The sequence below is a fragment of the Cupressus sempervirens genome, chromosome 10 (assembly GCF_028749045.1).
Source record: "Cupressus sempervirens isolate cs-2001-9-10 chromosome 10, ASM2874904v1, whole genome shotgun sequence".
NCBI lineage: Eukaryota > Viridiplantae > Streptophyta > Pinopsida > Cupressales > Cupressaceae > Cupressus > Cupressus sempervirens.
The window spans coordinates 968,814,234-968,886,322 of record NC_143127.1 but is presented as its reverse complement, the minus strand read 5'-3'; the positions used below and the strand labels follow the sequence as shown (position 1 = coordinate 968,886,322).

The 72,089-nt window shown below is 34.4% G+C and overlaps 1 protein-coding gene across 2 annotated transcripts; it reads right to left on the bottom strand.

Annotated features, from left to right (window-relative positions):
• Positions 1-47,863: 47,863 nt before the first annotated feature.
• LOC149537208 (expansin-A10-like) lies at positions 47,864-49,592 on the bottom strand. 2 transcript variants are annotated; one of them, XM_089807367.1, is made up of 4 exons: positions 49,497-49,592; positions 49,263-49,388; positions 48,820-49,132; positions 47,864-48,601 (listed from the first exon to the last, which is right to left on the bottom strand). In XM_089807367.1, the coding sequence occupies exons 2-4, from the start codon at positions 49,381-49,383 to the stop codon at positions 48,295-48,297; spliced, it is 741 nt and encodes a 246-aa protein (XP_089663493.1). In that variant the 5' UTR covers positions 49,384-49,388; positions 49,497-49,592; the 3' UTR covers positions 47,864-48,294. The 2 variants fall into 2 exon arrangements, with proteins under 2 accessions (XP_089663493.1, XP_089663494.1); XM_089807368.1 differs by having other exon boundaries at positions 49,546-49,592.
• Positions 49,593-72,089: the final 22,497 nt, after the last annotated feature.

The following is a 72,089-nucleotide window of genomic DNA, read 5'->3' as shown; positions in this document are numbered from 1 at the left end:
AGATGGCTTTTACCTTCTCTGGATCTATTTTGAGACCTTTGGGTGATAAAACAAACCCCAAATAGACTAACTCCCTTTTTGCAAAGATACACTTCTTCAGATTAATTAACAGTTTCTCTTCCCTTAGCCTTTCAAGGACACTATGAATATGCAGTAAATGTTCTTCCAAAGTCTTGCTAAAAATTAAAATATCATCCAAATAGACAATAACAAATTTTCCCAAGAACTTCTTAAGTACCTCATTCATGAGCCGCATGAAGGTGCTTGGGGCGTTCATCAATCCAAAGGGCATGACTAACCACTCATAAAGACCGTCCTTGGTCTTGAAGGCTATTTTCCAGTCATCTCCTTCTCGAATCTATATCTAATGATAGCCACTCTTGAGATCTATCTTTGTGAAGTACTGAGCTGCACTCAAGCAGTCCATAAGATCATCCATCCTTGGCAAAGGAAACCAGTGCTTGATGGTTATCCTATTTATAGCTTGAGAATCTGTACACATCCTCCACTCTCCATCCTTCTTTGGTGTGAGTACTATAGGTACTACACATGGACTCAGGCTCTCTCGAATCAAGCCCTTCCTCAACAGCTTTTGAACCTCTCTATTTAGCTCCTCTATTTCAGTAGGAGTCATCCTATGAGTAGCCTTGTTAGGCAAACTAGCTCCTGGAATCAGATCTATCTAATGACTGATTTTCCTTCCTGGTGGCAATCCATCTAGAACATTATCAAAGATAATATATCCAAACTCCCCTAGTAAATCTAAAACTTCAAGTGGTAATTCACTACTACCTTCTTTATCTTTCCTAGGAATCAAAGCATAGCACATATGCTGATGTTTCATGCCATCTAAAAACTTCCTTCCATCAATAAGACAAATCATAGCACTACTGCATACCTTTTCACCTTCCTTTTTCATGGGCTTCAATTTGTGGCGAACTCCATCCTTTGTCAAACAGTATGTGTTTGCATGCCTATCATGTACTGCATGTCTATCAAACTACCATGGTCTACCCAACAATAGATGGCAAACATCCATTGGAATAACATCACAGAGAAATTCATCATGGTAACTCCCAATTTTGAATTTCACTAAACATTGTTCACTTACTAGGACCTTATGATCATCTTTTACCCAAGCAATCCGATAGCGCTGGGGATGTTTCTCCCTCTTGAGCTTCAGCTTAGAGACCATCTCTTCTGATACCAAGTTATCAGTGCTACCACCATCAATGATCATGTCACAACATTTATCCTCACACTTGCATCTGGTACGGAACAAACTCCTCCGTTGTCCTAGTTCAATCTGACCACTTAGTCGGACTCTTTCATTTACCATGGTCTCTCCTCTTTCTGCATCTTCTGAATGTGATGATTATGCATCCTTACCCACATTAGCAACCCTAGCTTGGCCCTCAGCTCTCCTATCTGTCCTTCCTTGTCGTTGAGGGCATTCAAAGGCACAATAACCTTCTTCATTGCAATGGAAACAGGTACCATGGAAGCCTCCTCTTCCTTGTCCATGTCCTCTACCTCTTCCTCTCTGATTTCCAAAGTCTTGATCATGGGAGCGATTGAAACCCTCATTCCTCTAGTTCCTGCTAGTACCCACATCTTCATTTTTCTTTTGGGTTTCATTGCGACCTCTAGATGATCTACCGCTTCCCCTTCCTCCTTGACCGCACCCTCTTTGTCTTCCTTCAAATCTTTTATTCAGCTTCTCTTCAACTCGTAGGGAAAACTAGTATGCCTCTTCAATGCTAGTCATTCTTACCAAACTTAATTCCTCCTGGATGCTAGGTCGCAACCCACTAATATAACGAGAAACCTTCTCCTTATTTTCTTTTGCATGCCCCACTCTAATCAAGAGTCGATAAAATTTCTCTGTATATTCTTGGACTGATCTTCCTGCTTTCTTTAACCCATGCATCTTCTTAAACAAATCAAGCTCGTAGTCCACGGGAATGAATTGCTTCATCAATTTGTCCACCATGCGATCCCATTTTGTTATCTTCTCCTTTCCTCTTTTGTTTCTTTCCAATTGAACCTCTTGCCACCAAATTTTGGCATGACCTTTCAGTTTGGCCTTTACAAACTTAACCCTATTTGGGTCCCTGATATCCTCATACTCAAAGTATTCTTCCAGTTCATTGATCCAATCGATCAACTCATCTGGTTTCAGATTTCCTGAAAATACACCCACTTCAATTGTAGGTCTTTTCCCAAACTTAGTAATGGCCCTAAAAAGCCTTTCCTCTACATGATTCAGAACTTCCCTGTCAAATTCCCCTTTTGGTCCCATTTCTTCTTCTTCATTGTCATCCTCACTGTCGTCACCTGTGGCAACATTTTCACCTCTACGGAGCTCCTCTTGCAATGCATGTACCTTCCTTTGGAGGGCTCTAACCTCCTTAGGATTAATAGCTCTAGCCATTCTACATGCTCTCTTCATGGAGGCATCTTCTAACTCAAACCCACAACCAACAGTCCTCGTGCAAACTGCCTCACAGTCGGCGCTCTGTCTACACACTCAAGAAAACTAGTTCTAATACCACTTGATGGGGACACAACCCAAGAATAGAATAAACACAATAGAAAAGGAAAATTTTATTAACTAAAAAATAAGCTAGTACATTCAGTACAGAGAAAATAAACTTCAAAACATGCCCTAAGGGCTTACAATAGCATAAATGTGGAGATAATTTCTCCTTTCAGTACCTCCTCTCAAACTCCACTCTGAACTTCCTTTTACAATCCCAAGAATCTCCTTAAATAGACCTCGGAGGGTTAAGGACTAGGAATACATTCTAAAAAGTGCTAGTAGGCATCCACCGACAAAATAGAAGGCTCCAGAAGTTGTGTTAGAAGTTGGCGCAAATCTAGAAGAATCCAGAAACGGTAACCGAACTTTCGGGAGGCATAACTTTTAAACCATAGCTTTGATTGACGAACTGTTTACATTTCTGAAAAGCTCTTGAAATGCTCTATAGCCCTATGGACAAGATTTTCTTCTCCCCCATTTTTTGGCCCTTTTTGAGGTCATTTAATGCTCCTAACCTAGCTTTGAAGCATTCTTAGGAGGTCTCCAAAACCCAAAAAATTGCAATAACTTTCAAACCGTGGGGCCTTTTGACCTGATTCATTTTTCGGAATGCTCTAAATCACAATTACATTCATCTGGCCAATTCACACCTTCTAGTTTACCAAAATGATGGCCCAATTACATACTCCTATTTTTTTGAGATTTTCTAGCACACTGATAGTGGAATTGTGAGAGTTGGAACCTTTATTTGACCCAAATGGGTGTCCAAAAATGAAAACACATGAAACAGAAACTAAGTCTAAGTACATTTTTTTGGGTGACACAGGATTGCCCTTATACCTCTAGATGCTCCTACATCACTTTGATATAAGTGACCTTTATGCATCCATGGAAAATATCCCAAACCTTGTAATGATGATGATGCTATGTGATATATCCTCTCATTAACACAAAAATCAAAGTCAATTGGAGGTAATTCCTTGGGTACCCATTCTTTCTAAAGATGTGTGTATCTCAAGGGAACCTTGATGTCGCTCTTTGTTTTGTCATCATAAGAACATAACCTCCCTTGAGTAAGGAAAAGGTGCATGCATTTATTGAATTTTATTCTAATCTTTTGACCTCTAGTTTGTCTCTCTTTCATAGACCTACTAAATGTCTCACTATCCTCTTCTATTCCTGCATTTCACTCACTCGAGGAAGACAAATTTGGCAGATACCTATTTGGTGGTATCTGTAGCCCATCAAATGAGAGATATAGTTGAAGGAGCAAAATATTTTTCTATAAAATGAGGCTAATATTGATCAAGTTTACCTAAAGTTAATGTTGAAGATAAAGAGAAAGAAAGCATGTAACAAACTTATACCTCTTAATCCATGTCACTTTGTATGATACTCGTCAAAGGGGTATAGTTTCCTATATATGTAAATCATTTATCTTAAGTTAGTTGCATATTACATGATACTTATGCTAAAAATTACATAGAACATAACATGAACAATGCATACATCATAATCATTGTATACTTTTTAATTCATTACCTCTAGAAAAAACATATTATAAGTAATCAGTACCAAGAATTAAGCATCGTAAAAAATATTTAAACCTAATTAGCACCTAATAAATTTATATTGATCATGTAATTAATCATCTTCTATGTCCATCTCATCATCATGAAAATCATCATTATTGTCATCATCATCCAAATCGTCACAATGATCATCATCATCATCATGATCATCACTATGAACATCATCGTTATCATCAAAATTATCACCATCACCATCACCACCATCATCATCATTACCACCACCACCACTATCATCATCATCATCATCATTACCATCATCACCACCACCACCACTATCAATTATGACACCATCATCATCATCATCTCCTTCTTCATCTTTGCCATCATCATCATCTACTTCGTCTTCCACTTCTTTGGTATCTTCTTCTTCAATCATATTATACTTTACTAGTCTTCATCTTGGATCATGTCTAATAACAAATGACAAATCCAATTTATGTATAATGATAAAGTAAAACACTTTCTCACATTAGCTTGGAAGAGCATAGTGCTCATTTCCATCTGGCTCAAATGACCTTCTATTAATCATTGTAAATCCATTATCACTTACTTTATTTGACATCTCTTGCTCTCTCATCCTGATGATGGATCACATAGTGTGATTCGAAATGTTGATGACAAAAATCTCCACACAATCTAATCCAGAAACCGATTAACATAACTAAGATGGATTGTGGAAATCTTATCGCATTAATCCATTATCATGTTCAATAACAGTTCTATTAAGATTATTTTGATTCATTCATAGCCTATACCATTTGAAAATGAACATAACTAATCTAAAGGAATTAAACTTGTACTCAAGTATATCATCCAAAATACCATAGTATCTATTTTTAGATTGTTGAGGATGCATGTCATTTCTAGAAGAAATATTGGTGACTTCAAAGACTGTAGTTATTGTAGATTCACAAGTGCTCTTAGTGTTTTTCATCTTTCTTATGTGAAATTTATGACCATTGTAGTAAATAGCTTTCTGGTGCTTGACCTATTTTTTTTCAAACATCTCAAAATTATGCATCCATCTGTGAGTTGATATTAAACAAATGGGTCATGTTAGATTAACTTATATGTACCTTTCCACCTCTTAAACCACTTGCTAGATCAATTACCATTGGAGTAACATTGAGATCTCTATTACAATGAGCTTATTTAACAAATGAAGAATCTTCCCATGTTAATGAGGGACCATTTTGTTGAGATCGTTCAACCCATACCATCATCTAATCAAAAAATTTTGCAATATACAAATGAAGTGCATCCCACTCATGAGCAACTATATAAAATAAATAACCATTTAGAAATAACTTTGTATTGATGATGGATAAGAATTAATTAACTACAATAAAATCTTATAATTACCTCTCACTTTCCTCAATCTACCTTTCCCCATCAAGTACTCTCCTTCGAATCTGTTAATGGAGTTGGGATGCAAAATGTGATCTACATGGATCTTTGATAGAAACTTGGAAAGATATTCACTAATGTACACCATGGTCTAGTATACCATACATCCCTCAACCATGGAACCCTCAAGACGTGCTCTTTGTCAAACCAAGCCCTTCAAAAATTTCAAGTGCCTCTCAAGCATCCACATTAACCTAGTTGGTATAGGTCCACACAATTCAATCTTTTCAACTAGATGTATGAGGTAGTGTTCTTGTGAATTGAAAAAAGTTGAAGGTAGATAGTTTTACATCTCACAGAAAAGCTAAGGAATTTTTCTCTTCCAATGCTTTATGTCTTTTTTATCAATTTCTTTAGATGACAACCACTTAGAAGATGTTGATCACACAAAAACTATAAAATGAGACTCTACAAAAAATTATACAATAAATTACAGAAAAATAAGAGCAAGACACAAAAATAATGTCTATACAACAAATCTATCAAATAACACTTCTAACCTCATGTATTTCCCAAGATCATATATAACTTGTTTGACACTCATGTTGTCAAAGTTGTGGGGGAGAGATAGAGGTAGAATATATTGTAATAATAATAAAATGATCTTTTCCAATATATTATAAAATAAAATAATGAAAAGTACATGATGTTTTACAAATTTATTGTAAATAGAGAAGAACATGAATTACCTTGACGAAGGTATGCCAATCATGCATTTTCAGCCTTGACCCAAAATCACCTTTCTTTAATATGAGATTGCTTATGTTTGCAAAAAATATTGTGGGACATTTAGTTTTTTTTTATGGCTTCAAATATGGCATCAGTTTGTTGCTATGTTAATAATCAAGGAATGACACTTGTATTAATTTGGTTTCTATTTCTATTTGATTCAAGGAAAAACTTCAATGCATGATGGGATTAATCAATGTTATTACAAATTTTGACCATTTTTTCTTTGTCACACCTTCCATCCAATATTTTCCATAGTGTCTTTGTTACCTTATTTCCAATATGCATAGCATCAAACAAATGTGTGATTGGGAGGTGCTCATAGTACGAAAACCTACTAAATTATCTAAGATAGTTTTTAAGTCCTTTGGAATTTTCTCATCAATGCCTTGACGACCTTCATGAACATCAATTACATCAGTACTAAACAAAAGACAATATCCAAATTTTAATTTCATACAAAAACCTGCATTAGATGGAATGACATTACCTCAACGATTCATTCTATTGTATTCCAACTTCCATGTGTGAGGTGTTATTGTTCATGGCCTTGATGTTGTTTCTTATTTCCCATTAAAAATATATTTTTTGGTAATTCAATACTTAAAATTTTTTAGGAGAAAATGTCCATGCTCATCTAACACCTACTTTCTTAAACTTTTGATTGACAATATTTCATCATTGGACCAAAAATTGGGCATGCAAATTTTTCCTTTGTCTAAAGACCTACAAGATCGTGTATAATTGGATGAAATGTGTACTGGAAGATTCATATTTACATTTATTACACGTATCTCAAACATACAAAAAATGTGTTAGCATTATTACATACCAAAAGTATGCATTAATAGTTTTATATACCACAAAATTGTGTTAGTCCAGGGGCATCATGTATTGTCCATACAAGCATTACATAGAATTGAAATTGTCCTTCACCAATTGGTCTAGAGATGTTGTACATAGTGACCCATTTCATAACTCCAACAACTCATCAATCAAGGGCTCAATATATACATTCATATCTTTCACTTGGTACTTATCTAGTTGAATGGACGTAAATAAAACATAATTATTTTGGCCATTTTGATACTATATTTATAAATTAATTTAGATGACTATTAAATAGAAAAGTACCTAATGCAATCATTTCCAACAATATGTGCTCCCTCTTTATGGACATTCAAGGAGGAATGTTATTGTTAATAACAAAAATAGGCTAGACTGAGTAAACAAATCTCATCTCTCCAAATGGATTAACAGTATCTACTACCAATGAAAGCTTCAAATTATGAGGTTCTTCTTTAAATACTGGTCACCTATCTTCTATGTCCTTAAATGTAGAACCATCTATGAGCATTCGTATAATTTCATCTTGACTTCTATTGCATGCATGATAATCCATAAATTATACCAAGCTAGTGCACCTGAATGATCATTGCAGACATAGAATAATGAAAATGTATCGAAGAACCTTGCGAGGCACATTTTTAGTTATTTGATATAATAAATATCTATTAATGTGACAATTAGGGCATTGTGTTGCAAATTCATTTTTTTATGATATACAATATGATCATTAAGACATGCATGTATTGTTTGATACTTCATTCGGACAATATCTTTCATACTGATTGATAATTCTTGGTAAGAGCGAAGTAGAATGTTTGATGGTGGTAAAAAACACTCACCTATCAACCTATGGAAAAAAATTGTTAATATAAAAAATAAATTAATGGTACACTACCATAAAGGATGACAAAAATGACACTATATCTTAGCATACATGAGATTTCTACATTTCATAGAATATTCATAACCTTGAAGTTTACCAACAAAAGTAGAATTGAGAGAAGCATTGTTTGGGAGCCTTGGTGTAGGGGCTCATATGACTTTTCAATTACAAGTATATCAAGGTTCTCTTCATCATCATCATTGAATGCGCTACTATCATTATCTTAATCATCTTCACCAGTTGCCCTAGTAACACCTTCCCTAATCTTGTTCTCTATGACATTATTAGTTACACCAATACCAACATCTTCAATTGTTTTCTCTACCTTAGGATCATCTTCTTCCATGGGAGCATTACCTTTTTCTTCGATATTCACACCTCCATGTTCCACTAGGTCAAAATCCACATTGACCAAAGGAGGAAAATCCTTTCCCCCTTCAATGTGATCATGTTTCCTACAATGTCTCTAAGTTGTTGTGATTAGAATTCTTTTATTATTTAAGTGCTTTCCTTTTGAGAAAGGACAATAAAATTTTCCATTATCTTTTTTTGAACTGAGACCACAATCTAGAAATTGTCACCTTATTTTGTTCTGGGTTCATATTATTATGCATGGACTTTCTTCACATGTAAATATTTGGGCTATAAAATTATATCAAATGTAAACATACAAGAATTAGTAGTATCTTGTATATAACCAAAAATAATAAAATATTACTATCTCTTCGGTAGGGGTAGCATCAAAAAAAAATCAAATGAATTATACAATATAAATATGTATATAATTATAATAAAAGATTTCATTAAAAAATTCACTATAGAGACATAAATATTCCACTTTACATAAAGACATAGGTAGTGTCTTCATGGAAACTCATTAGTACATGTAGATGTCATATGTTTTCTTTGTAGTAAATAACATTAGATGTGGGTCTTTATAACGTTTTGGACCAGGTGTTATTCACATTATCACATATTGAGATCGACGTGTATCAAGCTCAAAATAATCTATGGATGGATCTTCAAATTATCTGTGATGCATATCTACCTAACCAATACATAAATGTTATGGGACAATCAGACTCAAAGTAGCATTGGTTTGTAACAAACTCAATAATTAGAAAGCAAAGCTATTATATTCATCATGTTTGGAATGCACAAATAACTACTGGTGCTTGAAAAGATATGATTCTTGTTAGTGTTAGCTTTGATTGGATAATATATGGAAATTAATCCATACCAAACCTACAACTAGTTTGATTTAATCCATAAGAAATGAACATGTCATAGTAACATGTGAAATATTTTTACACATAGATGAGAATTAAATAGACATCTACAAAGGCATCAATCACTAAACATTCAATAGAGTCCATAGGTAACAAATAGCTCTTAATCATGAGTACATTGTGCTAAGGATACAATTAAATCCTTTGACATTCACAATTGTGTTGCTTTTGTAGGCTAAATATTTAGATCGATTGTACAATATCATTAAGATTGTCTTTAGATGATGGAATTATGCATCTAAACTTTCTTATTATATGAATCTTTTCCTAAAAGAAATCTTATTATATGATTTTCTTGTTTGATTGAGAGAACATAAATGGATTTTATTGCAATGTGTTTAATCTTTAAAGAACTTGTTTGTATACCAATCATTTTTTACTTTATTGACCTTTTCTTGACTCGTGGAGAAGTGTTATTTTGTTTTGTAAACACAAGCTCCACCACCTCTTGGGACATTTCTTGAAGAGCACATGTAATGTTTCATAATATTGTGCAATATTTTGCATTCTATAAAGTTGATTGGGTTCTTCAACATGGATGCTAAATGTTGGACATGAGTCCTAATATTATTATAGGTGCAAGAATTAATGTGAGGTGAAAATTTGACCATAGTGTTTGTATACCATAGAGATGCAAATAGAAATTTTCATATGTTGAATGTCTTGGCAGGGTGTAAACATGACTAGTAGGTGTTCTTATTGCACATTTTTTATGAAAATGGTGACAACAAAGAGTTCTCATGTTTGAAAGATATGAATGAATCTATAGTGTTGTTCACTAATGGTGCTTCATTAAACTTGTGAGGTGTGAACTTGATTAATAGGTGTTCTTATTGCAATTAGGTACAAATAGAAATTTCCCTATGTTGAATTCTTTGGGAGGTTGTAAAATTGACTAGTAGCTGTTTTATTACACATGGTATTCTAGAAATGGTGTCAACGAATAGCTATTGTTATGCTAAAAAAGTTGAATTTGTAGTTTGTTTTCTATTAGTGCATGATTAACATTGTGAGATGAAAACTTGATCAATAGGTTTTATTGTGTAGAGATGCAAATAGAAAGTTTCCTTTGTCAAATTCCTTGGGAGGGTGCAATCTTGACTGGTAGATATTCTTATCACACATGTTATTTTCCCAATAGTGTCAACAAAATGCTATCATGTTGCAAAATTTGGACATTTAGTGTTACTCCTTAAGGTGCATGATTAATTGGTTGTAAACTCACAAATATGTTTTGGGGGAAATGAACTTTACTTGGTTAAAAAGGAAAAGGTATTTTTGATGAAATCATTTATTTCTCCTTGAAAAGAGGACCCTTCAACATCCTTATGAGTGTTTTCATTTGAATGAAATTTAGTATTTGTGGATTACAAAGGTCAATGGCTTATTGAGGTTGAAGAAGATAATTTTTTATAAGGAATGTAGTATGTATGTCATCCTTCAAAAGAGGTGTACATCTTTACTTATTTGAGATTTAAAATTGTATGTTAAATTGTCTTTCATGTCGTGGTAGGATAAGATTTTTCATTCTTTAGTTGTGAAAGTTAGGTATGGAGTTACTCAAGAATGAGCTATTGGTCATTATAGTTTGGTGTAGAGTCTTTTTTATATGCATAAGATAACATTATAGTTTGATGTTGGTGAGGAGAATTATGTTGGGGTGCCTTCAAAAATATCCATTTTGTTTTATATGTTGTGAAGCTATAGGTGTTTGGTTGAAAATTTAAGATATTGAGTCGCAAGATATGCTTGTGTTCATGTTTCATCTTGACTATTAGAGAATTATGGTCTATATGAATCTTTGGGCATGCCATACAATTTTTTACATTATGTAAGTTTTTTATCCTTCCTAATGACATGGTACATAATATCGTATGAATTCTTGTATAGGTCTCTGTAAGAATTTGCATAAAACATTGACAACTTAGGATTAGAGGCTAATGAACAAAACAAAAGAAAGAGATAACCTGAACAAGAATAAGTTGTATTGTTACCAATGATGCAATAATGAATCAATTGAATACAATACCATAACTAATGGATTCATTTATAATGTAGATGTGCTTGCTTATATAGTCAAGATAATAAAAGACCATGATAAAAAGAATTTATTACTCACATAAGGTGGAATTTCACCCATCAAAGGTGGATCATCCTTATCTAGATTGAGATACCAATTAGAGGATCTTTATCTAGAATAACTTTGTATTTTTGATCCAATATTTTTGGACTACAAGCTTGAGGGTTTAACTCAAAGCTCCATCTTATGAGGATTATGAGGCAATTCAAGGGAGTTCAACTTGAACACACATACCAAAATATGTTTTGAGTGGATGAAAAATAACTTGGATAAAAAATATACTTTAACCTTCCATAAGAAACTATAATATTTTTTTATGAAAATAATTCCTTTCTACATTCTAAAAGAAACAAGTAAAATTATTTGAAAGATAAAACCATGCTTCCTAACATCATTTTATAGCAGTGCATGTATTTTTCTTTTCACTCCACTGGATTCATATCTTTTATCATTTATGTTATTCTATATATATGATCAATGTGTATTTCTTGAGATTAATCATCAAATGAAAGCCTTAGAGCTTTCATATATGTAAGCCACACACCTATACTAACCTAGCCTCTAACTACTCCCATGGGCCCTAAATGTGGTTATATGTAAGCTACCCATACTATGTTGTGTATACAAAACCCTTCCTTTTCCATTGAAAAAGATCACAATAGAGACATGGTTGATAAGAAGGGGAAGATCAGTGCATTATAATAAAATTAATCAAAATTTAATGACTTTATTTTCTCTAGCATTCTCCCAACTCAAAAAGACCATGAAGTTACCTTGAACAGTGCCAAGAAGATCATTGTCATGCCTAGGAACAACACTAAACCCTCCCACCCATGGTTTTCCACATGAAAATAAAATTAAGTTTCACTTTTCCTTTTTTAATTTATATCTCAACACATCAAAATTTAGACAAAAGAACTCAAGTTTTGTCAAAATATTGACAAGAAACTTAAGTATCATCAAAATTTTGATGTTGTTGGGATCTTATTAAAAAAAGGTGAATCTGACAAGCCAAATTGGCTTGTCATAGAAAATTTAGGTACAACATGGAACCTAAATGTACTAGTGTGAAATTTATTGTTCACTCTTTGATTGTATTGCATTTGAACATTCACTTATCACAATATCTAATTTATGATTGATTTTATTGATTAGAAATCACTAGGTTCTTCGATGACAACAATGTCAAAAAAGTGATTTCCAAAATATTTAAACATGCCCATGAATGGTGCATTGAAACAAAAAAAATGTGATGAAAAATTAATGCAGGAGCATCTTGGGTTACATTGCTATCCTTCATGTTTTTTCATGGCTCTTTGTTGCTATTGAGTTCATAGTGTTGACCAAATTGAAGTGCCAAGCATTGTTGAGTTCCTATTGGTGTCAAGTTACTATTAATGCCAAGTTCTTGTAAATGTGAAGCATTGTTGAGTGACATGATTTTCCTTGGTCCTTCTTTGACTAGGTTTTCTATATCTAGTTCCAATTTGGGCCAAATTTGTACGTATTTAATTTGATAATTGTATTAATTCGATATTTGTATTTATTAATTTTTGCTAGCTGACTTGTGGTTGTGCATGCATTTAATGTAGTATTTAATTTCCATGATAGGTAGACCTAAGGCCATACAAGTATTTAAGAATGTATAGGATCGAGTTTTAGGGATCATGAAGGAAGTAGGAGTTAGAGAGAAGGGATAGTTTTGTCTAGAGAGTTAGCATGCGATGATCATCATCGAAGATCAAAGTTTGAATTATATTGGTAGTCATAACCTGGAAAGCCTCATAGTCTGGCATGTATATTGATGATTTTATGAATCAATAAGTGTTTTGATCTTCTATCTTCTTTTGCTTTTGTTCTACATATTGTGTTTTCATTGTGCTTACTCTTGTAAGTGGCTTTGGTAACTGGGTTTTCCTTTGTCCCTAGTTTCCATCAACCTCCCTACTTAAAAAATAGAAAAACATTGTGATCTATCATTTTTCCTTTTCTAGTTTTCTATTATTGGTATGGTGTCTCATGGAATAAATCTTTATTTAAACAGACAATTAAATCATAAATCAATATTTTATAATAATATAGATAATAAATAAAAATAATTATATTATTAAAAGATATGACTCCCCATATTTGTTAAGATTTGTTAGCATTTTTAGTGTAGTTGAGTAATAATCACCATATACAATTGAAACATCTAGAAATTTTCTTCGCACTTCTTGTAACATATTCTAAAAATATGGTGGTAACTGTGAGAAAACCTGTTAAATTTGTAGAAATAGGGCTATTATTTTTTAGGACATATCATGCAAAACAATATTGTCATAAGAGGTGCATGACACATTTTAGGAAGTTCTCATTCATCTCAACAACTTTAACAAAATGCCACCAATAGTGAATATTCTTTACGTGTATATCATTCCTACTGAGAAATTTAGTTGAAAACTAGGTATGAAACTAGTTTTTGCCTTTGTGAATGCAAAAAATTGTTTGGGATTAGAACACAAAGTAGAATTTCTATCACTGATTTGTTTGAGATGAAACATGTTTCAATTTTTGAAGCATAGCATATCTAGACAAATGATTAAATATCATTACAAATAAATCCAAAACATAGTTTCAGAAGCATGCCAATCCTTAAATCCATTTAAAATTATAGAAAGAAAGCATCTCTTTACCCTAACAACTAGTTCAAAATACTTCTCTATTGTTTGCATTTAAGTTCTTCTAGTTTTTATCTTCTATATCATATACATTGACATTGGATTTTAATTTTTCTATATTTTGTACGATATTTACAATGTCCAACAATTTTGAGGCTTGTACATCTTCAATATTCTAGATTGGTGTATTTTTTTTAGTTTCCCATGATATTTACAACTCAAAATATTGTGATATTGATAAATATCATTACCTATATGGGATTATGAAATAACTTACAATGGGGACTATACCTTGAAGCCTATGAAAATATTAGAATATCAAACCTCCATAATGCTATAGTGAAACCAACCATGTTGTCTTGTGCAAAAATTATGAATGGATACCCTAGATAATAGAAAAATAGCCAATTCTTATAAATAATTAGAATCTTGGGATGCAAGGCTCTACTCTACACATTACCTAAGGCAGCCCTATAGATATGTTCCACTCATGTTATGGGGGCCTACCCTGTGATTGCAACTTGAATCTCTAGAAATGATGTTCTATAGAGAGCGTTGAAATTGAAGGCTTCTATTTCTTTGTGTTCAATTTCGAAGATTCATATGCCCACATTAATTAAGAATGACTCCTAGGGATGTTCAACTCCTTCCTTAAATGTGATAATAGTTCCTCCTACAACACTATAGGCAAGGACTAGAGCTGCACACAACCCTTGTTATACAATTTATTTTGAGACTATAGGAGTTGCATAGTCTTTTATAAACTAGAATACAAAATTTTAAACAAAATTATTGATAGTAGTACATTATTCTTTCTAGTACTACATGGATTTGGAGAGATTCAAATTATAAACATGATATAGCTATTAAATCTAGAAATCCAAAATAGCAACTGACTATGATTCAAGTTTTAGTTTAGAATGGAAAGTTTAGGGTAAGTTGGAGGGTATACGATGAGCTATAATATGTCTAAGATGAATCAAGTCACCCTTGTCCCAAAAAAATATAAAGAAAAATTCAACCATGTGTAACTCTTTGTTAGATCTACACATAGCCAAGTTTCCCTAGTTGTATCACCTATCACTTGCAAATAGAAAATGGGGATCATAATATTGGTAGAATGGTGTTTTCCTTAGTCAAACCCCTATATAAGAATTATCCTTGAAATAAAAATAGAAATTCTTGAAAATGGAAGTGTATTGTTAGAATAAAAGTCATTAATAAAGGAATAATAAATCTAATACCTGAAATAGTTTAATTGTGCTTGAAATGAGATCACAAGTGTTGATGCAAAGAATGACTACACAAAGACCTAAAATAACCTCACAATACATATATTATTTAATGATTATTGTTGAAATTTATGTTACCTAAGCTACGCAAACTAGGAAAATGATAAGTAATGAACTCAGATAATGATTTAGAAGAAATTGTTGTCATTGATTGGAAATCAGTTAACAAGAAGCCACAAAACATTGCAAGCACAACTACTAATATATTATATATATATATATATAGTAGAATGGAGAAGTATGAAACAAGGAATGGATTTAGTGCAGTCATCATCAATGTGACTATTGGGACTCAAAATTGAAGCCCTTATTTTGAGTACCATCCTAAAAATCAAACCCTATAAGAACTTTTCAATACATGTGTACCGGCTATCCATTTGAGGCCTAAGAGGTGTTTAATGTTTCTAACACCTTGTGTTAAACATATCCACTCATCCCATGAAGACAAACTACCATTCTGAGTCATTCTGTGAAGTTTCATTTTGAGCAATGTCCAAATTTGCATTTTTGCCTAGGTGTCAAATAACAAAAGGAAGTCATGTTTGCAATTGAATATCCTGCACCCAGTAATGTTTCATGACTCACCGCTTTAGGAGTGTTTAATATCCATACAAAAGAACCTACTCTTCCAATTTCAAGTTGTTTCAATATGTTTCGACTAGGTTTTGAATCCCTCAAAGTTGGTCATTTATTGTTGTCATGTTGATGCAAATTGTTCAAAACTCTAGGAGGCCCTGTTTGACTAGTTATAACTTTGACCTAGTTGACCAAAATAATAAAATTACTTTTGTATTACATTCTAGAGGTCAAAGAATTTCTATTTTTCAATTTTGAGCTTACAAAGAATCTATTAATTAGTTTTCAAATGTGATCCACATGTAATTTGTAAAGTTTTATTGGTGTCAGTAAATGGAGATTGGTCAATACCCCTATTCATGATGTCATAAATTGGAATCCGTGATAGCTGAGATTAAATAAAATGTACCATTGTATTCTATTCTAAAAATAATATAAGTGTGCTAGTTTGTAACTCTTGACAAATCCATCTACACACTTTTCTAGTTCCATTCCGTTTGTGAAAATTGTTTTTCTGCCAGTGTTTCCAGTCCTGCAAATTTGAGTAACCTACTTTGACTACTTGTCAAATAGGCCTAGGTATTTTTCATGATCCCTAATCCAAGATTTATATTTTCCTTTTGACAATGAACCAATGCCCTAGTTTTTTTGTCCCTAAGTGTCAATCTTCCCATTTTCAAAGCCAGATCTGAATGTGTTTTATGGTTTTCTAACATGTTTTCTTGCAGGCAGTTCTGAGCAAAAAAATTTGATAGATATCTTTTGACTGAGAATTCTTCATGATACAAGATTTGGTAGTATGCAAAAATGTGAAACAGAGAATCAATAGGTTTGATCTCAGAGCCTGGTTAGGAGTTTTTGTTAGTTTTTAAAGCCAGTCAAAGGACCTCCTAGCACAACATTGACAAGTTGCAGAAAGAGGTAAACTGAGTTTTAAAATTATTTCTAGTGGTCGAATTTGTTTTGAATCAATGCCAAATGGTGAATGGATCAATTTGAGGAAATTAGGTGTTTGAAAATAGAACTTTTTAGTGGGACCCACTTTGGGGCCCGACTAATTTTAGAAAATTGCAAATTTGTACTTTCTAGAAGGAGTGAGCTACTACAAATTAGAAGTTAGGGAAAATCTGAGATGAATTCTTCAATATTAATCACTTTAATGGTGAAAATTAGAAATATAAATCACAAATTCACAATTAAGAAAATGATTAATCCCAAGTATAGGAACCCAATTGGGAAGAGTTCAAAGGCAATGAGTGTCCTCGTCGATACAAATAATAGCTTCAAACAATGTCATGTTGCATTTTATGATATGCCACTAAAATCATTGATTTCATAACTACTAATTACCTCAAGTTTTGCTCTAACCCAACATGGTAATGTGCTCAAGAATGATGGAAATTCAGTCCATCAAACATAACTTCATACTTCAATTTTGTGATAAAGAGAGCTCTATAATTAGAAAGAGGATAGATCTTATGGAATAGAATTTCTTGGAGAATAGACCCATTGTTTTATGTAAGAATGGAAATGAATATAATACCCAAGGAAAAGTAAATGAGAGAAGGGGAAATGCCACAAAGGGACCCTTTGCAACAATGTCACATTCAAATACATTGAATCCCCATTGACCCATCCATCCATCCAAAAGCGCTAAGACTAGTAGTTACCATTTGACCATTCCTTGTGACTGTTCCAACACTATCTAGGATCCCATTATTGTAGAATTATTCCCAATACTGCCATGCTTGGTTCCCTTGCTCTGCACTTAAATTTTCTCTTTGTTACATCATGTGGTGAAGTCCATGAAGATGAGGAGATAGCCAAGTCTATAGGAGATAATGATGCATTGAAATGTAGCCAGAGGATAAACATAAGCATGTGCTACAGATAGCTTTTCTGATGGTCTCATTGGATAATCTCATTTCAGAGGAACATTGAGTCCTAATTTTTTCTTAGACTCGCAAAATGCTAGATATTATTCAGGACTTGAGACATAAAATTCAGCCCTATTTTTTGCGTTGATGAAGAGTTTGCATTATGAAAAGAGGCATTATTTAGGATAGCAATCACATAGTTCTCACTGATTTCAGCCTCTCCCTCCACCTCTCTTCAATTCATTTCCACCACAAACAATCTGACAACCTTCTTTCCAAATATTCTAACAACTGTGGATTCTAAATTTTGCATTCATTTGTGGGAATGAAGGAATACATGGCAATACTAGGAAGGCCACAGTAGAAGGAAAGTCATGGTTATATAGCTCCATGTGTGGTGGCATACAAGGGGGAAGCATGAGGACTTCAAATAAATTGATGAGGAAGCCTTTTGAGTGTACAAGGTTGCAATAGTTGTCTCACATATACTAATGAATGCCAAACAGAGCATATTTGTAATGCTCTATGGTCGCCTATAAGCACTGCAAAAAAATTTTTGTAGTTGTTTTATTTGTGATGCTCAAATGTCTTGGCCCTTTATAGATAGATGAAATAATGGTTTTCAGATGAGGAGGCTTTGACATTTAAATAGGAGCTTAGCCATTGATTTTGGCATCTAATAAAAGATCACACATGGGTCTTACTCAACCCCTTTTTTTAAGGGAAGGGTATCAAAACATTTATCCCATATTCACCAAGTTTGGGGATGTTTTATCATTTAAAATCTATAGGACACAATAGACTAAGTGTCTTAAGAGATATGGATTTTAAAGCCTCAGACAACTCGCATGGGGCCCATGGTTGACCGGAGGAGGGAAGAATTTTGACCAAACACAATGAATAAGATGTTGATGTTAGAAATGATGTGGTGACCCTAGAACCAATTGTAGAATGGCGAATGGAAGAGGAACTCAGATGTGGCACACAAAGTAAGGTGTTGACGTGGTGAGAAGTGACATGTGTTATATGGTTGCTATGTCGTGATGATGTGGCACATTGTTGACTCATCATGTGACATAGTGATTGATGACATGGCTTGCTAATGTGGTGATGACATGGATAGTGGTGTGGTGGTGACATGGCTTGATGACTAGATGCTGAGGTGGAGGAAGATGACATGTGTCATGTGGTCCCTATGTTGCGATGATATGGCATAATGCTAACTCATCATGCGACATGGAAACTAGTGATGTGGCATGATGATATGGCTAAAACATGGCTAAATAGAGGACAAATCAAATGGGGACATATGGCACCCAAGTGGCGAGTGTCAAGTGACTATACACAAATTAGCCAATCAGGGCATGACACATGGCAGGGCTGGTCAACCAAGTTTAACCTAGATGGAAATTTTGGAGGGAAAATTACAAAAATTGAAAAGTGAATATTTTATTATTTTTTCTTTAAAATTATGTCAGAGCCTTTTAAATCAATATGGCTTATAAGATAAAGTTTTAAACTTTAGAAAAGGTTAAATATTTGCAACCAAATGTAGTCTGAAGCCATAGAAGGAACCTAATTTTCAAAGCAATATTATAGGAGTTTCTGATAAGCCCATATAGGGGTATTATATATCATCACAATTGGGAGAAAATGAACTTTCTAAGTCTGAAGTTTGTTTTTTCATACGAGGTCACTAGTTCAAGGTATGAAGGGATTTGTCCCAAGTGCCTAGTTTTCAGTTTATTTCAATTGAGGCAGTTCAGATTTGATTTCTAGTGAAATGATGAACTAAATGAACATAAAAGGCAAGATGAATGTGATTATGGGAAAGTTTTGTCATATCTAATCCAATTAAATTGAGATTTTATTCAGATATTTTAGGAGCAGGATGGTTTTTATCATTGAGGAAAATATGTTTCAAGTTTGTTACAAAACAATGATGAAAACCAAATCAAATCTCATGGGCAGAAAGATGAGAGAGGTTTTACAACAGAAAAGAATGGAGATTCAAGTGGACACATGTCATCTAATCTAGGATTCTATTCTTCTTCTATATCTTTCTCTTTCTCATCTATTGTAAGGGTTCCAATTTTTATTATGAGGCCAGGTTGTTGGTTGGTTTTGTATACGAGGATTAGTAATGCAAAGAACACTAAATATCAAATCAAAAGTATTCACAAAACTAAATAAACATAACTTCAAGATAGACTAAGATGAGCTCTCAATTGAGAATATGAGCCATTAATGGGCTCTCTTAATGATAAGCTCTCTTGTTGAGTAGCTTTGTCTAATTAGATAGGATGTATGCTCAATTCTCCAAAGGCTTCAATGGTGTTCTTGATGGATTTTGGCTTGGGTGAATGGATTTGATGTAAAATGGCTTCTCAAAAATGGCATTATGGCTTTACTTCATGATCAAAATGGCATTACTTTGTTACTATGGGTGATTGTGTTAAAATAGCTTGGGAGAGGATTCCTTAAATAGGAAAAGGGCTTGAGGGATCAAGGGCTAGGATGCAAGGATGGGAGAAAGCTTATGGAATGTTTAGATTGAATGAGAGGAGAGCACATGGATTGTGCTTCCTTAGAGCCAATCAAGGAGTGACACATGTCACAGGGTCATTGGTTAGAGCAAGAGGCATTGAGGGGTCAACAAAGGAGGCTCAAAGCTCATAAAGACCCTCATAATGGCTTGTAAGAGCAATGAATGGGCTTGTAAGAGTCATTTATGGCTTTGTGGGCTTCATAAAGTTTTATGGTTGGGATATTTGTGAGAGAGTTGAGATATTTGACTTGGGTTGGATTAAGAAAGTCTTAAGCTTGACTTAGGAATGTGCAAATGATTAAGGCTTGGATTAGGCTTGGGTTAAGATTAGATTAGGCTTGTTAGAGATGGGAAAGTGGATGGCATTTAATGAGGGTGGGTGAAGGAGGAGATATTTGTTGGCTTTAGCTTGGGTTAGCAAGTCTTAACCCATGTTTAGGGAATGTGACAAGGTTAGAGGGGGGATTAGGATTAGGGTCAAAGATAAGGATTGACATCTTCTAGAAGAGTCTAGGCTTTGGATGAGGATGAAGACTTTCTAGAAGAGTCTAGAACTTCCTAGGATGAGGATAAATAAGGTTTTTAGGAAATAAATAAAGTTTTATTTATTTCAAGGGTTTGGGTTGAGGAGATATTTATTAAAATATTTTTAATAAACACGAGGATTAATATTTAATCTTAATTAAATATTTTGAGTTGGGATTAGGGGTAGGAAATGATGGGATTAGCGTTTAAACGAAATTAAAGAAGGATTAGAAGATTTTGGAAGAGGTTAGTGGTCTTAAGGAAATTGGCCAAGTTTTGGGCAAAAAATAAATAAATTATTTATTTTGGAATTTTTGGTCAATTTATTAATTAAATTATTAATAAATAAGGAAATAATGTTTAAATAAGATTTAAACATTTTTGGGAGGGATTCCTTAATTAAATATTTTTAATTAAGATAAAGGGATTTAATGGCATAAAAATAAATAAATTAATTAAATAATTAATTAATTAATTAATGATGATGTCATCAGGGACTTTTTCAGAAAATAAAAATACTTTATTTTCTAAAGGATTTAGGTGTCTACAGGTTTTACTTCCTATCTATTGAGAAGAGCTTTAGCTATGAAGGCCACACATCCATTCTTGTGCAAGTTTATGGGTTCATTTCATGTATTGTTTCTCCAAGATAATGCAAATTGATGATATATCATGTAATATATCTTGAGTTTCATTTAGTGTTACCAGTTAATGTATTCAATCTTTCCAAGGATAATTACAAAAGGGGATTTACAATGAATTATTTGTGTTCTCTTATTCTATCTCCTAATTCTTCATATGTTGTTAACTTTGTGATTGAATGAATAAGGTTCATTTAGTTTAAGACAACTTGGATGAGTTGTGTATCAAATCTGTTGTTGCTTTTAATTCAAGGAGTTAATTAAATGCTTCAATGATTTGACAGGGTTTCTAGGTGTATGGAGGGATGCTAGTAAGAATGGAGTTTGGGGATTCCACTTGATAAACTTAATTGTAAGGCAATCAAGTGACTATATGTTGCAATGGATAAGGCACTGATCACTAAATCAGATGCAAGCTAAGATGAAGGTCATTTGCACAAATCATTTTAATCAAATCAATTCTTTTTTTCATGTTTTGTAGTGGGCTAAAAGGAATTAACCCTCACTTAGCTTATGGGTTCATAGGTTATGATTTGTAGCTATTTCATTCCTATGTTATTACATAAGTATCAGAAGATATAAGGGTTTCAATCTTCTATTAATAGGTTTAGATTTTATGTTTATTTGCACTGGTACCATATATTAGAACCTTAAGGTACACTCACCTAGGTTTTGCAGAGCCTAAAGTAGAAGAAGGGTCCACCCTTATAGTTGGCCCAAGATTTGTAGTCAAGTGTATCCATCATAGGAATTTTCTAGCCTTAGATGTATTGGTCTAGTTTCTTGGTTATTTTTAAATATGTTAAATCAAGAGCCAACAAAATGGTGACTCCACTGGGGAGATGAGATGGCAATACACATTGTTAAAAGGACAAGAATCTCTGGTGTGAATTGAATATTTTAGTCCTATTTTTTGTAATGGTTTTTCCCATCTGAGTCACCAATAAAATGATGACTCTACTGGGGAATTGTATTGAATTTGAATGGTAGACAAATTCAATAGAATAGGAGAAGTGCATGAAAAAAGTTGCAACAATGAGTTTTCTAATGTGTTTTCTAGTTGTCTTACTTAGATATCATGCACCCCAGTGATGCTTTGTTCATGCAACAGTATCTTTCAAGGTTGAATGAAATTTTTATTGCTACTAGGTTATATTTTCAATCAGTTTAGCTAGATATTGTCTTCAAATTATTATTGTAAATTCAGAGTTAGAATTGTTCAAAAGTGTTTTCTCTCTTCAAAGCATTTGATGATTTGCAAGTTCAATAAGTTGAAAGTTCAGTTCACATTTTTCATGTTATAAATCATATTGTAAATCTTAATCATGATTGTGAGTGGTGACTCTCTAAAAGATCTATGTACCAATGCAGATTGGTTCTATATAAATATTTTCAAGAGCTTTCAACTAAATTCTGCAAATTTAAAAGTTTTGTAAGAAGGTGTAAGCAATAAGAGAGAATATACAAGTTCTTGACTAATAAGTTTTGATGTGTTGTATGTGATCTACTATCATAAGAATTTTGAATGTTAAAGGTGAATTAGGATAGTGATTTCATTTTGTTCTCCTCAAGGAGATGGAGGCTCTACAAAGATTTGATCAATGGTGTGAAGAATTGAAGCTTGCACCCATGCCAAATTAGCAGATTAAGTTTTTAGACATCAACACTCAAGGTGCTTTTCCACTTTCATGAGATTTTCTTTCCATTAAAGTATGTTTTGAAAAAGATTATCCATCAAGTGGTATTTTCAGCACTAAGTAGAAGAATGGTTTGATACATCTCAACATACTTTGTGAAGGATAGATTCAACAAATGTTTTTATATTTTGAAGTATGTTTGGAGTTTTGAATGGGTAGATAAGTTTTTAGATCTATTGCAAGTAATACATTCTAAAAGTATTGTGGTGAATGAGTTTTAAGTTTCTAAGAAATGGAAAATTTCTTTTCACCTAGTGTGCAGTCCATGGATGAGAATTGTAGATCTATTTCTACCAAGAGATATTTGAAATTAGTTTTTGGTGGCATTCATGGTTTCCCAAACCCTATGCCATATAATCTTAGAAAGTACTTGCCTAAGTTCGGTGGGAACCATGAAAATCCAACTAGTCATCATGTTTAGATGTTTAGTGATTTGATTGGTGATTTTGAAATTGCTCATGAAGATGTGCATATGAAGTTGTTTGTTGAAACTTTGGAAGATGATGCTAGAGATTGGTTTTCCTTTCTACTGGCATGTTCTATTTCATCTTGGGATGAATTACTTTTAGCCTTCATAAGTAGTTTGGGGAAAAAATAAGCATCTCTACTTATTTTGAGAAGTTCTTGAAGATCCAAATTAGGAATGATGAACTAGTTCCTAAATTTAATATTAGATTTGCAAAAGTTGTAAATGAGATTCTTGAATATAAATAATCTAGATGATCAAATGTGTTTAGTAGTTTATCTTGACACATTTGATAAAAATAAGAGTTATCTATTAAGAGATAAAGAACCTAAGACTTTGTATCAGGCATTCATCATAGTGATAAGAATTGAAAATAACATAAAGTACAGATTAACTAGGAGTCATTTCTCTAGAAGTGTTTTTCGGCGAGATGAGGTTCAAAGAAGAAATCAATGTCATGTAGAGTGTTCAAATTCAAATCAGCAAGTAGGTACCCCTGCTATGGTAGATAATCTTGTTGAAAATTTAGAATCACAAACATGTAAATTAGAAGATGAAGTCTCTTGGTTTCAAAGGAGAGATGATTCCATTCTTGCTAAATTGAATGCACATGTTTGTAGTATTTCAACAACAGATGACAGAGTTAGTTCACTTGATCAATTAGATATGCAATAAATGATTTCAATTATTCCTTCTCTTGTTGATAAACTGAATTATGTTGAGAATGCTATAAACTTTGAGGGTGAAAGATTTTAATCTTAGTATGGGGATGAAGAAGCTGAACGTCATGCTTCAAGTGTATATTATAAAGAAGCGTCATGCGAAGACAATGATGAGAGTGTTTACTCAAGTCAAGAAGATGACAGTGATAACACATGTTCATCTTCATATGAACCTGATGCAAATTGGGAAGAAGAAAGCAATGATGGAAGTAATTACTCTTATGCAAGTAAAGGTATGAGTTCTTTTTCTAGATCTGAAAGTGAAGTTCCATCTCAAAATTATACAAATCAGCTTAAGGTTGAAAGTTGTGAAGAAGAGTTTTTAACACAATATGAGGACAAAGAGATCATTTATAAGGATGAATTTCTTAGTTGTGTAGATGAATGTCATGAAGATGCATGTAGTGGTAATCAACAATATGTAAATGATTATGAAATTAATGCATTAGCAGCTATTGGTAATATGAAAGATGATTGGTTTGCAAGATATTTAAATCATCTTGATTAAGCCAATGAAAGTAATGTTGACTTATATTCTACATGCTTCATCAATGGAGTGGATTGTGTGTCTTTATGTGATGATTATGATTTCTCTTCTTCATATGCTAAAAGTGTTCATGACAGTGATGTTAGAAATAATTTCAAAGTCTTCACAAATCCAATGTATGATAGAGAATTTGATATTGATCAACACATCACTTGTCATAACGTTTGCAATGGAGCTTTTCATGGAGTTATCAATCCACTTTTTGAAGACCATATGGAATGTTCATATTTAGTTGAGGATGAGTTTGATTGTGATACATTGTCTTACTGTTGTAAGAGATCAGATGTGACATTGAAAGTAATGATGAGATTGCATCTCATGATGTTGATAACAAGGTATTTGATGAAGTTGTTATTGAAGATCAACATGCATCTTGCAACGAGCTCTATGGTGAATACTCTTATGTGATGACTAACCCATTTTTTGATTTTGAAGAACCATTGGAGGAATCTAGATTAGTTTTAGATTCTAACATTGATGACATTTGTGAGTATAAGTCTGATTTCTCATTTAAGTACCATCAAGTTATAAATAAGGACATACATTTTCAAGGTATGTGTGATCTTTTTCCCGATGTTGAATATGAAGCTTTCATATTCAAGACTCATAGCATGCATGATTCATTAAATGAAGGGGAGTTTTAGTTTGAGTCTGATATTTTTGAGCATGTTGATCAAAAATTTCATAATGAGCAAGTTGTAGAGAGCGATCATAGTTTTTATATGCATTATGAAATTGAAGGTGTAAATTCCATTTTGCCAAATGACTTGATTCATAATGATAATCTCAATTGTGAAACTGATAGAAATGATGTTTCCAACTTACCTCATGAAATTTTAGATAAAAATTAGATATATGATAGAGGTAATAGATTTTGTTGAAGTTTTGGTGGCCCAGGGCCATCATTTGTACAATTTAGGAGTAGATGTTTTTGCTTTCAATAAGTTGTTCAAGAGAATTTTTTGCTAGCAGGTTGGTGGTCTACTTCTTTGAGAGATTTGAATCCTTGCCATGCCTGCAAGGTACATGCATCCCCAAACAGAGCCACTATTGGGACTCAAAATTGAAGCCCTTGTTTTAAGTACCATCCTAAAAATCAAGCCCTATAAGCGCTTTTCAATGCATGTGTACGCAATTGTCCATTTGAGGCCTAAGAGGTTTTTAATGTTTCTAACACCTTACACTCAAAATATCCACTTATCCCATGAAGACAAACTTCCATTTCGTGTCATTCTGTGAAGTTTCATTTTGAGCAATGCCCAAATCTGCATTTTTGCCTAAGTGTCAAACAACAATAGGAAGTTGTTTTTGCAATTGAATATCTTGCACCCATTAATGTTTCATGACTCACCACTTTGGGAGTGTTTAATATCCATACTAGAGAACCTATGCTTATGATTTCAAGTCATTTTGATATGTTTTGACTGGGTTTTGAATCCCACAAGGTGGGTCATTTATTGTTGTCATGCTAGTGCAAATTGTTCAAAATTCTGAGAGGCCCTATTTGACTTGTTATAAGTTTGATCCAATTGACCGAAATGATAAAATTCATTTTTTTTTGCATTCTAGAGGTCAAATACTTGCTATGTTTCAATTTTGAGCTTATGAAAAATCTGTTTGATTAGTTTTCAAATGCGCTTCCAAATGCAATTTGTAAAGTTTTACTAGTGTCAATAAATGCAGATTGGTTGGTACCCTTATTCATGATGTCATAACATAGAATCTGTGATAGGCAAGATTGAATGGAACATACTATTGTTTTCTACTCTAAAAAGACTTTAAGTGTGCCAGTTTGTAACTCTTGATAAATTCATCTACGCACTTTCCCAGGTCCATTTCGTTTGTGAAAACTGCTTTTTTGCCAGCGTTTCCAATCCTGCAAATTTGAGTAGCCTACTTTGACCACTTTTCAAATGCGCTTAGTTATTTTTCATGAGCCCTGATCCCAAATTTATATTGTCCTCATGACATTGAATCAATGCCCCAATTTTTGTGCCCCCAAGTGTCAATTTGCCCCATTTTCAAAGCCAAATCAGAACACATTTTATGGTTTTCTAATATGTTTTCTTGCAAGCAGTTCTAAGCAAGCAACTTTGACAGTCAATATCTTTTGATTGAGAATTCCTCATGAGATGATATTTGGCAATATGCAAGAATGTGGAACAGAGAATCAATACGTTTGATCTTAGAGCTCGGTCAGGTGTTTCTATCAATTTTTAAAGTCAATCAAAGGACCTCCTAGCACAAAGTTGACAAGTTGCAAAAAGAAGTGAATTGATTTTTAAAATTATTTCCAGTGGTTGAATTTTTTTTGAATCAATTCCAAAAGGTGAATGGATCAATTTGAGGAATCAAGTGTTTGAAAATGAAAAAAATTAGTTGGACCCACTTTGGGGCCCGATTGATTTTAGCAGATTGAAAATTTGTACTTTCTATAAGGAGTGAGCTACTACAAATCAAAAATCAAAGCAATTCTGAGATGAATTCTTCAATCTCAATCACTTTAATGGTGAAAATTAGAAATACAAATCACAAATTCACAATTAAGAAAACAATTAATCCCAAGTATAGGAACCCAATTGGGAAGAGTTCAAAGGTAGTGAGTGTCCTCATTGATGCAAAGAATAGCTTCAAACAATGTCAAGTTGCATTTTATGATACATCACTAAAATCATTGATTTCATAACTACTAATTATCTTAGGTGTTGCTCTGACCCAACATGGTAATGTGCATGAGAAGATGGAAATTCAGTCCATCGAACATAACTTCCTACTTCAATTTTGTGAGAAAGAGAGCTCTATAATAAGAAAGAGGATAGAGCCTATGGAATAGAATTTGTTGGAGAATAGACCCATTTTTTTACACAAGAATGGAAATAAAATTATAATGCCCAAGGAAAAGTAAATGAGAGAAGGATAAATGCCACAGAGGAGCCTGCTGCAACAATGTCACATTCAGATATACTGCATCCTCGCTGATCTATCTATCCATCCAAAAGTACTAAGACTAGTAGTTACCATTTGACCATTCCTCATGACTATTCCAGCACTATCCAAGCTTTAATTGTTGCATCTTTATTCTCAGTGTGGCCATGCTTGGTTCCTCTTCTTCATGCCTAACTTTTCTTTTGGTTACATCATCTAGTGAAGTCCATGAAGATGAGGAGATAGCCAAGTGTGTAGGAGATAACAATGCCTTGGAATGTAGCCAGAGGAGAAACAGAAGCATGTACTACAAATAGCTTTTCTAATGGTCTCATTGGATAATCTCATTTCAGAGGAACATCGAGTCCTGATTTTTGCTCAAACTCACAAAATGCTAGATATTATTCAGGACTTGAGACATAAAATTTAGCCCTATTTTTTATGTCGAATGAAGAGTTTGCATTATGAAAAGGGGCATTGTTCAGGACAATGATCACATAATGGTCACTGATTTCAATCTCTCCCTCCACCTCTCTTCAATTCATCGCCACCACAAATAATCTGACAACCTTCTTTCCAAAGATTCTGATGACTGTGGATCCTAAATGTCGCATTCATTTATGAGAATAAAGGAATACATGGCAATATTGGGAAGGCCATGACAGAAGGAAAGTCATAGTTATATAGCTCCATGGGTGGTGGCATACCAGGGGGAAGCATGAGGATTTCAAACAAATTGATGAGGTGTCCTTCTGAGTGTATGAGGTTGTAGTAGTTGGCTCACATATATTGATGAGTGCCAAATAGAGAATATTTGTAATACTCTATGGTCGACTATAAGCATTGTGGAAAATATTTTTTAGTTGTTTTATTTGTGATGCTCAAATGTCTTGGCCTTTACAAATAGAAGAAATAATGGTTTTTAGGTGGGGAGGCTTTGACATTTAAATAGAAGCTCGGCCATTATTTTTGGAAACTGATAGAAGATCATTCATGGGTCTTACTTAGCCCCCCAAATTTTTTAAGGGAAGGGTATAAAACATTTATCCCACATTGACTAGGTTTGGGGATGTTTTATTGTTTAAAAGCCATAGGACACAATAGACTAAGTGTCTTAAGAGACACAACTTTTAAAGCCTAAGACAACTTGCATGGGACTTGTGGTCGACTGGAGGAAGGAAGAATTTTGACCAAAAATGTCAAACAAGATGTTGATGTCAGCAACGACATGGTGAACCTAGAACCAATTGTAAAATGGCAACTAGCAGAGTAACTTAGATGTGGCATGAAAATCAAGGCATTGACATGGCAAGAATTGACACATGTCATGTGGTCACTGTGTCATGATGATGTGGTACATTACTGACTCATCATGCAACATAACTACCAATAATATGGCGATAAAATGGATAGTGATGTGGTGATGACATGGCATGATGACTGGATGTTGAGGTGGAGGAAGATGACATGTGTCATAATGTCATTATGTCATGATGATGTGGCATAATGCTAACTCATCATGCAGCATGGCAACCAATGATGTGGCATGATGATGTGACTACCATATGGCTAAATAGAGGACAAATCAAATGGTGGCACATGGTGCCCAAGTGACGAGTGTTAGGTGATTGTACAAAAATTATCTAACTAGGGCATGACACATGGTAGGGTCAATCAACCAGGTTTGACTTGGATGGAAATTTTGGAGGGAAAATTTCAAAAATTGAAAAGTGATTATTTTATTATTTTTTCTTCAAAATTATGTCAGAGCCTTTTAAATCAAAATGGCTTATAAGATAAAGTTTTAAACTTTAGAAAAGGCAAAATAGTTGCAACCACATGCAGTTTGAAGTCATAGAAGGAGCTTAATTTTCAAAGAAAGATTCTAGGAGTTTCTAATAAGCCCATATAGGGGTATTATATATTGCCCAAATTGGGAGAAAACAAACTTTTTGTTTCTGAAGTTTGATTTTGCATAGGAGGTCGCTAGTTCAAGGTATGTAAGGATTTGTCCTAGGTGCCTAGTTTTCAGTTTATTTCAGTTGAGATAGTTCAGATCTGATTTCTAGTGAAATGATGAACTGAATGAACATAAAAGGTAGCATGAATGTAGTTATGGGTGAGTTTTGTCATATCTAAGTTAAATGGAGGTTTTATGAGCATTTCAGATATTTTAGTAGAAGGATGGTTTTTATCATTGAGGAAAAGATATTTTGAGTTTGTTACAAAACAATGATGAAAACCAAATCAAATCTCATGGGTAGAAAGATGAGAGAGGTTTTATAATAGCAAATAATGGAGATTCAAGTGGACACATGTCGTTCTTAGATCAAAACTAGGATTCTTTTCTTCTTCTATATCTTTCTCTTTCTCATCTATTATAAGGGTTCCAATTTTTATTGTGAAGCCAAGTTGTTGGTTGGTTCTACTTCCTGTCTATTGAGCAGAGCTCTAGCTATGAAGGCCACACATCCATTCTTGTGCAAGTTTCTAGGTTCATTTCATGTATTGTTTCTCTAAGATAATGCAAATTGGTGATAGATCATGTAATATATCCTTAGTTTCATTTGGTGTTACCAATTAATGTATTCAGTCTTTCTAAAGATAAACATTATTTGTGTTCTCTTATTTTGTTTCCTAATTATTCATATGATATTAACTTTGTTATTGAATGAATAAGGTTCATTTAATTTAAGACAGCTTGGATGGGTTGTGTGTCAAATCTGTTGTTGTTTTTAATTCAAGGAGTTAAGTAAATCTCCAATGATTTGATGTGGTTTTTGGGTGTATGGATGGGTTGCTAGTAAGAATGGAGTTAGGAAATTTCAGTTGATAAAATTAATTGTAAGGCAATCAAGTTAGGTCATCTTGTTGGTAGTGACCCTATGTTGTAATGGATAAGGCACTGATCACTAACTCAAATGCAATTTGAGATGAAGGTCATTTGCACAAGTCATTTTAATCAAATCAATTTAGTTTTTCATGTTGTGTAGTGGGTTGAAAGGAATTAACCCTCAATTAGCTTATGGGTTCATAGGTTATGACTAGTAGCTATTTCATTCATGTGTTATTGCATAAGTATCAGAAGATATGAGGGTTTCATCTATTGTTAATAGGTTTAGATTTTATGCTTATTTGCACTAGTACCATATATTAGAACCTCAAGGTACACCCACCTAAAGTAGAAGAAGGGTCTAGCCTTATAGTTGGCCTCCATCATAGGAATTTGCTAGCTTGAGATGTATTGGTCTAGTTTCTTGGTTATTTTTAAATATATTAAATTAGGAGCCAACAATGACAATACAAGAGAAGGTCTAACAAAAAACACATGTATAAGAGTTTTTTACTATGATGTTGTTGCTATTGTGACATGTAAAAAGCACTATATCACACCAATCATCTCCTCTAAAGAAGACAAGTGTTTTTTACCTACGGAAATTATGATGGGAATATCACATCATAGTACAAGTGGTGGATGAAACAACAAAGACAAGAAAGACCATGGAACAACACAATAAATACATGCTATAGATGTCATAAGGGGGGTCAAGTAGTCAAAGATTGTTGGGTAAAGTAGAGACCCAAATAGTGCAACAATGGTAACAAAGGGAAAGGGAAAGCCATTAATACCAAGAAAGTCAACAAGGACTTCACCAAGGTGTGGACAAAGAAAAAATTAGAAAACATCAAAATAAAGATTGGAGAAGGAACATGTTCACTAGTAAGTGGTGAGTCCTCCCAATCAAGTTAAGAAAAAATAAACTTAGTAGGGGTCAGGAAAGAAAAGTGAGTCTTGCACCGGTTCCTTTAGAAAAATTGGTAGGTCATGACTAAGTGACTCAAAAGGCAGTGGTTGTGCTGCACCCAAAAATTAAAAGACATTTTGTCTTCAAAATTGGACTATTGGACTGATCATTAGAATGCATTTATTGCACAAGGGCAGAGATAGGTGAGAAAAAATGGTACCATTTGGAGTGTAATGTCATGTTTTCTAATGGGTTTATAAATAGGTACCTTGCCAAACAAAGATCACTTTTGCAATCTTGAGATCAATAGAGCTCTTACTTGCAAAATCCTAACCATCAAAAGGTTATTCAATGAAGAAAGTGTGTGCAAGAAGTCTACAATGACTTTGAAACCTTAGGCTTCACTTAGTGGAAGAGATCAAGATATAAAGTCAAATATCCAAAGTCTCAATGGTACAATATAATGATCTATATGATGTTGAATTGGTGGACAGATAGGATGAGAAACCACCTATCTATGAGCCAATACTACTAAGCACTGAAAAGAAATATGTAAGTAGATTCCTATCCTCACTCCCAAGAAATCTGCTACTACTAGATAATGTTGGAAAATATCTGAAGACAATGATAGTAAAGGTGGGTGATGAAATGATCAAAAATTTATATGAGGAGATCCAAGAAAAGGGAACAAGTAAAAAGGATATCAAACTATTGGAAGGGTTGTGCATTGCTAGCTACCTACCCATCAACAAGCTTCTACGTCAAAAGACCTTGCCCCTACAAGATGCTAAGATAGTTATACTAGGGATTTTGGTTTCTGAACCATACCATTCTATGGGCATAGACATTCCAATTTTTTTCAAAGTGGAATGCTAAGATTCATGCGCAATCGAGTACACAAAAAAGTATATGTGGCTGGACAAGCCCTACAAAATAACAAAAGAATTGATTGAGAGGTTAATAGGGTTCAATAAAAATGGAGAAAAATTAACCACCAGAGTATATACAATAACAGAAGTAGCTAGACTAATAGGATTCCACATAGATGGTAGAATGTGTACCATAAAAGACATTCCAAATGACAAGGTGCTATTTGCAAAAAGAGTAATAGCACATAAACATTATCAGTCAAGTCATTTTAACAAAGTATCTATAGGAGCAATGTATGGTGCACACCAAATAATAATAAAATAAACCAAGCTAGATCTCAACATTTGGTTGCATGGGAAAATGATGGAAAGTCTTAGGAAGATTAAGACACATGGTGAAACTCACACTTTCAAGTTTGGAGCTATATTGGTATGTATCTTTTTTCTATTTCAAGGGTGAGTATCCTAACTACAAAAGATTCTAGTGGAAGTTGAGGAGCAGTATCATTGCCCAAATAACAAGGATGCATAACTAGTTAGGAGATATATTAGTGTAGTTTTTTATTTTTCCTATTTTGCTAGGTTTTTCCTACACTTTTAGTAATCTCGCTTAGGTTAATAAAGCATGTCTTATTAGGTGAATGGTTGTGAGGTGTCACCTTCCTACATGTGAGCATCCATTAGCTATCTTGGGAAGATACTTTGCTATCTTTAGTCCAATAGACGGTTGCTCCTCATTGGTTGGTGTTGCCACCTCCTCCCTCTTCCTAGCCTATATAAGCATGCTACCTGGCTTGTATTTGCATCTCTTATTTTTTGCATCCTCTTAATGTTATTTTGCTTCCAGCATTTGCATTACTCTCTTAGAGACTAACTCTATGATGCTATTTTGATTTTGTATCATTTGCATTCATAGTTTAGATATTTATTCTTTGCACTAGTTTTTTGGGTTATTAATCTTATCAGATTCTAACATGGTATCAGAGCTTTTCTATGTGCAAGAATAGATTTTAGTTTCCTTATTTGAGAGATTCGGGGGGGGCTAATAAAATTTATTGTAGTTTTTTGAAAAATGAAGTATGCTCTTCTCTTGCATCTTTGGATGATCCTGAGAATCAGAAAAGTTTTGACAAAAACGGTTTTTCTCTGGGGTTTCAATCTCAAATCTGACAACCAACTTGCATATTTGGAAGTGTCAATCAGTGTTGCAGGTTCCAGCATACCATTGATGGACTTAGGAAGCTGATCTAGCATTTGCATGTCATATTTTGGTTGCTGGGGTCATTTTTTAATTTTTGGAGCCATTTTTTACTGTTAAAGGCGTCCAATTTACACTACAACAACATCTTCTGTACATCAAAAAGGAAAACGCTTTTTGAATTTTGTTCGCAGCCCCGAAAAACTATCTGGGTATCTTTTAGATTTTGCATGCAAGCTGTATATTTTGCAGAATCGAGCATGCAAAGCTACAGCCATACCCCTCTCCATTAGCAGTCGCAGATTTGAACACAGTTTTCAAATGTCTCGTTCTTGCTCATACAGACTCTGATTTTGATGATTCTTGTTATGAACTTGGCTATTTTTTTGTGCTCTATCCATTAGTGGAGTTTTTTTTTTATTTTCATACATTAATTCTTCAAAAATTGCAGATTCTCAGCTGTGACTGTGCACAGTTCTCGTTTTGGAAACTTCGAAGGATCATAACTTTCTCATATGACCTTGTATCGAGGCAATTCTTTTTTTGAAAGTGCATGATTTTTTGAGTAGATCACAGTGGTGCTATTTTTTTTCTTGATTATTGTGCCCAAGTTTCACTTTTAGCATATGCTCTTCATGAGGAGGCCCTGTCGATTTTTCTTCTGTAACTTGAGCATACGGATGTATTTTTTCGATCCGAAAAATGCGTTGGAAAGCTGGTTCTAAGATGGAGATGATGGTACAAGTTTTTTTAATTTTTTCTATATTTTGGTTGCCTATTTTGGCAGTCAAAGCCAGATGTTCTATTTTATCTTTCGAGAGCCATATCTCGCTCATTCAGACTCTTTTCTAGGCTCGCTAGATATCATTGGAAAGCTGGTTCTGTGAGTTATTCAATTGCAGAGGTCTTTTATCCAGATTCTGCTCTAGGTTCTTTCTCCTTTGAGTTTTGCACTTTTGCACTCTAGCATATTACTTGGATTCTACAGGTCCTGGAATCTCTTCTTCTGTTCTTTTGGCTCACTCTTCTTTCTGACTTCTGAGCATTGTATGCTTCTATTCTGTTGCATTCCTTTTTTTGTAAACACACTGAGATAAAGTGCCTGCTTTTGCATATATGGGATCTTGTACACCTTGTGTTTGTTTGTACTCGCACTCAGTTATAAAGTGCCATGGGGGGTCATGATGTTTTGCCATTTTGTGCTCATCCACCTTCGTCAAGTGAATTTTTCTTCCACGACATTAGCCCATGCAGTGTGTCAATGATACCGCCCTTTATCTTGTGCTTGTACTTCTATTACACTATTGGTGTTCCTAATTCTTCTTCTTGCAGATGTTTTTGGCATTGCATTTCAGTGTTCCTGTCAACCCTCTCCCTGTTCAGCATTATGGGGTGGTTCACTTGTTGTTCTATGCTTCTTTGGTTGATGGTTCGTGCCTTCTATTTCCATGGAGGTTCTACAGATCAGCATTTTGATAGAGTTTGCAGCTTCATGCTTCGGAGATGCTTCATGCTCTTTTTTGTTCCTCTCTTTGGGACATTTCCTAGATTGGAGGCTTAGTTTTCTTCATCTAGTTCTTTTTCTTGTATTGGGTACCTGATCAAGCCTTGTTGCCGGGACCCATTTTCCTACTTTCATAGCTTTGGTAGGTTAGCATCCACCTACGCTTCTCTTATGGGGGGGTGTTAGTGTAGTTTTTTATTTTTCCTATTTTGCTAGGTTTTTCCTACACTTTTAGTAATCTCGCTTAGGTTAATAAAGCATGTCTTATTAGGTGAATGGTTGTGAGGTGTCACCTTCCTACATGTGAGCATCCATTAGCTATCTTGGGAAGATACTTTGCTATCTTTAGTCTGATAGATGGTTGCTCCTCATTGGTTGGTGTTGCCACCTCCTCCCTCTGCCTAGCCTATATAAGCATGCTACCTGGCTTGTATTTGCATCTCTTATTTTTTGCATCCTCTTAATGCTATTTTGCTTCCAGCATTTGCATTACTCTCTTGGAGACTAACTCTATGATGCTATTTTGATTTTGTATCATTTGCATTCATAGTTTAGATATTTATTCTTTGCACTAGTTTTCTGGGTTATTAATCTTATCAGATTCTAACAAGATAAAGGCATAGAGAAACTTGAGAACTACTTTATGAAGTTGCAAGAAGACATGAAGAAAAGAAGAAGAATGCCAATTAATCTTACAAATAATTATAGAAGTAGCATTTACTTCTTGATAGGCATAGAAAACTACATGGTACAAGCAATTGAACCAAGAACTCATTGGCTACTTGTTCCCCAAGTTTTAGTTCATATCTTTTGCCTTAGGGTTTTGAGTCAAGTCAAATGTCAATGTTTTGAGTATGAGTCTAGACTGCCTATGCGATGGCCTTTCTTCTCATCATTCCTTTGAGTTAACCTAATGCGAGGAACCATATATGCAATACATCAATCCAAAGCTAGGTGATTAGGGTTTGGAGGGATTGTCATGCATTATCTCGATGAGAAGAAGGTCTGGATATTCTGTTAATTCATATTTTCTTGTTCCTAATCATGTTGAAGACAAAGATTCATGTTGAGAAGTAGTTCTTCATGAAAGTATTCCTAAAATCATTGAGAAAACCTAACTCTATAATCAAATGTTCCATTAAAGGCATAATGCATGTAGAATGGAGAAATCATGGGCATATGTAGAGAAAATATAGTAGAGAAACATCGAAGACTAAATCTTGAAGATAATATATAGATCGTGAGAATGGGCTACAAAAAGAATGAGTTGAATTCAAATTTAGGAGAAGTAGATAAATAATAAAAAATGGTTAAAGAACTAGGTCAAAGGTGGAAAAGACCAAAGTTGAAATCGAACCGACGAATCAAAACACATCTATTCATCCACTTCATCAAGTTGAATAGTCAAGTCACCTTAGAAATAAGTCATGACCATCAGATGAAGATTAGATTGACGAATAATATTTTAAGATGGAATTATAAACTATCTAACAATGCATATTGTTGATTTTCAAATCAAAGAAGATCTATGGAGGTCATTATGTTGTTATAAAAATATGCATGTTTGTTAATTCATGGAACAAAGCGACATGAAGGCACATGTCCAGATGGGCCCATTACATTTTGTAGTTGTCAAACTCTCCTAGTAATGAATTACTACCATCTATTTTCCATGAGGAACATAATCTTCTTAGTTGGAAAGTGGACCCATGCCACAAATTAAAAAATGAAGTTACAATCTTTTTCGTGAACCATCAGATTGAGAAGATTGATGACGCTCACTTTCTCACTTTTTAGAGATGCTTGAATTTTGACTAATGCAAGAAAGAGACAGTTGGACACGTGTACTCAATGGACCCACAGAGGATATTGTAAAGGAAAAGACAAGAAGTTTTATAATAATTTAATCTTGACCGTCAGTTTGAGATCAATGATTGGAATTCAAAGTTTCGATGACCGTTGGAATATGAAATATGCAATTTGGCACGAAACAATGGAAGATGAAGAATAAATTATTTTTATAGGATTTTTTGAGATTGCAAGAAGCTGAAAGGTGATGGAGTGTTTTTAGGAATATCACTAATTCAAAATCATCAATAAAAGAGATACGACATGCTCATATCATGATGCAGATTGGATATTTTCATATTTTATTCTCATTTTCTTTCTATTATATGACTATTACTCTACTAGAATTAAGAAATGATAACAACAAACTATAAATGTAACCTTATTTGACAATACAAAGTTCAACAAACTTGATGGTGAATTGGACTGTAATTCCATTTATCCTATTTGCTTGTCATGATTTTTTGCCCATGCATAGAGTAGTTCTGCATTAAGAGTTAAAGGATAATTATATGTGGTCCTGTGACAATCAAGTGGATTCCATTTCATTTTGATATTTGCAGCTGAGGTGATTCCATTTACTTCCTCCATATATGATTATGCTTCCTCTCTTATTCATTTCATTTCATATTATGTTAGATAGTTTCATTAGGAATTGAAGAATAGATGTGCATGAATCTATTGGTAACTTGTTGAATTCCATTTCGTTCAAGTTTGGTAGTTAAATAAACTCCATTTTCTCTCATGTGCATCCCTTTTTCCATCCCTCTTTTTATTTAGATGATTAACATTGCATTTAAAATAGAAGTGAGAGTCGGGAATCTCAAGATAGTCTATTACAGTCATTCATTTCCTGTAATAGGTTGTCCAAAATCTATTTTGCATGAATCATTTGTGCCTACAAACAATTTGGTTATCCTCTACTGCTCTCAAGTTAAGAGCTTATAATGTCAAGACTTTAGATCTTATAAAAACATATTTATTGCATATCATTGCAAATCATAGGGAGCTATACCTAGTCAATTTAGAGGGCAAGGATAGAGTACATACACTAAACCATTTTTTTGTAAACATCGTTTTGTCTCTCCAAGAATTGGGTATCAAAGAGTCAAGATTATAAAATCTAATAGGAGAACAAATTGTTAACCAACACTAATAGAACTTCTCTATGAGATAAAGGAAGAATCCACTAGAAGCCTCATCAAAAAACTACTAGAGAAACCAATTGACAAAAAGAACAAATATTTGGAACAGTAGATGGGATAAAGAAAAAGTCCACTAAGTAAGAAGCAGAAGCCCCAAAGAAAGTAGAGCCAAAGAAGAAGGAATGAAACAAGAAGTAGAGCAAGTTGAGGAAGAGGGAAACATAAGAGAGTCCACAATCTCGAGGTGTTGCTATGTGGAGCCTAATTAGACTGTGAGGTTAGTTTATCTCACTAGCCCTAATTTTTATTGGATGACATATACTAGCCCCAATTTTTTAAGCGAAAAAAGCTTGTATAAAATGGTTTAGGTTTAGGGATTTCATAATGTATGATCAGATCTTCTTGTGGTGGTATTGAACTATAAGGGACTTCAAATTGTAGTCAATGAATAATAATAATATTAGACTTTTTGTTTGGTGGAAGTAGCTCAAGGACTGGGTAAACCACATTAAATCTTTGTGTCTTGTGTTCTCTTCTGTACAATTTATTATTTTCTAATATTGGTTATATTTGCACATAATTATTATTTATGTCTTTGGTTAATCCTAACATGAGGAAAAAGAGAAAACAAGCATCATTTAAGCCCTCCACTATGAAGACTTACAAGAGAAAAAGCACAAAAGGAAAGAAGAAACCCTCTACTCAATTGGAGGAAGACAAATGAGAAGAAGAATCTAATCATGAAAGCTTTAAGTATGTGAAAGGAGGTAAGAATATTTCACTAGAAAATGTCTTAGATGATATTTAAAATAATGGAAACTAAAATACCATTAGAGATAGATTCTTGAATTTTAATAAATTAAATAAAAATAACATAGTACACTCCGTACTAGTGAGTTTAAGATCATTTAGTAAAATGCCACAAGATGTAGAATCTCAACTACCTAAAGATTTATTTGAAATAATCAAAGAGAAATGGTCCAAAACCATCATTGAATATAAATGTATGTTAGAAGCAGCTCTCACAAACATAAGACCTGACCTAAACAGACAAGGGGGCACGAAACTTGTAAACTCATGTAGATGAAGCACTAACCCACCTGAGGCTGTAGCTTTGATCACCACAGGATTGAAGATAGATGCATACGTCAATGCAAATGAATTTTGGTCACAACTCTATGAGAAGGAGAAAGAAAACCTTGAGCAAGTAGGAGGATAAGGCCAAAAATGTTAGGATTAACCATAGACATAAATAACAATTACATGCAACTATAAAAAATATCAGAAAATAATAAATCAAATAGAAGAGAACACAAGGCACAAGGATTTAATGTGGAGCACCCAATCCATGGGATACATCCACCAACAGCAAGTCCAAAATTTTTATTATCCAGTAATTATAATCCACAATCCCTTATAGCTTGATACTACTCCAAGAAGCTACAATCTCCTCATGCATTATGAAATCCCTAACCTTAAGCCATTTTATACAGGCTTTTTGCTACTTACAAAATTAGGGCTAGAATAAGTCATCTAATCGAAAAACAACAGTCAATGCCTTTTACAGTAGTAGAGTTATTTTTGGCTTCGAGGGCATTGCCCCCCAAAACCCCCATGGGGGCATTGCCCCTCGACCCCACCCTATATTGCAACAAGGAGTGCACCTAGGGTATTGCCCCTTGACCCCATCTTGGGACTTCTACCTCCAAACCCCCATAGAAATAATCTAGGGCTATGCAAAATAAACCTCTGAGTCTGATTAGGCTCCACATCACAAAAAAAAGACAAAGATAAACCAAAAATTATAGGTTCTAGAAACTTAATTAGGTTTTGAAGAGATTTTTCATCCTAGAAACCCGATGAGGTTTCAAAACTTGATTGATTTTTTATTTTTATGTATTATGGTCAATGTTTATAACCAAGCTCGGCCACTTTTTGAAATCTCAAATAACCCGATTGGGTTATTGAAATTTATGGTTTTTTTGTGGTGTCTATTAAATTTTACACCATCTTGGTGCACACACCCATGCTAAGTGTGTACTTGGTTAATAGATTTTAAATAAGATTGTTAAGTCTACCTTGTGAAAGGATTTAGTTTGTTGCACTTATTAGAAAATGGCAGTAAATTGATTTGTAGAATGCCACTTACTTTGCCAATTAGATCTCGCTTCTGCACAATTATATATCACCTTGTTGTGACCGGTCTTCAATACCTTTCAACTCTGCTTGAATATTTGATCTCTACTAAACTCAACATTTCACATTCCAAGATAAAAATTCTTCTTAGCAGTAGAAATACCCTTCTTTGTCACTTCAACAACAACGTAAAAATGTTTCCTTATAGGTCTTTTATAGTTTTATTATGCCTTTTTTGTTCTTTGACCTAATTAGGGCTCTGAAACTCTCTAGAATGTATCACTAATTGAAATCAATGATCTAGAATAATCTATGTTCCATACTTTTCCTTTTTTTATTTTTATTGACCCTTTTCTACCTTGAAATCATACAATAATCAATACACTCTTACCAATAAATATTTTCAAATCTTTGTCTCAATCTATGGGAATCTTATTTCCCGCTTGGTATGATTGCTACACATAGTATTTAGTGCCAATTCAAACATTTAGATGTCCTCTATTTCACTCGATAACTATACTATATCTACTCGGTAGAAATGTTATCCCTCGGTGATAACTCTTCTTGATTATAACTGCCTTTCTTGGTGACTATAGAAGTACTCGGTCAGTTCTATATTCAATGATAATTGAACTTAGGTATAACCTTAACTTTACACTATGCTTCTTCATTGCTTGGGCATTATATTGACACTTGGTGATAGTATTCATTGACTACCTCATTCTTTTCTCCTTCACTTATCATTTTGACACTAATTGGTAGCATGAATGTTTATGAGAGTAACACATGTACCAATAGTTAGTCACACATGTACTAGTAGCCGATCATTTTTTAGCTTTTCTTCGTTGGTAATTGGCCCATTTGTGCACTATTATTGGGACATTTTGTAATGACTAATGATGAATTTGGCCATAACCACTGACATTTTTGATTGAATAGTTGTTGGTGCAATAATCTAATGGGTATTGGGTAACACTTTGAGATGGACACTTTTTTGACTTTTTGGCACTGATGATCTTTACAAAGAGATCCATGAATACTCATAATTTAAATATCAACTTTAAATAGTCAACTCGCATATGAAGACTATAAAAAAACCCATTTTTGATATACCAATTACAATCTACAAATATGTGAAATTATGATGTGTGGATACTAGATAATTTCCCTATAAGATAGTTGACAAAAGAGCCATAATTGAATTAAAGAAAATTAAAGTAAAGGTCGTTGAAATTTCTTTAGTTTGTTGGAATTGAATGGGAATAGGAATATGAAAATTCTTAAAATTTCTAATTCTCAATTTGGGTGTGCCAAATTGGAACTTGTATTCTCATTTTGGAGCCAAAATGAGAATTTGATATTCCACCTAAATATGTAGAATTAGAATTGGCAATTCTAATTCCCATTTGACTTTCACAAATTTCATCGAATTTTTAAATACGCCCTTACTGGTATTTCTCTTTTCCTACAAAGTTCTTCTTAATGTGTCCTAGTTCTAATGGCCTACATATAGTAGGCTTGTAGCCCATATAAGACTATGTGTTATACTCGAAATTTTGAATCAAGGTTGTCAGGATTGTAGTCACAATTATTTCCAATGGTGGCAATGTGAGGGTAGTGATGGGGTTTCTTTGTGACAGTGACAATGGCAATCCCAGATGCAATGCATTGAGGCTTCACCTTAACCTTGGGCAGTACCTTCACCATGTCGTTCTCTAGTTGAGTAGTAATCATTTCCGCTACTCTCAGTGCTCAAGATAAGTAGTAGCTTCTGCAAGCTTTCAATTTGAAGGTGTTGAGGTCCACATCCTTGCCCTTGTGCCATCCTTACACCATGGCCCCTATTATTTATGCCATGACTCAAACCCTTGCTTCTTCCTTTGTTAACTAGTGTGAGAACACGTCGTTGCGACCGGGTGTGGGTTTTTTCTTTGGTTTAGCATGCACTAGTATTGCCATGGTTTTTATTTCTACTATCACCATGGTGCCAAGGAACACATAATGCAATAGAAAGGGGATCTCAATGAACTTCAATGTGTCTGTTCGCTACAATGAGTTGTGGGTGTGGGAGCTTAGGCTTTGTTGTTAGCAGCAACGATTCACAATTCGGACTCGAAAATGAGAATCAAGGAGCTTGGGATCGCTCCCATTAGATTTGAAAAAATCAAATTTCAATTTCAACTCAAATTCTAATTTTAGTTTTATAGAATCTTCCCTAATATCTAGAATAATAAATTCTAGCAGCAAAACGCACCTTAAGAAAATAAAGAGATTCAGAATAAGATTTTAAAATTGTAAATAAATTAAAGGCGAGGGCGTTGAAATTTCATGAGAAAATGCGGACGGGTAATGCTCTCATTTGACGGTCAAAATGACCAATTTGCATTTGCCTTGGTGGCAGTCATTTTCGAAGGAATCCTCGCACGCACATTTCTGTCGCTCTTCCCCACCAAAACTTGTCCATTTCAAAAATATCGTTCTCGTTCCCGCTCTCCCGTTAGTCGTCTTTCAGCAGTGCAATCCCTAAACATCATCTCAGTAAAGCCAGCCAAATGAGTTCTTCAAATTACAGTGTTGGCGTCAATTAAACAACGAATAAGATGGTTGCTGTTGGAAACAAGCAGGGGAGCACATTTACACACCTTTACAATCAATTGGCACCATACAAGAATCTTGGTTTACAGCTCATATGGTACATTTTCCTAACAACTTTTCATGCCAAACTGAAAACGATGACAACCAACTCGTAGATTCTAACTAGGCTTGCAGTTTAACAGTCTGTTTCAAGAGTTTTGGCTGTAATTTACAATCAAAATCACCAATGCACAAAAAAAAATTTGAGTGGGACCAAAAACTTCCTCTACCTAAAAGTTTAACGGTTTAAATTATATTCCCCATGTTTTCACTATTTGCCTAAAAGTTCAATGGTTTAAATTAGGAATTGAAAATCAAAATCTGGTTATGTTTTTTAACGAGTGTAAAAACAATAGATTGGACTACTTTTTGAAATTTGCTTCCAACTCCGAGCTTACGCATAAAAATGTGTCTTCGCATGCATCTTCCGAGTGAAACAAACGGTTCAAGTAAAATCCCAAAAATCGGAATGAAGATTTGCAAAACCTTGATTTGGCTAAACCAAGGTTTGTAGAAATCTAGATTTTTAAATTTCACGAACCAAACATACCCTAAATGGAATGGCTCATGATAAATACTAAATGTTGTGATGAGTTTCTGACTGTGGGACATGATACGGGATCTCGAGACTTCATTTTAAAATAGCTTATTTAGTTATATGGAAAAGGATTTGAAGGTGACGGTTATAATATTAGTTTTTTCATGAATCTTTGTAGGTGAGTGAATAGTTTAAAGTTAAGGTTTTATTTTTGGGGTATTTAAGGAATCTCTATAGATATGATGGAGTGGGAAGGGGTTCAAAAGTGTCATTTCAAAACATTCACATGATACCTGCTATGTTCTGCACCAATAGTCACTCATTATAAAATGCTAGTACTTGTAGCTAAATGTCCCAACAGTCTTATGAAATGTCCCAATAGTGATGCACACATGAGCCGAACACCAACCGAAAATGATCGGCTATTAGTACATGTGCTCTTATTTTTTGAGTTGTATTTGGAGGGTATCTATAACAAAAACAATGACAATTATCATACCCCTTGTTGGTAATGGGGTCTTTCCCCCTATAAATCATCAAAATCTAAGGTTTATTGAGGAAAATGAATGGTGTGTATTTTGCAAGAGTTAAATGTCTACAACCAAAGTCAATTATAGGAGAAAACTAATCTTTTATAGTGCCATATAGAATCATACTTGAAACACATTCTTGATTATTTGCATACATTGAAGTAGGGAACATGGCTAGACTTGTCTTATTGAGTGCTGGATGATATGGTGCTAAGAGTTAACCTCCTTTCTAAAGTTAGTTCTAGTGACTTAGTTTGTTGTGAGGATGATGGACTTTATAATGTAAATAGATATGTCTTAGCTAGAAAAACATGAATTATGCGATAAATGTAAAAAGATTCATGTGGCTTCTTTATTTTTTTGTGTAGTTTTCCTTATTTCTATTGTTGTTTGGACTTTAATACGATATAAGACTAGTAGCATTCTATGTGTAGTTTTTAAGGGGTTGCTAATCATATTACCAAAATATGTAGTCAATATAATTTACATTTTTGTGTTATGTATGGCCTCTTAAGATATATTCCAGTTGGTGATGAGTTTGTCATCCCTTCCCCTAACACTAGGCTTTGGTGATGCTTATATGCTTAAATTCAATAATAATAATAATGCTTGTTTTCTTTAGTTCGAAGACAATTTTGTGGGCTAGTACCTTTTTGCTTTTAAGTGGGCCACTCCAAGGGAGATTAACCAAATAAACTTTTCAACTTTATTGACTTTAAAAAACATGTTATTTAAATCACATAAAAGTTCACAAATTATTTTTTAACTTTTTAAAAGATGTACATTTATAATCAAGGGATGACATTAAGAAATACTAATTAGATCATCTTCAAATTATTATAATTGAATTAACATATATGTCAAAAAGTGAAGATTTGTTGAAAATAATTTAAATGTTCTACATTAACTAAAAATTGAGACGCACTATTATAGAATCACCTTTTAAAAGAGAATGATTAAAATTTATTTTAAGTTGAATTGTGGTTCTCTACTTATGCAACTATACAACAATATATTTGATAGAACCTTATGACATGTCAAAGTTTGTAAGAAAGGAGTTACTTTGGATTTTGACCAAGACTTAGATAAGTGTTTACACTTGTCATCTAAATCTAGTTTTTGTAGTGGAAGTGATAATTTGGACATACATGTTATATGGATACTTATGATGGATTGTGCTAGTTGTAAGATACATTACGAGTTAGCTATTTTGAGTTAAAATATTAAAAAAATTGTAGAGACGCATTGAAACCGGTGTCATAGTTAGGTTACATCCAACCAATAAACAAGACTGAAATTTTATTTCGATAGCATACTATTATGGAGCTATACAACAATATAATGATATATCATTACGATATGTAATAGTTTATAATAGAAGAGTTACTTTGGATCCCGATCAAGATTGTGATAAGCATTTACACATGTCATGTAACTCTATTTTTTGTAGTTGGAATGATAATTTGGACATCCATGTTTATATGGATGCTTATGATAGACTATGATAGTTGTAAGATATAATGTCACTTCCCTATTTTTATCTAAAATATAGAAATTTTCTAGAAAGACATTGAAATTGGTGTCTTAGATTCCATACAACTAAAAACTAAAAACTAAATTAAAAAAATTGAATAGTTATTACTACATAGATTAGCACATTGTTTTTATAACTATTAATGGCTTTCAAATTATTTAAGTTTTACAAATTAGATGTTATAGCTATATGTATATCAATTTATAGATATTATTATATTCACAAAATTACTCTAAAATTTGATGGTGATAAACTAATATAAAATATTTCTATGAAAAGTCTCTTATTTGATTTTATGATACATATAAATTGTAGAATGAAGTTTTTATGAAATGAATTTAGATATATATATTTGTCCACTGTCATCTTAATAATTGAGAATTCCAAAATGCACATGCAAAAGTTAGTTTCCCTATCTTTTTAAAAAGTCAAAATGTATTGCTCCAATTCTACTCATCTATGGCACCTTTGGTGGAGTGCTTGGGGTTGCTCTTGTAGGCATGCTTCCTCTTTGCTTGAGTTCTAGGCCTGCTTGGGCAGTGCTTCCTCCAAGTCTTCTCCTCTCCATGCTGCTTGGGTTGCTGGCCCATCGTTCATGCTCTGGCATATCTGGCTAGAGAGGAATCGTCAAATCTTCCAAGATGTTCGGCTTAGTGTTATACATCTTTGGTGGAAGATCTCACATTCTCTTCATAAAACTATTCAAGTGAAGTGTGCGCTAGATGGGGGTATGGATCCGACTGATCTTGATATATGCAATCGCCTCAATTTTCATCTTTAGGATGGGATTGCAACTCAAAGGTATCCAAGAGTGTCCAGGCAGCCTTGGCATCAGAGGAAAGGTCAGGTGAATCGAGATGGGCATTGGACTCCACCTCCCCATGACATTCTGAAAATTAATACTGATAGTTCTTCCTAAGGGAATCTAGGTCCTGTTGGTATTGGGGGAGTGGCTTGTTGCAGTTATGGTGACATTAAATTCTTTTTCTCAGTACATAAGGGTGATTACACTAACAATCTCATGGAGGCTCAGGCTATTTTATATGTTGTGGAACAATGTCGCTTGCGGGGATGGAGCAAGATTATCTGTGAGTCTGATTCCCAAGTGGTGGTGAACTTGATTTCCTTGCTGGAGCTTGAGGATGTTAGTTGGCAACTGGCCACTTTTGTTAATTAGATTATTCTCTTTTGTACCTCTTTTGAGTTCATTAGGTTTACTTATATTCCTCGTGAATGGAATAGAGCTACTGATTGTTTAGCCAAATGGGCTTCTAGTCATGCTCCGGGTTGGACTATTATGGATAGGGGGCAACTTCTCTTTGAGATGGTGCAAGAATTTGATGAATTTGTTGGTTAGGATAGAACTCCTTGTTGAGCTCTCCTTGTTGCATTTCTTTCTATCTTAATAAATTTTTATCCCTCTTTTTCTTAAAAAAAAAGGTCACAAATTGGTCAATGGGCCCTTGGTCTTCTAGTGAAGTTGAATGGCTTACAAAAAAACCCACGAGGGATCAAGTCTTGTTGAGTGGAAGGCTTAAAGATATCATAAGGGATGAGGCTGGGACCGGGTCCCGATGAATTTGGCAGCATAGATGGTCCTTAGTCCTTGACTCTTAGCCGAAGAGGTTTCAGGTACCTAAGGCCTGTATTAGATACCTAAAACTTGTTTGTGGATGACCTCCGTAAAAAAAAGAGTGTGACATTTGTAGATATATGAATTTCTTAAGACATTCAGACCTAAATTCGGTTCCGAAATGAGCAAACAGGAATTATTCCGGCTCCCGGAATATTTCGCAAGAGGTTAAAAAGAGTGCAAATATGCGTTCTGTTTGGCGCAACGAATTTTTCGGTCAACCAACCACGTTCTGAACTGACAGGCAAAATGTCAGCTGGCGGTTTATTTTCCTGCTAATCATTTGTCGCGCGGTCAGACTGCAAACCATTTGTCGTAAAAGCTTACCCCTCTTCTTTTCCCCGGCACTTGGAATACCTACTCACCGTTCGCCACTAAACGTTAAATTACCTTCTGCACAAAGACAAAAATTGACATCTATGGACAATCAAAAGAAAAAGAAAAAGAAAAGAATAAAAAGTTCATCTTCCTGAATAAATCAACTTCTTTCCATGAAAAAATAAAACATTTCCGTTTTCACTTTTCTCCTTTCCTTCATGCTCTGCAACAGTGAAAAACTAAAGCAATCGTTATCTAATTCCATAATAATGTGTTTGCAAGCTAATCTGAACGGCCCATCGAACAAATTTTGTTGTCAAATCATACACCCACTTTTTACAGGACCCAAAATGAAGGAAGAATGTGAAGTGCAGCACCGGAAGTTCAACATAGACAATTATTACTCGTATATAGATAGATAAGATGTCAACACTGAATGGTTGAAGATATTTACAATGAAAGAAGTATGATAAGGAATGCCCCTCGTCTGACTAATGCTGTGGGGAATACAGAGAGGAAGGTTGCAATTATATCAAATTACCGCGCAGAAGGGCGGGTGTCAGTGACTCACTAGTCCACCTCTGCCAGGGGCTTAAGCCCAATACCGAATACACTACCTAAATCAAAACCACGGTCACATGAGACCAACTGCTGCCGCTGCGTTTCTTAACCAGTGCAGCCAGAGCACAGCAATGAATCAACACTATAGCTAGCTACACATAAAAAGGCCTAAACCTATTTCAGCTCCCTACTTGGCTACATGGGCGAGTGACTAAATACTGGAAAATGGTTAAATTTGGAGGTACATCACTAATTAGTGAATCTGGGCGCCGCTAAAAGTCTGGCCAAATTGCCAGCCGTTTGAAGCGACATTGTAGGAGGTAATTGTCCTCCCATCACTGGTGGTGACCTGAAAAGACAGGCTCTGCCCATTGAGATAGCTGTTGCTCTGCCAATTCTGGCCCCAATTCCGCGACATTGGCTGCCACCCAGTTTTAGATCCCTTTATGGAAACTGCGTGAACATCCCCTGCTCCACCAACGTTAGTAATCAGCACCAAATTGAAGTATGAGTGGCCATTAATGGTGAATCGAATTCCGCCCCTTCTGTTACATGACACTCTGCAACAAACCCAAACAGAAAAAACTCATCTCAGACAAGTGAAATCTCAGAGAAGTGAAAAAGAGAAGAGTTCATTAAGCCCCAAAAGAGACATTTTATCGATAAAAGACATTTGTTTGTTTATCAAATATTATGTTTCCGAATTCAACTGTGTAATTACTTTTTATATGAACATTTCAGATTACACTCTATGAGAAAGTTGGAGACACTTGTTTACCTCTGATACATAACAGGGACAATCCCGGCTCTGTATTTAGCAATGTGCTGGAACACGGGCTCTGAGAGATCAAAATGCTCTAATGGAGGATTGCACCATCCGCCATTGTCGTTAGGAAGAGCATTGTTAGGAGGGCAGAAGTTGGTAGCAGTGACCACAATTGTGTTGGCAAGGCACCATTGTGGATCATGGTTGCATCTTATAGCATAGCATGCTCCACAGCTGAGGCCATTGTTGAACAGAGCTGTGCTCAGAGCAGCTGTGTTGGTGCCATATCCTTGGCTGTACAGATTCCCATAGCCGCAAGCCCCGCCTAAGATCACACATCAACATTAACATCAACACGAGCACAAGATCTTTTCTCCCCTTGTCAATTGAAGAAAAACAGGGCAGAAAACAGAATCCCCAACTGGAAGAGAAGAAAAGGGAATATGGAAGCATACCCATTGTGCCGGATGCATCACCGCCGCCATAAAATGTAGCATGAGCGCTGGTCCACCCATGGGCGAATCCAAATCTGGTTACCGAGAAGAAACCCACAAGAAAAAGTTGTATGATAGCCATTGATCCTGCAATCAAGATGAACAAACATTATGAATAAACTCTTCACCATTTCTACACTATGATCAGATGAACACACAAAAGAAACCATCGGAACAAGAAAAAAGAGTTATTACAGAGCAGAAGCAGAGGCAGAAGCAGAGAAAGCTTTAATTTCCTTCTTACCCAGACTGAAATAAAGAATGGGCTGACGAGGAAATGGGAATGGGTGTGAGAAGATGCGAGGAAGGAGGCGGAGTTAAATAGATGTGTTGGGGGGGACAGGAATAAGATGGAAAATGGTGGGAACTATATTCCAAACCACCACAGGAGCCCATTAATTCACCTTTACACTAAGTGAACATGATTGTGTTGGGATTGCAAGCAACTGACAACTCCCCAAACAGAACTGCTTTACAGCTCATTTCTATGCTTCCAATTTTAACTGCCTCCCTTTTCTTTGAGGTTTTATGTGTTTTTTCCAGCTATATGAATTGGATAAAAACACGCACACCCATAGATTCTATGTGAGACCTGCTGCGCCACATATATCTATTTGCTTCTGCTTTGTGTCTCTAGCAAACATGGGTTACACTAGCATATGATGACTTTCTATATTTAGTTAATTACGTTGCAACTTAAGACCAGGATTATTTAGACACTTTGTAAATGGAGTACAAAGAATCTAAAGGGAAGGAAATTTGTTATATATCTTGTATACAAGTTGTATAGCTAATTTCGTGTTTTCAAGTTTTCTTAGTAGTTGATTGGATTTGGACAATTTTATTGTGTTTTTGTTTTTGTATATAATTAAATTATTTACATTTATTTTGTTGTTTTCTTTGTATACAATTTAACTATTTATAACTATTTCGTAGTAAAGGTAAATGTACTATTTATAACTATTTCGTAGTAAAGGTAAATGTTGTGGGATCTGTCCTGTGTGCAAGGTTAAAAAGTGATCATTTGAAAATGTCATCCAAAACATATCTTCTATATACAAATGCTTGTACCCAAAAAAGAGTTACACAATTGATTTGATTACTAATTTTTCCAAATTATATTATAGTTATATAGCTGATTTCTTGTATTCTAAATTTTGGTACATTAGATTTGAACTATTTTTTGTTATCGTCTTGAGGTGCAAGGGTTAAAAGTAGTTATGTCAAACTGTCATTCAAAGTATATTCCCTATCGCCCCATTGTCTCTTTACTAGGACAATTCACATACTAATGCTCTTACATTATTGATACCTCAAAAACTTAAACAATTGATTTATTACTAATTTTTGCCTAAGAATAAAAACTTATTAGACCACTTGATAATTTTTAATATACTTATATAAGTACATAAGCAAGTACTCTTCTCCCCTTAATTTTTTTTAAAAAAAAATTATACTATAATCTACAAAGTAAACTTAGTCCTTTTGCAAGGCCCTAGGGATGTGGGAGTATTCAAAATTTGGTTAGCAGTTGAGCTTGTGATTCCCTAGGCCATCTACCGTTGAAAAGCATGTGGATTGTTCGTTACTTGTGAATTAAGATATTATTAGTACTTGTTGAGCTCTCACTTCTAAGCTTTATAATTTTATTCTTCATAAGCATGGTCAAAGTAATGTAATGAGAATTTGGTGGGGAATGAATGCACATGGGCGACATGTTTGACCCAAATAATAATAATAATTATTTCTTCTTTGAAAAAAGTAGCCGCGAAAGTTGGATAAACCGACGCTATGATGTATTTGTACTTTGAAGGCTTTTAAAATAGATAACAACTTTTTCAGATCCTACACGAATGCATGATCTTCACTGTTATTATTAGGCTTACGGAACTACTCATTCATATCTCACTTATGAAAAAGCTTCTCTTTCTTCCGCCTTTACCGGTTATGTCATTTCTGTTTGGAAAGAGGTTTTCCGGTTATTTAAATTAATGTCTTTGCTATTTTGATAGAGGTTAATTAGGGTGCTTTTGAATATTTTGGATTTATTAGTCTTTAGAGGCAGGGAACTAATATTTTCTTTTGACCTTCCTAATTTCTTTTTTCTTGGTAATCATTCATCATATTGTAAAGTTTGAAAGGTTAGATTAAAAAAATACAATTATAATATATCAATTTCAAATTTTTGATTGGCTAAGACTATTTTAGCTGGGGTTTTACTATTTTTGTGAAAATTAATATTAGGGAAAATTAGAATCCACATTTGAGATTATGAGTTCATTTATTTCACATCAGGGCAGAGGAAGGTCGGTGGCTAAAAGTACTATTAATGCTATTACAGCAGGACCACCGACATTAGATTTAGATAACAATGGAAAAATGGTGTCAATTTTTACAGTAAGGATCATCAATTTTTTGCAAATTTTGAGTTGAAGCGTATAAACATTAGGTATGTGTTGTGTCTTTTCTTTTGTCAGTGGTATCAAGTTACATTTATCGTCATTGATACGAAGTTTTGATTTCTTGAGGTTGGTTGTGCGGACTGGTTAGTGGCACTGAATTTTTGCAACCAACAACTTGCATGCTTTGATTTCATGTTGTTCATTTGTGCATAGAAAGTGAGTGAGAGTTATTGTCAGAACACGCTAGGGATTTACAATTAGATCTTTCTCCATCTTCCTCTGGCCACCTATTTTATTATCATCATGTGCTTATCCACACTTGAAAGAAATTTGTGCACCCAAAACCTTGAGCCAACAAAAATATACGCTAAAAGCATTCACCCTATGCATGTTCTTTGATTGGAATTTCCTTAGGACCTAGTAAAAGAAATTCTTGGACCAAGAGCACAAGATGGTAGCCAAAGTCATTACTAGGGACGAGCTAGCTGTAGCATCTTCACATCAAAATATTGAACATGTATGCAGTAAAGTGCAATGAATTCAACTTGTGTGAAGGACTTAGGAAAATGTGCAACTAGAGGGACTATTCCATGCCTTTTCTCTTACGATAAGCTTCTCAGGCTTTAGTGGCATAACCTCCAGTTTCCTCATGGTTCGAGTACCACAAAAGGAAGAAAACATTTTGCAACCTGCAACACTTCTCTATCAGCACAACAAACACGATTCATGTTGAAGAATTGCAAAAGAATAGTTAACAAAATGAGGACCCTGTCATTAGCAATTTCAAAAGACACTAGTAAACACATCAAGGCAAGATTCAAGCACAAGCAACTGTAAATTTCCCATCCAGCCCATTTCAATCTACATTATGAGAGCTAGAGGTCACATGACATAAATGATAAATCGACAGATCTTCAAAAGAAAATGACAAGCTCCAACAGTTTGGGCAAATTGCCTCTCAATAGAGAATGCATTGGGAAAAATGTATTGATTAATTATTTTAGATTCATAAAATTGTATGCTCTTAGGAACTTTTGGTAAGGATTTTTGAATCTCGATGCTCATATTATGGATTTAGATATATTGTGTACTTAGGGAGCTATATTTATTTGGATATTTTTTTCTTTTATGTTTTAAAAAAAAATTCTTTCTACAATCTATATATACTATGACTAAACTTTGTTTAATCATGAAGCCCAACCCTAGTTAAATTTTGTTTGATCATGAAGTCTAGCCCTAGTTAAATTATGTTTAATCATGAAGCCCAGCCTTGGTTCATCCTATATGAAGCCCTGTTGTTCTTAATAATTAATTTTACATAAACTTATATTTGTGCAACTACTTTTACCCATAAAAACTTCAAGTTTTCTGAACTTCTATTTTGAAAACTTTGTGAATATAAATTTATTAGGTACAGATATTAAAGCTATTTTGAATGCATTTTACTGTTACATGTAGCATATTTCACTATTTTCTTTGATTTTTCCCCTTAAATCTTTAAACAACTCAAACAATTTATGCAACATTTTGTCATTGTATAATATGTATAGAAACATCGATGTATATTAATTTCCTTTGTCGAATATGTATCTGCTCTTAATAATAGTTGCATTAAAAATTAGAAATTTATCATGACAGTGACAATTTCAGCACAAATTTCAATGCTTAAGACAATGCATTTCAGGCTTCTCTTGAATAGATTTGAACTCAGAGCTCTTTGAAATTTCTAAAAAGGAACACACCAACCTCATAAGCAAAAGGTAGGAACTATAGTTCGCAAAGAGCTCTTGTTTTGTATAGGTTAATAAATGACATTATCTAATTTCAAGTCTCATATAAGTTTGATTTGGATATATTTCTATACTTCCTTTTTTTAAAACTTGAAATCATATTTATATTTGTTTATCTAAGTTTGCAAGTTTAAAGTTTGAAAATTAAAGTGTTGTTCTTACTTTTATTTGATCACATATAAATTGATTAAAGTTTATATAATCTAAATTATACATTAGAACCATGTAGTTAAGGACTAGCCCCACTTCAAATGTATCATTTGGAAATTTATTGAGCGTACCTTAAATTTTGTAAATAATTAAATATGATACATCAACTTAACAACTCTATGAGTATAGCGCATGTTTGTTTAGTGTCTTAGCTTTGATGCAATTTTATATGTAGATCCCTACAAGTATTCTCAAGTAATCAAATAGATATTCAAATACTCCTCTATTGTCTAAATAGATATTTATTAGTCCCTCCCTAAGGAAGGAGACTTATGTTTTCATCATACTTTTGACAATTAATTTATGTCTTCCAAACTGTGCAAAAGTATTTTATCCTATGGTTTTAGTAATTCTTCTATTATATTGAATTTTTGTCTATTTATTTTCTTTTGTCTTGATTTGTTGCTTGGATGTTTCTTAGCAGTTTTGTTATTTTTTATTTTTTTTAAATTATGCTAATATTATAGGTGATCTTTGTGGATGCAACTATTACTCAAATTTTTCACATGTGAAAAATTTAAGTATTCATACAAGGAAAGTACATAAGTGCCATTCATAAATCATAACAAATAGAAATGTCCTTGTATTATTCATTTTCAAATATACAACTGATGTTTTACAAAAAATAAAATGAATTGATATGCTGAAAGGAAAGGATCTCACACAAGCCGTGAGTATAGCTTGCTATAGCTAACCTTCTTTCATAAAGGAACACACAAACAGACAACATATGTTTAAAGGGAAAGAAGCGAGAGTAGAGATAACTAGTCATTGCCTTTCGCTTTGACTGGTTATGAATTCCCTGGTGTGCTCGTCATCCAGCTCCAAGCTTTGCATTCTTCAGCAGCTACAAAAATGAAAGAGAAATGGTATTAGATCCCGAAGAATCTAAGCAATGACTGGATGTCTCTACTACTCCACATACTCTATCTATTAATGTATTTTGTTACAGAAGAAGGTAAGCCATATTTAATGCAATGCTGAAAGATATTTTGCAGTAAGTCTTTCAAAGAAATAGAAATATAAGTTATTTATGGGTGTGATGAGCCCGTGCTCGAACCTCATATATGTACAACATGCTACAGGATACACAAAAGGTTACAGCAAAATAAATAATGATTGACATTGCAGATTGCAAATGCATAATTTACTGTCGGAAAGCATGAATGATAACTAATAAGAAATACTTCAAGCAATGCTAAAAGCTAAGAAGTTTTCATTGCAAATGTAAAGCATGCTACAGGAAAGTGTCTTCAAAAACCTCAAGATGCAAATGCAGATGTATTTTTAAAAATGGATAGCTACAACACAAATGCAAATGCTCATATTGATTTGGATTGGTTAACAAGAGTTAAAATCTGCAAGGGAACTACCAGTTGTCTTGCTTATCTTCATGAAGGGCTTGTGCCATGCATTGTACACTGTGACATTAAGGCTAGTAATATCCTTCTTGACAGAGATTTAAATCCAAAGATTTCAGACTTTGGTCTAGCCAAGCTTTTTCCGGAATAAGTCACAACAAGGTGATGACTCATGGCAGTCATCCAAAGCCAAAAAGATAGTAGATAAACATCCAATGTGCCCTTGAAATGAGGAAAATCAGACACATTTTCCTCCAGAAAAAGATACAATCATGGCTACAACTTTTATGGTAGGTATTCAACAAGGAAAGAGAAAAACGCCCAGATTTTTATTTTTAAAACAATACTCATGCACATTCAAAAAATCGTGCTTTCAGTTTAGCACAAAATGGCAAGAAAAGCAAAGCAAATACTTCTTTCATACAGCAAAGCGTGCCTTTTCAAATTAGAAGCAAAAAGTTACCTGCAAATGTGGTCGAATATGGTAGCTCAAAATGATCAAACAACAAGAGGAAATTGCTAAATATGACCTTCAAATATAGTGGCTACACCAAAAAACGTCTTTCCAGTCATGGTAGAACAAGGAAAAAACACAAAATATGTAACTTTCAGCAATGGTGACTGCAAATGAAAGAGAAAATGGTTCATAAAACCCTAGCCGACCCCCTCTTACATCTCTCCTTGCAATGCGAAAATGAAAAATGAAATCTATTTTAGGGTATTCAAACTAATATATTTCCCTTTCTCCATTGCATAAATTTTGAAGTTTGTGGGTACTTTTGTGGGTTTTTATTTCTTTTTTTTACAAAGTCTTGTATATGCCACGGGTTAGTGTTTTTTAAACACTTATTTCTTTTTGCAAAGTGTATGTAAAGTAAAGATATATAATAGTGATATTATAAACTATTTTATATTTTTATTAAAATTTGCAAACCTTTAAACATGTGTTCCTTATACTATTCAATGTTTTACTATGTCTAACACTTAATATAAGTGTGACATGTGTTTAAAGGAGAAGGAAGAGGAGAAATAGTAGTTGAAGACTTGGTGTTTCAAATATTTTGAATTATGAGGAGGGATTGTAGGGATTTCAATTTGGGTCGAATTTAGACTTTGACCAAGCATTTTGGAGGTCTTTATGGCTAGTTAGAGCATTTTTGGGGAATTTTGACATGAGTCATGGGTCTCATTATGACTTATTGCAGTTGTTAGGAAGTGAGTCATCTTCTTGATAAGTTTTGACTCCCCTTTTATAGCTTGGTTTCTTGAATTCGACCCAAGTGTTGGGATTGTATTTAGGGAGTTTTTTTAACTCATTTTTAGGGAGTTCAGATTATGTAGAGAAGTGGATGTGACTTCTGTTTTGAGTCCTTGTTCTTTTTGCAAAATTTGTAATTCATCTTGGGAAATTCAATACAGGTGACAGGATTGTGATTATGCGATTTGGTGTCAAATTTAAGCCTTCTTTTTTCCTGTAGTTCTGTGTGTGTACCAGAATGATTTGATGAAGTAATTTGTGACCTATTATTGTTCCTGGTTAGTTTGTCTCATTTTAGCATCTGGTTGTAGGAAAGTAAGTTTATTTGTAGGTTGTAATATGTGTTTTAAAGGTGAAATAAGTAAATGAGAGGCATCTATTTTCCTCCTTTTGTTAATTTATCCTTCAAACCTTATTGCAAATCACTTTTGCAGATCTTTATAGAAAGATGTGTTTTGTTGTACATCAAGTAGCTGTATAATATTTCTCTATTAACTATGTTTGATTTTTCCATGTCTTTTTGGTGTATGACCATTTCCTAGTTTAGGCTGTAGGTTTAGGTTCATTTTTAGCAGCTTCTTCCCTTTTCCCTTCAAGTTTAAGTTAGGATCTTGGAAATATTACTAAATATCCAATAGGAGACAGCCTAGAATCTGGAGGTCTCATTTCATTTGCATGTCCCACGAAGTGAAGTGATTCCCATGTTAAGTAAGGATTACTGAACTCTTTCAATTCAGTACTGGGTGCAAATCCTGAAACTTAACAACAACTTTCTCAAGACAGATTCGTTTGTGACATTTTGTTCTTTGAGGTATTTTTGAAGCATTTGTTAGTAGATGACTCCTATAGAGGCCAGATGTCATGAATATCTCTCTTTTTCCTTGCTCATTATCATCAATCTATATTTCCTCCTAGAGACTTGTAGTTTCTGCTAACCTTATCTCTTATCAGATTTATGAAATTTTTAATGTATTGAGATTTTATTATTATCAAGATTATGTTTTTGCTACCATTTTGTAGCATTCTGAAAACTCTACTTCACCATACCAACATTATGCTTGTAATGTAATTTGAAACCCTAAGTTTAGAATCTTGAGGTAAGACATCTACAAATTCCTCTTATATCTAGTGGTGCACACAAAGTTGAAACAATTCCTTTTACAAATGAGCTTATATGAATTTTAGTGTGTATTCATTCATTCCTAAAAATATACAAAGCCATAGTAACATTTGTTGGGCTTATCTATGCTTTACAAATATTCTTTGTGTTGGTATGTTTGGAAGCATAGAGTAGGTGTATCAACACCATTCTAAGGCCAACTTCCTAACTTATGGTGTGATTTTCCCAACTGGATTCCTATTGGTCAATTCACCAATGGAAAACTCACTTCAAATATCTTGATATGCTTAGATTATCACTAGTAGAAATATCAATTTCTAGTGTTTCGGATCATAACTTGTATTTATGCTTGAAAAATGGATGATCTTTATATCTTGTACATGAATTATAGAAATAAATTGATCTCTATTTCTTGCCTATCATTGTTTTAAAAATCAATCTTATTTCCTTTCACCTGAAATGTTAGAAAAATTTAATCTTTTTTTCTTGCATGGGAACTTTTTTAAAAGTCCAATCTTTGAAGAATTTATGATATGTATATGCATAATGCTTCCAAAAGTTTTGGTCTGCACATATACACAATGCATTGTTATGGCTGAAAGATTTTATTTTATTATGACATTGAAATGATTTCTAGCCCTGATTGAAATGATTTAGGTTACTACCAACAAATTTTATGTTCAACAAATTGTAATGTTTGAAAGATCTTATTTTCTAGGTCTTTAAATGCTTTTTATAATCCCACTTCAAATGATTTAGATTTTCATGAGTAGAAATGTCAATATCTTGTATATTCAAATTTGCAACAAAATAAGCATCTTTAGTTTTCCTATAGAAAATATTTTGAAAATCTAATCTTTGAAGAAAGTAAAATGCTTATTTGTAAAACTAACTATAATGCTAGAAATCTTTTCATTTTTCATGGCATTAAATCAATTTCTATTACTAGTTGAAATGATGTATTTTCTAGTTTTTTGTTTAATAATCTGAAGTTTCTTTTACAACATGTTAAGTTTCAGGATTTGCACCCTATTGAACTAGAATGTTTAGTAACCCTTACTTAACATGGGAGTCATTTCATTATGTGAGACTGAATAATGAAATGAAACCTCCAGATTCTAGGCCAGCTCCTATTAGATCTCTCAGTGAAAACACTCTAAAACTTAAAGAAAACTTAGAGGGAAAAGGTAAGAAAGTGCATAAAATAACCTAAAACCTAAAGCTTGAATTAAGAAAAGAGGTGATACACTAGAAGTTACTATAAAGACGTAACACACATGTAACAAAGAGGATTATAGTTCTATGAAATACAGATAAAACAAATTTTCCTGTAAAGGCTTGCACAAGTGATTTATGATAAGGTTTCAATACTGAAACTACAAAAAGAGGATAAATTACTATCTCACTTTGACTAATTTCACCTATAAACACATATCATAACCTGCAAGCAGACTTACTTTTCCACAAAAAGGTGTTGGAATGAGACAGAAAACAAGGAATAATGTAAACATTCACAGATTAACTTATCAAATCATTCAAAACACACATAGAATTTGTAGAAAGGAAAAGAACTTAACAATTTACTTCATAAGGCATAATCACACTGCTGTCACTAGCATTATTTCTTCAAAATATTGAATTACAGACCCTGTAACAAAGCTTAGGACTCCAAAAAATGTCTGAAAACTTAGTCATAAAATCAGAACTCCCTCCTAATGAGTTAGAAAACTCATTAAGTACAATGCCCAACTGTTTTGGGTCATATGCAGAAAGATAGCTTGGAAAAGAGGCTGGAAACTTCTAAAATAATGGTCTTTTGCTCAAAAAGCTCCACTTAGTCATAAAGAACCCTATGACTCACCTTCAGTTGTCCACAAAATGCTCAAACTGGTCATAAAGACCCTCAAACTGACTTAGCAAAGTCAAAATCCGACCTCCTATATTCCATGCATATGTTTCCTAACTATTTTCAGTCTTAAAGACTATGACATGAATATAAAATGACTCATCTTTTTTGCATTTAAAATAGGAAAAAATATTTAAATGATTTATAATTGATCATTAAATATTTTTCCTTTACAATGATATAATTATGCAAAAAGAAACAAAATTGAGCAATTCACACATAGATACTATGACAAAAAAAAAAACTCCCCCCCCTTACACTTAATAAATGTTTTCAAAGGGAAAAAATCCCATGCCTAGCCCATGGACTTCAAAACAAAATGAAAAATAGGAAAGGCATGAAAAAGAGTTGAATACCCTAAACTTCTTCATTTTTCATCATTTTGCACTATCGGTGAAGAGGGGAGGAATAAGGGTTTTCCTGGTTTTGCCTGCCACCATTTTTTGAGCTTGCTGGAGATGGTCGCCATTTTTGAACTGGTCTTTGAAGAGTTTGCTGATTGGAGGTATAGTGATTGGTATCTCCTTTAGCTGGGTCTTTTATACATGCTGACATTAAATTAAGCTCGAGGGTTTCTTGTTCTTTGAGAGCCACCATGCATAAAAGAGATTTGCAAGCTTCAGAATCTCTAAGCCACCATACAAGGTATTGAAGTTGTACTTTGCCATTGTTGAATCTGATTCTCATTCGCTAGCACTTCTTCTTGTTCATTTTCTAGCTCTTCTTCTTTGAGCTCTATCACGACACTGAAGCTAAACTTTTTTTTTTTTGTTCAAATGCTACATCTAATTCTTTAGCACTTTCCTTAATATTTAATTCTTCTTTGACATTGAAATTTTCTTGTTTGGTATAGTTGGCCAAAGTTGAAGTGACCCGCTCTTTAATCACAAAGCTTCTAACAGTGGATCTCCCAAGCATCTTTAATAGAACATATTTTGGAATATTGCCAGTTTTTCTTCCTTTTTATCTTCTGAATCCTAGAATAGGTTTTACCTCCTTACCTGAGTTTGTAAGTGTGTCATCAAATATCCTCATCCTGAAGAAATTATTTCATTCAGTTTACAATCTCTTGGTGCCCCAAAAGTGTAGTCCATTCCTAGGTTGATAATAAAAAAGTTCTCTGTTAACATATTGCTGGAGCAATAGCTTAGTTACATTTTTTTATTGTTGCTGTTACTTTTCACATTTTCATGCATTTAAAAATAGCAATTTGGGGTTATAAAGGACACCATGAAAGAGACTTTAATGGTTGTTTGTAGAGTCTGAGTTTTCAAAATACCAAAATTTTATAATTAGGACGAAAGTCATATCCCTATTGGCTGCAACAATGTGCCTCAAGTTAGTTACAACTATGAATTTTTATTTCATGGCCCTCTTCATTTAGCTAACAGTCTATTGACATCAAATAACTCTAATTTCAACTGTCGATTGCAATCAATGAAAGGCAGCCCATATGATTGTATTTTTTCAAGTTTTGACATAAACTGCTTACTCTTCGAGATCTTCTTTGGTGTCACGTAAAAAACCCTAAGCTCTCCCTCACCCTTTTCAAGAACTTTGTAGATAGACTTTTCCTCTACTTTTGAGGTTGTAGATGTTAACATGCTTGTTGGAATTCCTAAAGCCGCAAGCCCCAAGCCCTATCACTTGATCCTATATAAGAGAGAGCAAAAGACTGACAATGAGAGAAGTCCTAGGATGGAGGAGGGCAGGAAGTTGGTAGCAGAGACTCTTTCCTCCACCTGCAGACATTATTACAATAACATCTTTTTCGCTCATGACAACATTTATGATCTCTCGTTGATTTTTACGATATGTAGGAATGCCAAATATATTCATTCGAATATCATCAGCCTGCTGGTCCCACTCAAAAGATCTTGCCCAATTTTTCTTGCATGCTAAAGCAATTCCACTATTTTCATTGCTTCCACTTGCTTTGGATTCCTTGCAAGCTTCTAACAAGCTTTCTAAATCTGATTTCTGCAAATATAATTTCTCCTGATGCTCAAGCAAATCTCTTATCTGGACTTGTCCCTATATCTGCCTATGATAATTGCAGCATGAAAATGTTTGGCTATATTCCTTAGAGCATTCCTTTCATTGTGACTAACCACTGTCATTGCAATTGACGATCTTGTTCTGAAGGTTCATACTTACAAAAAATGGGTCAGCCAAAGCTTGTTCAGCATGATCACATTGCCTTTTGGGTATGGGTTAATGGCAACTTAACAAGATTTTAATGATTTGTACACTCATCAGGTAACTTTTCTTCATATTTCCATTTGTGTAGTATGCTTTTCGGGGTCACCATTGGAAATATTACCTCTCATGGAACTCTGATTTCTATCTTGAATAATAGCTTGTTGGAAACCCTTACCAAATTATAGCCTCTTTCCAAAACATAGAGATTTTTGATTATTTGATGCTGTATAAATTGTATTGCATGAGGTTTGAGCGCAGGCTCATGATGCTCATAAATGACTTTTATATCTTTCTTCTTAGTTTACATTCTTTCGAAATGCATCAATAGGATAGAATATGTCGTTGTAGAGATAGTTAGTCACTGCTTAGATCCTTTGGGATCTAACATCAGTTGCTTCCATGTTTTTTGCAGACTAGAGATCGTGTGAAGCTTGGAGCTGGATTCTACTGCACCGAGGAAAGAGTGTATAACCAGTCAAAGAAATAGGCAATGACTGGTTATCTCTATTCTTTATTTCTTTCATTCATATGTATCTATTCATGTATTTCCTTATGAAAGAAATTTAATACAGTGAGCTATACTCATGGCTTGTGTGAGATCATTTCTTTTTAGCATATCATTTCATTTCATTATTTGAAAACGCCAATGTATATTTGAAAATAAATAAATACAAGGACATTTCTATTTGTTTAAATGAAATGAAAAAGAAATTCTACTTCGTTGCATGCATGAAACTCCCAAGCTCAAGCTCTTCTATCAAAGCTCTTCTTGATCTGCATTTGCTGATACTCCATGATTTCCATGGCTTTTTTCCTTGTTTCCTCCAACTCCATCATCTGGGTGCACCGCACTAAAATAGGGTCACCTTCCTCAAACAAAACCAGCTGTGTAGCAAGGTCAAGTGTGGATAATTTTGTCTCAATAGACAATCTGGCTTATTTCACATACACTAGCCTATAAGGTGATTTTCCAATAACTTGCTTTGGAGTAATCCTGTCAACCCATAAGGTAGCTTTCAACTTTGAATGCCAATCTCTTTTGTTCTCTTGCAAGTTGTGTTTGATAATCCTTATAAGATTCTTATTTGAAGATTCAACCAATCCATTATCCTATGGGTAATAATTTGAGCTTGTGCTAAGATAAATCCCATGATTAAAGGCCCAATCAGTTACTTTCATTCCGATAAAAGAAAGTGCATTATCAAAAATAATGGAATCAGGTACTCCAAACCTGTTCACAATATCATCATAAAAATTTAGGACTGTTGTCTTATTTGCATCCTTTAACGCTGCTACTTCAGTCCAGCGCATGAAATAATCAATGGCCATAATAATCCACTTATGACCTGCACTGGATGGAGGGTTAATAGGCCCTATAAAGTCAACGCCCCACTTCTGAAAGGGCTGTTATGTTTTAATTGGCTACAAAGGCAAAGTTGGCAGCCTTTCTTTTCCCACAAAAATAGCAAATTTAGCTCATTTTCTAATATGTGCATGACAATCCTTGAACAAATCAGACCAGTAATAGCCTACTCTTAGAATCTTATAAGCTGTAGTCCTTGGAGAAAAGTATCCTCCTAAATGACCATCATGAAATTCGTGCAATATTTGAGCAATCTGATCTGAATCCACACACTTGAGAAGGACTCCATTGAAGTCTTTCCTATACAAAATGTCATTAATCAGCACAAAAGGGACTGATTGTAAGAGATAATATCTTCACTTTACTCCGTCTAAGGTGGCTGGGCATTGACTGGTTTTCAAAAAATGCATCATATCTTGTAACCAGCTTGTTGGTCTATCATCATTTCCAGCTGCTCCGATCAGGAAAACTATATTCCCTTGCTTCTCAAGTTTTGAAATATCCTTATCTGCAATTTGCTCACACATGCCCTTTCCTCTAACCAGCTTAGTGATCTGAATATCGATGTCATACTCCACGATGTGTGTGATCCAGCCAGCTCTTTTCTCATTCAGATCTTTACTTAAGAGGAATTCCTTAACACTTGGGTGCATGACATGCAAAATAACTTTGTTATGTGTCAGCAAATGTCTGAATTTTTTAAGACTCTTCACAACAGCAAGGACGTGTTTTTTGACAAAGCTGTAACGTTGTTCATACTCTTCCAGTCCTTTGCTGAAGAATGTGATTGGTTGTTCCAATCCCTCTACATTTTTCTGTACTAACATAGCTAAAATCACATCATAACTGCCATAGGCATAAAGAATGAAATCCTTGCTGAAATCAGGATTGATTAGGACAGGTGTTGTTGCTAATGCACTTTTAATGGCCTGAAAATTTTCTTTAGCCTCCTTGGTCCATGCAAAAAATACATTATTTTTCAACATAGTTGTTAAAGGCTTAAGAAGAGCTGCAATATCAGGCAGAAATCTTCGCACAAAATCAATAAAACTCTGAAGGCCTTTCTTGTGCTGTAGTAAAGGTAGCTCCAAAATTGTTGCAACTCGTTTAGGGTCCACCGTGATGCCTGACTTAGATACAACATATCCAAGTAACTTTGCCTCATGTATAGAAAATATACTCTTTTTGGGGTTTAAGGAGATGCCAAACTCTCTACAGCACTCAAAAATCTACCTTAAATGATCTATGTGATCTACTATTTTCTGTGAGTAAACTGTGACATCATCCAAATACACCAAAACAAATTTGTACATCAAATTGTTGAAAGCCATCTCCATGGCTTTTTGAAATGTAGCTCCAGCGTTGGACAATCCAAATGGCATCCTTTTTTATGCCATGGTTCCCCATTTTGTTGTAAATGCTGTTTTATATTAGTCCTCTTCCTTGACCAAGATTTGGTTATAACCCAAATAACCATCCAATAAAGAAAACCTCTCAGCCCCTAATACACACTGTAATATCTGCTCCATGGATGGAAGCGGGTGCCTATTGTAGACACCTAAAAACCTTTAGAAAATAAAGTATTTTTTATTTTCTGAAAAATTCCTGATGACATCATCATTAATTAATTAATTAATTAATTAATTTTTATGCCATTAAATCCCTTTATCTTAATTAAAAATATTTAATTAAGGAATCCCTCCCAAAAATGTTTAAATCTTATTTAAACATTATTTCCTTATTTATTAATTATTTAATTAATAAATTGACCAAAAAACCCGAAATAAATAAAAAAATTATTTTTTGCCCAAAACTTGGCCAATTTCCTTAAGACCACTAACCTCTTCCAAAATCTTCTAATCCTTCTTTAATTTTGATTAAAGGCTAATCCCATCATTTCCTACCCCTAATCCCAACTCAAAATATTTAATTAAGATTAAATATTAATCCTCATGTTTATTAAATTTTTTTTAATAAATATCTCCTCAACCCAAACCCTTAAAATAAATAAAACTTTATTTATTTCCTAAGAATCTAATTTATCCTCATCCTAAGAAGTTCTAGACTCTTCTAGAAAGTCTTCATCCTCATCCTAGGAAATTCTAGAAAGTCTTTATCCTCATCCAAAGTCTAGACTCTTCTAGAAGATGTCTTTAGACCTAATCCTAATCCCCTCCTAACCTTATCACATTCCCTAAACATGGGTTAAGACTTACTAAACCAAGCCAAAGTTAACAAATACCTCCTCCTTCACCCACCCTCATTAAATGCCATCCACTTGCCTATCCCTAAGCTAATCCTAAACCATCCTAATCCATCATCTAATCATTTGCACACTCCTAAGCAAGCTTAAAACCCTCCTAATCAAGACCAAGTCAAAATTCCTCTCATCTCCTTCAAAATATCTCAACCATAAAACTTTATGAAGCCCACAAGGTCATAAATGACTCTTCCAAGCCCTTTTATTGCTCTTACAAGCCATTATGAGGGTCTTTACGAAGATTTTATCCCTTGAGCCTCCTTTGTTGACTCATCCTTCCCCTTTCTTCCATCCTCTCACCCTGTGACATGTGTCACTCCCTGATTGGTTGTAAGGAAGCACAATCCATGTGCTCTCTTCTCATGCAATCTGAGCCCTCCATGAGCTTTTTCCCATCCTTGCATCTTAGCTCTCAATCCCTCAAGCCTCTTGCCTATAAATTGGATCCTTCCCCTTTGCAAAATAACACAATCCATGAAGTAAAGTCATAATGCCATTTTAAGAAGCCATTTTACATCAAAATCATACACTCACACCCAAATTCCAACTCCATTTGAAGCCCTTTTTGAAGCATAAAGCTTGAGCATACATCTTATCTATTTAGACAAAGCTACTCAACAAGAGAGCTTCTCATTGAGAGAGCCCATTAATGGCTCATATTCTCAATTGAGAGCTCATCTTAGTCTATCTTGAAGTTTATGAATTTTGTTTAGTTTGTAGAAGCTTTATTTAAATTTGGTTTCTATTAGCATACTAACATTGCTCATATACATTTTGGCACGCCCGGTGGGACCCCGCATGGGTCATCTTCATTAGCTTTTTTAGTCAAGTTTTGTATGTCATTTGCTAATTTTGGCTAATTTTGTTTATTTTTGTGATTGGTAGGATTGTATAAATTGGTTTTGTAGGTCCACATGAGCATGAAAAATACAAAGGAACTCATAATCTATCTCATAGTGTTTGCAGATTTTTCAAGCTTATAGGTGGACAAAGCACTTGGAATTCTTCTTCCTCTTCTTGTCTATATTCTTCTTATTCCATCTACTTCTTCTTCTTCTTCTTGTGGGAGATCTTGGCCATTTTTTTTGAAGGAAGCAAAATCATACACACTTCTTTTTAGTGCTTAAAATGAACCCCTAAATCATACTTAAATCCATTAAAAACTAAAAATTTGCAAAAAAAAGAAGAAAAAAAAGGCCTTTTAACAAGTGAAACTAAACCAATTCAATCATTTGCATCCTTGCAACATCAAGGTTTTAGATGCATTCATGCAAAGTTAGGAACACTTCATTTTTGGAAATTTAAAAAGAACTTCAAGTTTCCATTTCAAAAGGTTCAAAATCAACACTAAGTGCACACTAAAATCTAAATCAAACTCAAAGCATCAATCAAGGATAAAATGAACCTCATTTGCAAATATTTTAAAGTTCTTTTAAAAATCTCATGAAAACTAAGAGTCCTAAATGGTTGCCAAAAATTGTCCTAAAAGCTTTGTTATTTGTTCTAAACAAATGTCTTGTTGCAAAATCTTGAATGTTTCTTAGGTTTTTCATGCATCAAAACAATCTAGGAATATCATTTTTGGACTTAAAATATGCAAACTAGAACACAAAATCTTGAATAAAAACCAAATTCCAAAGAGTCATTTTCACTTTTGAGTCCAAAACAATCTTGAATGATCTAAGGTTAAAACAAAGCACTTCAAACTTCTTAAAACAACACACAAAATCTCAATCTTGAATGCTCAAAGGAAAAAACTTGAATGTTTAATCACTTGTCTTTGAATGCATGTTGCTAAACACACTCTTGAATGCCATGGATTAAAATCAAAATTTCCTTGAATGCATGATTAAAACAAAAAATCCAATCTTGAATGCCAAGGATCAATTAACCATTGCAATATCAAACACTTCATTTGGAGCTCCTAATATTGAACAAAACAAATCTCTTTTCCACATGCAATTTAGGTAAAGTTTGATTTTTGGACATTTAAGAAACTTTGTTAAGTTAAATAAAAATTTGCAAAAATCAATTTGAGTAGTTCCTTGGACTCACCTCTTTTCTAATCACCCATCAATTCAACCATTGGTTGCAATCTCAGCACCATTTATGGGGATGGGTCTACTTGAAAAAGGTGTTAAATGTTCCACAATCTAACTCACTCACTTGGTCTTTGAACGTTTGCTTTAACTTTATCAAAAAATTTAAATGACCAAAACTCTAGATTAAATCGATCACACTTCAAAGTTTGGGCACTAAAATTGAACAACTATTGACGTGGAGGGCCTCCGGGCGCGCGCTTGACAAATCGAGTCTCACACATCTTTGCTTTGAGCTTAAAACAAAATCACACCAACTCTTGAATGCTTTAAAGGAAATTAATTGATACTTGACGTGGAGGGCCTCCGGGCGCGTGAGTTTGCTTTTGTTGACCATAACTCTTCTTCTTGTTTGCATTCTTTGATCGATTTACTTTTGTTGGCACTTCAAGTTGGAATTGAACATTGTCTCTTAAACATGAGTGCTTGCAAAGTCTAGATTAGCACACATAAGAGTCAATTGGTAAAAGAACAAGCGTGTTTTTTTTTTAGCCCAAGGTCATCGAAGTCTTCTCTCCCCTTGTCGTCTTTCGAGGCCATCTTGGGTGCATAAGATTAGGATCCAAAACCTTGTTTCTTTTTAGGAGGCCTTCTTGGGGATTTCATCAACCCTTAGATGACCTCAACTCTAGCGTTCTGGCGGAGTATAAGAATCGGGAGGTGAATTGAAAGACACCTCTCTTGGAATCAAGATTTTTGTCACTTGGGCTAAGCCTCAAAGAACTTTATACCCTTGAGAAGTGAAAGAGGAGAAGTGGGTTACTGCTCCTCTCGGCTGTGTGACATCTTGTTGGTTTCATCTACGAATTTGGGCCTCACGTACCTTTGGGTATATCGAGGACTCCCTAGCTAAACCAACTGTCAGCCTTGTAGACAACCATCTAGAGTGTTAATGTGTTTGAAGTGACTGATTGAAACATTTGTAAAACATACACACTCCTCAGTGCAAGTATCACATTCTGAGAATCAAAAACTTCTATCTGGTTGTTCCTATCTATTGCTTGCTTTTTTATTTGTTGAATGAAGTACACTCTGGACTTTGCGGTGCCCACAGGAGTGGTATTGTCCTAGCGCGACAAATCCTTAGAGTAGGCTACTATTGGCCTACCATTGAAGAAGACTCCTGTGACTTTGTCAGAAAGTGTCTTCCATGTCAGCAACATGCAAATCTTGTGCACGCTCCAACACAGGATCTACAACCTATTGCACCACCTTGGCCTTTCGCTTGTTGGGGCCTTGATCTAGTTGGAACTATCACACCCCTCTCATCTGATGGACATAAATGGATAATAACAGCTACAGACTATTTCACTAAATGGGTGGAAGCAGTCCCCCTAGTCTCAGCTACAGGAGTTCAGGTCTCCAAGTTCATCTTGTACCACATTGTTTGCCGCTTCGGCATCCCATCCACCATCTTCACCGACCACGGAGGTAACTTTTAAAATCTCAACATGGAAGAATTATGCACTTCCCTCCGCATCCATCACCACATTTCTAGCCCATATTTCCCACAAGGTAACGGCCAAGCAGAGGCAACTAACAAAACCCTCCTCAAAATCCTAAAGAAAGTTATCAATGATTTCGGCCGTGATTGGCACCTACAAATAAATCCAGCCCTATGGGCCTATCGAACTTCCTTTCGTACATCCACAGGCACAACTCCATACTCCCTAGTCTATGGTGCCAAAGCGGTACTACCTATAGAGGTTGAACTTCCCTCCTTGCGCATATCTTTGCAAGGGAAAATATCAGATGAAGAATACAGAGTAGCTCGGCTCACCTAGCTAGATCTCTTAGATGAGAAGTGACAACAAGCCTATGATCATCTCACAGTCTATCAAACTTGTCTCAAAAGGAATTTCAACAAGAAGGTGCTTCAACAACACTTTCAGCCAGGTGACATGGTCCTCAAAGAAAACATGAAAGTCCAAGCAGATCGAGAAAAGAAAGGCAAGTTTGAACCTACATGGCTTGGTCCTTATGTTGTCACTGCTTCCTTTGGCTCCGGAGCCTATCAGCTATTTACACCGGAAGGAGAACTCTTGAATGATCCTAATAACATCATTCATCTCAAGAAGTTCTATGCTTGAAGATCCTTGGTATACCCAGCTTTTGAAAAATACAAAAAAAAATAGTAAAGAGAAATAAGCGTCCAATGGTGAAAACTTGGCAATTCAAGCGCCTTGGATAGGTACCTTGGTGAAAACCTGGTAATTTAGGCACCTTGTGTACTAAGACTAATCCATTATCTATCACTATCCTATCCCTCATCCATTCACCCACCATCCCATAAAACACCTGCTTGTTCCCTTGGTGTTCCAACCAAATATCCAAAATCTAATGGAGCTTGTAAATACCTCCTGTACAGCTTGTAAAATCTTGTACCAAAGCTTGTATTATACCTTGTTAATCTTGTGCCATACCTTGTATATCCGAATCTTGTCCAAAGTTTGTACCATATTCCAGCCTATAAATAATCTTGTATCCTAGCTTGTATACTATCACGTGCACACACAAAACCCCATTTTCACTTAAGCTTTTCGCAAACCATCTACCTATCCACCTATCACCTATTATAGACATCCCATCCTTCACAAACATTTCCATCTCACAAAAACCAAAACATGAACAAACTTGTACGTTTGTAACATATCTTGGTCCATCAACTTGTACATCCTCTTTAGCTTAGTACCATTGTATCTATCCAGCGTTCATGTCAGTTCGTCCTTGATCAACATCTTGCACCTATCGCACATCTTGGTTAGCTATTCCAATGCATCCTTTAGCTAGATTTCCTATCACCAAAGTGTTATCTTTCTTAGTTCAGCTTGCCAGATGCATCACTCATCCAAATTCACTAGCTTAGGTGCTCTCCAATAGGTCCTTGCAGGATATAGCTTTCCTCATGTCTAATCTTGGTCCATTAGTACCTCGTCCTACCCATCTCGTTGGCAAATGGTTCTCTTTTGGATTTTTGCTTTCTTTTGATTTGGACTCTTCCCTATTGGGTCTTGAAATATGTTTTCCAAGCAATCTCCTTGTTCCCTCCTCAAGGTTGCCACGATCTTCCATATCATGGTATACTACGAATGGGGCAATCAGAGCGTAAGGTCTTGATCATGTCTTTTGCTTGTTTTCTTTTCTACTTGTGGGTTACCCAGTGTCGTTTCCACACTGCTTCCTCTGGGATTCATGTGTGATACTGGGGCAATCCTTGGGTGTTTATTTTGAGTCAGTTCGTCAGTCCTCTGGATAGTTGGTGAAAAGGCCTTGATGTTCTTGGTAACCTTGGCAATTAACCAACAGTCCTATAGAAAATCTAGTGCTCAACTACATGGTGGTACTTCTCTTTGAAGTATCCCCCGCTCAAAAAGCTTGAATGGTTTTCCTTCATCTCCATTATCCCCCATCCATATCCAACATTTGTCTCTCCTACGCTAGCTTATGCATCAGTATCTCTTTGAATCACTCCTCACCTTTAGCTTTAGGGATCCACAATCCTAGTCTTAGGGATCCACCAATCCAAATCAATCCACCAAGCCTCATCTTTTGAGATCCACAATCCTAGTCCTAGGGATCTCTGAAACCCATCTTCTGCCAATCTGACTCTTTGAAATCCTATTGCATCAGCTTTATAATCCCCTCATCCATCTCCCTATCCTGGATTCCTTTTTATAGCGCTCTGCTCCTTCATCCTCAACCTTCCCTAAAGTCTTAAGCTTGCTTCCTCTTGTGCATCTGATTCTCCTTTATCATTCTCCCATACTGAGAGTTTGAGCTAATTAAGCCCCTTCTCTTTGCCAATCTGAATCTTCTTGCTCATCTCGGATTCTTGTACTTTTCAAGAAATCATCGAGCCTCGCTTTCTCTCCCCGTCGCCTTCTTGAGGGGGCATCTTGCAGTCCATTCTCTCCTCTTTTGCTCTAGCCTTGGGCATCTTATTTTCTTATCTTTGATGCCATGCCACTTGCGGCATCACATCAAAGAGGGGAAAAATGTAGACACCTAAAAACCTTTAGAAAATAAAGTATTTTTATTTTCTGAAAAATTCATGATGATATCATCATTTATTAATTAATTAATTTATTTATTTTTATGCCATTAAATCCCTTTATCTTAATTAAAAATATTTAATTAAGGAATCCCTCCCAAAAATGTTTAAATCTTATTTAAACATTATTTTCTTATTTATTAATTATTTAATTAATAAATTGACCAAAAAACCCGAAATAAATAAAAAATTTATTTTTTGCCCAAAACTTGGCCAATTTCCTTAAGACCACTAACCTCTTCCAAAATCTTCTAATCCTTCTTTAATTTTGATTAAAGGCTAATCCCATCATTTCCTACCCCTAATCCCAACTCAAAATATTTAATTAAGATTAAATAGTAATCCTCATGTTTATTAAAAAAGTTTTAATAAATATCTCCTCAACCCAAACCCTTGAAATAAATAAAACTTTATTTATTTCCTAAAAATCTAATTTATCCTCATCCTAAGAAGTTCTAGACTCTTCTAGAAAGTCTTCATCCTCATCCTAGGAAATTCTAGACTATTCTAGAAAGTCTTTATCCTCATCCAAAGTCTAGACTCTTCTAGAAGATGTCTTTAAACCTAATCCTAATCCCCTCCTAACCTTATCACATTCCCTAAACATGGGTTAAGACTTACTAAACCAAGCCAAAGTTAACAAATATCTCCTCCTTCACCCACCCTCATTAAATGTCATCCACTTGCCTATCCCTAAGCTAATCCTAAACCATCCTAATCCATCCTCTAATCATTTGCACAATCCTAAGCAAGCTTAAAACCCTCC

Excerpts from the sequence above, each read along its gene's own strand:
- LOC149537208 (XM_089807367.1), bottom strand. The coding sequence starts at position 49,383 with ATGGCTATCATACAACTTTTTCTTGTGGGTTTCTTCTCGGTAACCAGA. Across the intron at positions 49,133-49,262 it reads TGATGCATCCGGCACAATGG|GCGGGGCTTGCGGCTATGGG; the intron begins GTATGCTTCCAT and ends GTGTGATCTTAG. Across the intron at positions 48,602-48,819 it reads GTCCCTGTTATGTATCAGAG|AGTGTCATGTAACAGAAGGG; the intron begins GTAAACAAGTGT and ends GGTTTGTTGCAG.